The 66,108-nt window shown below is 37.1% G+C and overlaps 1 protein-coding gene and 1 long non-coding RNA gene across 3 annotated transcripts; one reads left to right on the top strand and one right to left on the bottom strand.

Annotated features, from left to right (window-relative positions):
* The first annotated feature begins 15,564 nt into the window (after positions 1-15,564).
* LOC132268226 (probable serine/threonine-protein kinase PBL3) lies at positions 15,565-33,490 on the top strand. Of its 2 annotated transcripts, none has more exons than XM_059769037.1 (6): positions 15,565-16,092; positions 19,373-19,698; positions 19,793-19,928; positions 21,907-22,040; positions 22,157-22,280; positions 32,838-33,490. In XM_059769037.1, exons 1-6 carry the CDS (start codon positions 16,032-16,034, stop codon positions 33,185-33,187), a joined length of 1,131 nt encoding a protein of 376 aa, XP_059625020.1. In that variant the 5' UTR covers positions 15,565-16,031; the 3' UTR covers positions 33,188-33,490. The 2 variants fall into 2 exon arrangements, with proteins under 2 accessions (XP_059625020.1, XP_059625019.1); XM_059769036.1 differs by having other exon boundaries at positions 15,567-16,092; positions 21,904-22,040.
* An 8,518-nt stretch (positions 33,491-42,008) lies between these two features.
* LOC132268225 (uncharacterized) lies at positions 42,009-44,314 on the bottom strand. The gene is made up of 2 exons (XR_009469257.1): positions 43,665-44,314; positions 42,009-42,199 (listed from the first exon to the last, which is right to left on the bottom strand). It is a non-coding gene; the product is annotated as an uncharacterized LOC132268225 (long non-coding RNA).
* Between the last annotated feature and the right edge of the window lie 21,794 nt (positions 44,315-66,108).

Genomic DNA, 66,108 nt, shown 5'->3' with positions numbered 1-66,108 from the left:
TTGGTCATCTTTTCCTTGCGATAACAAATGCATACATCAATTGTAGGACTGACGCCATGGACTTATCTTTTGGCAATATGAAGGTTCGTTTATATATTTCCAATGCCAGTCAATGTCAGACAATAGTGATTATTTTCTTGTCGATGCCATCAACGAATGTGTTGAAGAGATGACTCTATTTTCCTTAACAAAAGATCCATTGGTAACATTCCTATCTTACTTTGATGCCGAGACATTTGATGTTGAGAAAAACATTGAAGAGGTGAATGCCATATTTGATGTAGCCAGTATGCACAACATTCCACCATGGAAGATTCCTATTGAGCCACTTCCACCATTGTTAAGTGAACCACCTACGCCATCTTTGGAGTTTCCACCAGAGATAGAGTAGAAGTCATTATCCTCTCATTTGAAATATGCATATCTTGGGTTAGAAAACACTCTTCCATTGCATACTTCATTCCCGGAAGAGTAGCTATTTCAATTTCAGAAGGAGACTCCACCATGGTATGCTGATATTATGAATTGGAAGATGTCAAGCAAGAAGACAGTTCAGCCGGATTGGAAGGATTGGTCGTTAGCTATCACCATTTTTTACCCGAAGAAAGGCAAGACACTCCAAGTAAATGGTCAAAGGTTAAAATTGTGTATTGAAGATTCCGTGCCTACGGAAGAAGTTGATTCCGTCAATTTGATGGATCCCATCTACTTAACCTAATTATCCAGGTTCCACATCGCCTACAAACGTTAAATGTAGAAGCTATAGATAGAACTTCATTTATGTATTTTTCTTTTCTCTTTAATTTCATCTTTTGTTTTGTAGATTATGAGGATTTAATTTGTTTTGTAGGATTTTTAGTTATTGTGCAGGATACAAGTTCTGCAATGATGAATGTGTCGTGCTTGTTTAGAGGAAACTAAAAAATTCCATGGCATAAAAAGTTAGGCGACTGTACCCCATTCAACCGATGGTAAGGGTGATAGTACCCCCATTCAGCCGATGGTAGGGGCAACCATACCCCTATTTAGCCGATGATAGGTGACCAAGCAGTGTTTCTAGAGAAAAATGAGCAAAGCAGTGTTGGGCGACCATCGCCCGGCCTTACAGAGACTATCGCCCACATAACGACACAGCAGCGCAAGAGGAACAGTGTCGAGCGATCATTTCCACGGACTTAGGCGACCGTCGCCCGGTGGATTCAGTAGCGGGATAGCAATCAACATTGGGCGATCGTTCGCACAGCAAAGGGGCGACCATTGCCCGGTAAATAAAAAAGAGAATTTTTTTTTAGCAACATAAAGTAGTGCCAAGCGATCGTTTGCCTGGCCTTGGGCGATCGTCGCCCAGAGGAAAAAAAAATCGGCGGGACACAGATCAGGTCCGGGCAAACGATCACCCAAAAAAAAAAAATAAAAAAATTAGGTTTGCGGCTGCATTTGCTTTCTCTTAGGCAGAACTTCCTATGCATTCCTAAACCTTCTCCACTTTCCCACTCCATATACATCTATATATATATTTAGCTCACCACCAATTTTTCTAAACCCATTACAATATAAATTTCTCATTCACCAAAAATCCATCATCATAAATCCATTCTGTCATTTTCTATCTAAAACAACTTTCCTACACACATTAGAACTCCACCCTCACCATACCCACTTCCCTTGTTATTAGTTTATTGCTAATCTTTTATGTAGATTTGGGGAAGAATTATTCAACCATTGAAGGAAATTTCTTAAGGAATTGGGGGCGCCCACCAACTGTTCAATAAACAGCCCCAAAGATGCTCCGCTGCCTCTAATCTAGATATCCTGCCAGGTAATTTTGTTATTTGTTTTTTCTTTTCTTTTTAGTTTTTATTTATCTTGTTTTTGATTTTTGCTAGTGAGGATACTGTCTAATTCATGTTTGGGGGACATAGACTCTAGAATCTAGTTTTTTAAAAAATAAAAATTAAAAAAATTTCAATTCTTTTTCTTTGGCATATTGATTTTAATTCAATTATTTGAGAATTGTTGGGGGGATTAAGACATTTAAGTAATTTTTAAAATTCTTTTCTGAGATAATCCTAAATCCCTAATATTTGTGCTTTACCTTATGTGGGTTCCATTATCTAGTATGATGGGAGTTCTAGTATTTGTTAGTCTCTGATGGATTTCACATACACACTAGAATTTTATCTATGGGTATTTATACTTTTAGTTGAATTCTGATGACTATGGATGGATATGAATTGGTGAACTTTGAAGGTTATTACTATGGCATAAAAATAAAAATAAATAAATAAATAAATAAATAAATCTAAACCCTTTTATGGAGTAATCGGGCCTCATATCTCAAAAGCATAGAGTGTTCGCATGAAAAAGTGGGGGGTAAGGATAAGAAAAAAAGAAAAAGAAAAATTGAAATAAATTGATTTGGTTGTCTAGGTTTGTAGCCTAGTTGACTTGAGCAATTAAGTCCTTAGGGGTGTCTTTACACCTAATGCCCTAAGACTGTCTGGTCTGGGAATCGTTGGCTGAAAGCTTGTTATATAAGTTTTCTAGAAAGCTTAATAGACCAGACATTGCACAACTAATCAATACAATGTGTCTGAGAGAGAGAAAAAAAAATTGCCATAGAAAATAACTTAAGAAGGGATCTGAGGAATTGAAGTTATAGAAGTTGGGTTTAATTAAAAAGACATTACTACATAGGTGATTTGTTAGTTCACAAATTTCATAACATTGGGGTTTGATTTTGCTATTATTCTTGTTATACAAGTTTATGGGAAACATTGGGGTGAAGTATGAAAATAGGGACTAAGGAGTATTGTCAGTTGCTAATTTTTGAAGTACTTTTGTGTAGTCTTTCCCTTGATTATTGTGATGATATGAGAATAAGTTGGTTTCCAAAGGATTAAATTATTTTATATGTTTGTGGGTATCATCTCTGGAAACCCTCACGAGACTTCACTTGTCCACTAGAGGTAACCAGGGGTTTAGAAGGCTTATTGCATATGCTAAATGCAATCATGATTCTAACGAAAGCGGCCTTTATGTTTCTTTAGTTTTATTGCTATGAGACTAGCAATATGTAAGTTTGGGGGTGTGTTAGGCGCTGAGTGTTATACATTTAGCCCCTTAACTTGCATGTTTTATTCTCTTAGTAGTAGTTTATTTGTGATTTTACATTGTTTTATTGTTTTTATTTATTTCAGGGCTTTAATTGTAATATCAATTAAGACCGGTGTTTTCGAGCTTTAAAAGATGACATTTCGTGGGATCGAGCTATGATGTAGATTCGAGTCTAATTCGACTTAGAAAAGAGTCAAAGAGAAGCCATAAATTGATGAGAATGGAAAGAAAAAGAAAAGGAAGAATCTTTCTCCAAGTAGAAAACTTTCTCCAAAGTTGGTAACTTGAACCTGTTTTGGTAATCTGCATGTATCTCTCTCCTATAGTATCAAAAAGCTAAATTCTCACGAAAGTTAAAAGGAAATTCGAAGAGCTACAATTTTGTATTTAATGAGGAATTCATAAAATAACTGTTTACCTCGTCAAAACTGAACTGAAAGTTTATACGAATATTAGAGTCCTTATTTGGCAGAATTTCCATATATGTCTTTTATATGAAAAAAAGAACTTTGGGGCTGATCTTCTCTTATTTAAAGGGAGTTATCTACATGATTAGGGGCATCATACAGAGGAGCTTTATGCTGAGATCAGAGGAGAAATATTCATAAGAAAGAAGGGATTAATCTATAGCAGTGAAGATGCATTCCTTAACCATGAAGAATTCCACTTCAGTCATGCTTGGCTAAACGCTTTGCTAAGGTTGTGATGTAGCGCAAGTTTAATACCATTAGTTTGATTGTATTTATTTATTGGAGAACAATTATTATTCATACATGATTGTGTAACCTATGGAAATTTTAATTGACTGTTCAATAAAAATCAGTTTTAAGTTTTAATTCAATTACAAAGTATTTTTTTTTCCTAGTTGGAACTCACACACATTGCCTCCACTAAGGTTCGAACCCCTGGCCTCCCTTTGGGAAGTAGGAGCCTTATACCGCTAGGCTACAGGCCTGTTGGTCAATTACAAAGTGTTTTCCTATCTTGTCTTAGATATTTGAATCTTGTGATTGAATATAACTCATTCACTTCTTGTAATTGTGAATGAGATGATTACACAATGGTTTTTCTCTGAATATAATATTAGGGATTTGATGGATTATGCCTAGAAAAGATAGACCACACTACACCCTAGAGTAAAGTAGTTAGGTAGATGGTTTATGCCAATCAAAGATAGTCCATACTTAGCTCTAATTTATATTATCTTTTAGCTGAATTAATATACGCTTGTAGCCATGATTAATTCTCTATGCATGTTATATATTTATACAGGGGAAAAATCACATAACCCCCCCGTACTATCATTTTCGTCCAAAATGCCCCCACTAAAATTAAACACCTCCCTGAACTATAAAACGTCATCACATTACCCCATTCTCGTTCAAATCCGTTAACCTGCCGTTTGGGTTGTAGCGCGTGTTGGTCACGCGCTTATCAAAAAAAAATTCCTAAAATACCCATTCCCCTTCCCTTTTCCTCTATGTTATATTATATATATATATATATATATATATATATATATATATATATATATATATATATATAAGCATGTGTACTTTGTTCACCTTCATAATTCATTGTTATTGTGATGCACTCTCAGATTCTGAATGTGGATGCTCTGTAATCGGAGTGATCAATGTTATATTTATATATATTTTTACATTTGTGTGCATATATGTGTATATATATGGTGTATATATTTGTATATATATTTGTATTCACCTGTAATTCTTAATTCTCGAGGATCACGGTTTTGCTGTGATCTATACAAATACATATATGTATATATATGTGTGTGTGTATATATGTATTTGTATGTATCTTCTTCAGAAAAAAAACCCATGAATCCACAGTTCCTTCGAAATGACTCTTCGCTTTGGAATCTCTGCATTTGAATATCTTGTGAAATCCTTTCTCAGGTAAAGCACCTCTTTCTCCTCCCACTCTCTCACTCCTCTTCTCTCTCTCCTCATACCATCGTCATTTCCCCCACAATTGAAGACATGAACAATTCTGTATTAATTAACTCTCTATCATCTATATTCATATTGCGATTTTCCTTAGAAAATTTGATGTTTTCCTCAATTTGATTGCTTCTGACTGTAATCCAATCTTCATCCCACCAATCCGACACCAGATTATCTCTGTCGAAAGATCGGAAGAGGAACCCATGTGGTTTAGATTCCGGTGAGGTTTCAAGTCTTCCAACAGCTCCAAAGAATCCCAGAAGCATTGATCAAGTGCACCAAACGGAAAATTCTAATTAAATTCTTTTAATTTCTCAGAACTCATCTCCAAATCATTTAGAAATGGGTGTTGAAGAAGTTATTTAACAGTCCACCTTTCTTTCAAATCTATCTTTAAACACTTGCTCAAGAAATCCTTTGCATCCTCTGACAACCACCTCAGAAACTCAGGTACGTCGCCGGAAAACCCAATTCAATAAAGTGCCAACACCGGATCATTCACCTTCGGCCAGGGGTTAGACCCTGTAGCCATCTCAATAATTGTGCACCAGAGAGCCCCAACCCCATTAACCATTCCCTTCAAGGAAAAATAGAGCTCACCCTGCAAATCTTTGCCATTTTAGAGTATTTTTTCTCTCTCCTTCTCCCACTTCATCATCACTTTCTCTCTTTACATTCTCTCTCTTCGTTCTGGAATTCACTAACTTCAATTTAATTCAATTCAATTCAATTCGATTTAGTTCAATTCAATCTAGGGTTAGGGTCTTCAAATAGTGAGTTTAATTCTGCGGCTTCAATGGAACAAGTGGTGTCAGACTTAGGGTTAGGACTTGGGGTTGGGGGAATTAGGGTTTCAGTAATTAGAGGTTTTTGGACTGACGATTATGGCTGCAAAATAATTATTATTTTGTGTTTAAATTTAAGATTATATTATAGGGATATATTTGTCATTTCATACAAACTTAACTGATTTAAACGAAAATGGGGCAATGTGATGACTTTTTATAGTTTGGGGGGTGTTTAATTTTAGTGGAGGCAGTTTGGACGAAAATGATAGTATAGGGGGGTTATGTGATTTTTCCCCATATATATATATATATATATCCAATAAATTGATGCAATTAACTGGTGGTGTGACGTTAGTGGTGAAGTCATGCCCCTAGTTCATTCTCTCTTTTTTCTACATCTTATTTAATCACTGTTCTTTATTTTATTTTTCAACTTAGTTCATTTAGAATAAAATCATCACAATTTGGTTAACTATTTTCAAGTTAATTTGGAATTTAAGAAATCTGTTGACAAACTTCATTTACACAAGCCCCTTGGGTATGACACCTTTACAAGTAAGCCCTGTCTACAAAGATTCATGCACTTGCGAGTAGTACATATAAATCTCACAACACTGTCGCACGGTGCATTAGCCTGTATGAATTGTCTCAATGATTGGACATTTTGAGAAAGAGATATGATAGTGTCGTGCACCCCATGTGCAAATGGTAGATGTTAGACTTTGTGTTTGGACCCAAACCGGGGCGCCCATGGGTGAGCCCGACCTGGTTAGGAAAGTATATATATTATATCTAAGAGCTTTCTTGATGGACCAAAGAGGGAAACAATATAAATATATTATTTTGTGGGACTTTAAATCCCTAATTGACTGTGGATTTGAGAATTACACTCGTGTTCATAGTGTAGTTCCACTGCAAAATTGATTGAGGCTATGTTAGCACATGAAGCATCCGTTGCTTCATTTTCGATTCACGTAAAACTACTTTAAGGTAACCCGAATAGGCTTCCGCAGTAATTATTATTATTATACATGAATTCCTACAGCATAATCAAATTTTGTTTAATCAAACCAATGTAAAATTATTATTATTATTATTATTATTACTATTATTATTATTATTTTATTCAAAATCACTTTTTAAGTTGTAACTCACTATTTTCACATGTTTTTCCTACTTCAATATTCAGGCTGCTATGCGTTATCTGTTCCATTTTTTAAGACAACTATTAATATTCCAATTCTTTGAGTTCATTGGTCAATTACAAAGTGTTTTCCTATCTTGTCTTAGATATTTGAATCTTCTAATTGAACATAACTCATTTACTTCTTGTAATTGTAAATGAGATGATTACACAATGGTTTTTCTCCGAATATAATATTAGGGATTTGATGGATTATGCCTAGAAAAGATAGACCATACTACACCCTAGAGTAAAGTAGTTAGGTAGATGGTTTATGCCAATCGAAGATAGTCCATGCTTAGCTCTAATTTATATTATCTTCTAGCTGAATTAATATATGCTTGTAGCCATGATTAATTCTCTATGCATGTTATATATATATATATGTAGGGGAAAAATCACATAACCCCCCTGTACTAATATTTTCGTCCAAAATGCACCCACTAAATTAAACACCCCCCTGAACTATAAAACGTCATCATATTGCCCCATTTTCGTTCAAATCTGTTAACCTGCTGTTTAGGTTATAGCGCGTGTTGGTCACGCGCTTATCAAAAAAAAATCCTAAAATACCCCTTCCCCTTCCCTTTTCCTCTATGTTATATTATATATATAAGCGTGTGTACTCTGTTCACCTTCATAATTCATTGTTATTATGATGCACTCTCTGATTCTGAATGTGGATGCTCTGTAATCGGAGTGATCAATGCTATATATATATATTTTACATTTGTGTGCATATATGTGTATATATATGGTGTATATATTTGTATTCACCTGTAATTCTTAATTCTTGAGGATCACAGTTTTGCTTTGATCTATACAAATATATATATGTATATATGTGTGTGTGTGTATATATGTATTGGTATGTATCTTCTTCAGAAAAAAAAAACCCATGAATCTACAGTTCCTTCGAAATGATTCTTCGCTTTGGAATCTCTGCATTTAAATATCTTGTGAAATCCTTTCTCAGGTAAAGCACTTCTCTCTCATTCCACTATTTCTTTCCTCACACGACTGCCATTTCCCCCACAATTGAAGACATGAACAATTCTGTATTAATTAACTCTCTATCATTTGTATTCATATTATGATTCTCCTTAGAAAATTTGATGTTTTCCTCAATCTGATTGCTTCTAACTGTAATCCAATATTCATCCCACCAATCAGACGCCTGATTATCTCTGCCGAAAGATTCGAAGAAGAACCCACGTGGTTCGGATTCCGGTGAGGTTTCAAGTCTTCCGACAGCTCCAGAGAATCCCAGAAGCATTGATCAAGTGAATCAATAAGAGAATTCTAATTAAAATCTTTTAATTTTTCAGAACTCATCTCCAAATCATTTAGAAATGGGTGTTGAAAAATTTGTTTAACAATCCACCTTTCTTTCGAATCTATCTTCAAACACTTGCTCAAGAAATCCTTTGCATCCTCTAACATCCATCTCAAAAACTCAGGCACGTCGCCGGAAAACCCAATTTGATAAGGTGCCGACACCAGATCATTCACCTCCGGCAAGGGGTTAGACCCTGTACCCATCTCAATAATTGTGCACCCGAGAGCCCCAACCCCATTAACCATTCCCTTAAAGGAAAAATAGAGCATACCTTGCAAATATTTGCCATTTTAGAGTATTTGTTTTCTCTCTCCTTCTCCCACTTCATCATTATTTTCTCTCTCTACATTTTCTCTCTTCGTTTTGGAATTCGCTAACTTCAATTCAATTCAATTCAATTCGATTTAGTTCAATTCAATATAGGGTTTGGGTCTTCAAATAGTGAGTTTAATTCTGTGGCTTCAATGGAACAGGTGGTGTTGGACTTGGGGTTAGGGGAATTAGGGTTTCGGTAATTGAAGGTTTTTGGACTGACGATGATGGCTGTAAAATAATAATTATTTTGTATTTCAATTTAAGATTATAGTATACGTGACGACCCTGATTTTTCAAGCCAGTACGCCCTGTGATGAACCGAAGATTGACCCGATAGCGGATCCAGATGAGGAAGCAAGAAACAAGACCGCGGTCCCCCAAGGCACAACACACCTCTAAGACACTTTGATGACCTTCCATGAGGTCGTGTAATTCAATGAGAACTGACGCAGAAGCAAAAGATCGGAAAAATAACAATTTAAGCCCACAGGGGCAAAATAGTCATTTTACATGAAAATGATGTCCCTAGAATGTATATCATTCCCAAGACACATCCGTGACTTTATGGAAAGTCACGGAACTCAAAAAAAAGCAGCGGAAGTGAAAAGCAAGAAAAAACCGGGCAAAAATAACCCCAAGGGCAAAATAGTCTTTCTGAAAATATGGATTCGGGTGCCACCGAGCACACCCCTGGAAAGACAACAAAAAACTAATCAAGATGGACTCAATAATCACATGATTCGGAGTCCGGACGAAGGAGAAACGACATAACGAAGAAAAATGAGCACTTAAGGCTAAAAGGGTAAATTTGTAATTATTCAGGAAGATTTGGGTGCAATCGAGCACACCGTTTGAAAGAAAGCAAAAAATTAGTAAAGTTCAAAAAAAAGTTCACTCAATTTGGAGTTCGGATGAAGGAGAATAAGCGAAAACAAATATCGACATCATGACGTCGAGACGGGGCACTACGAGCACCCCATGAGTATCCCCCGAGCACCATGACATGTTAGGAAAGAAAAAAATTCAGCCAAAACTGAGAGCCAAAACGAGGTCCGAAACGAATTTTTCTGATAAAATATGAAGAAGAAACTCTCCCTAAAATCGAGTTTTCTACCGGACCACGTGAAAGGAAACGAAAAACATACACTGCAAAATACCTAAAATGCCCCTAGATCAGAAGAGGTCAAGAGGGCCAAAAGTTGCTACAGTAACTGTCCACATCTGAAAGCAGAAACGGGCTATCAAACGAATTTTTCTGGAAAAACACGAAAAAGAAACCCCCCCTAAAATTGAGTTTTCTACTCGGAAACGTGAAAGAAAACTAAAAAAACACATTGTGAAATACCCAGAATGCCCCTAGATCAGAAAAGGGCAAAAAAAAAAAAAAAAAAAACTGATGCCTTATGGAATTTCTGAATCTGTCAACAACTGAGAGCAAAAATGAGCTAGTACCTGAATTTTTCTGAAAAAACACAAAAAAGAAACCCCTCTGAAATCAAATTTTCTACTCGGCAGCGCGAGAGAAAATGAAAAAAACCTACTGTAAAATGGCCAAAATGCCCTTAGATAAAAAAAGAGTTAAAAACTCAGCAAATGCAACTTTACACTAAGTATGCATTTAACCCTAAATACATTTCTAGGTTGAAACAAACGTGCACCCAAGTGTAATAAATGATTCTAAGTGCGCGGGAATGGGCCGCGGCTCCCGAGAAGGCCCGACTCAAAATTCAATCCCCCGGCGGCAAACAATGAGAAAAATGATCTTGGAATCAAAAATTTGAAATCCAAAAATATGAAATGGATTCAAATTACTGTTTGGCCCTTGGCCACACTTCATACATGATTATGAGACCCCATGGAAGAATAAAAATGGAATTCCCATGCCCGATGCAACCATGGTGAGACAATGACTTGTGATTTTTCAATATTTTCATAATATTTCATGAAGTCAAGAATTACATAAGATGCAATATAAATGTCATTGGCCTCCGGCCTCATCTCATACAAGTCAAATACATCGTAAAAGGTGTACTTATGTACACATTACATATATGGAATCAAGGATACAAGTTTTGACATATAAGGCTACAAAATAACATTTCATGCTAACATTTGCATGAAATGGAAACTTAAAAGCTACAAGTTATCCAAGGAATGATGAGCATCACGAACCAAGTCTTCGTACCTAAAAAATGCCCGGGTAAATTTGGAGTGAGTAACATAAAGCTACTCGTAGGAGATGAGCATGTATAGACTTAGTATTTTACAAATTTATCACCTTAAGGTGAAACGTGTTAAAGGGGTTCATGCCACCTAATGCCTATGTCAAAATGAGACTCAGGGAGCATCCTAAGCTACCTTAGAGTATTTCTAGTATAAACCACATCATTCATGCAATTTAGACGACATAGGAGCACATAATGTAACGCAACAAGACATAAGTATCCAAAGTCATCAACTTTTAACCTAGAATGCGATAACTACTGAAAAGGTTCATGCCACCTAGAATCTAAGTCAAGATGCTTATATAGGATCATTCCTAAGTCATATCAACATGAAACAACATGAAACACGATGTCTATTAAATTGAACAAGGTTGGGATAATCCAAAGAACACGACAAGTTTATAATTTAACATGAATCGCATTATCAATGAAATTGAACAAGGTTTGGAATAATCTATATAATACGACAAAAAAGGTACTTGAATACAAGGATCACATTATTAATGCAATTAACATGATTAGAACATTTCAATTTACACGACAAGAATAATACATGAAATCAAGGATAAGTCATAATATCTATGCAATTAATAAAATTGAAGCATTTCACTTAACACGACAAGTTTTAAATCTTTAAGGAATAACGACTTGAAATTTAAAGAGTGAAATCAACCAATATGGGTACTCGGATATCGCCCGGATTAAAACTATACTCTTGGGATCACTTTAGGACTACTAACTCATGGGTACTTTCCCCTAGTGCGCACTATAGTATAAGGAGCTCTCTATCTCCCGTACTAGAACCAAGTCCTAGCCATGTCAAATCTCAATTGATATCCAAGTTCCAAAATCAACAAGTTGTGCAACCAAGAGTGTATCAAGACACGAGTAATGCATTAAACTACATTCCATGCACAACCAAGATTTTAGAACACACAAGTCATGCCCTAAGTCCTCAACTATAATGGCATGTGAAATGTCAAGAAATTGTAGTATGCATCTACATAGACTATAAACTAGTATTTATAGCAACTAGTATTTATAGCACAAGGAACTCATTGATGTAAATATACCACAAGTATAAGATTAATGATTTAATTATTTACTAAGCAATACATGAATAATTAAATTATTCCAAGACAATTGTGCTAGTTCATTAAACACATTAATGAAGTCAAGTTACAAGAAGTCTAGATATATGATAAAAAGCTAAAGGTCCCATGAAATACAAGTTACAACCATGTAAATTAAGTTCCATACAAAGAAAATAATTAAATATAAGTTTCAAAACTTATTCGATTATTCTCAATTTGCTACACGTGAAGGAACTTGTTAAGGAAATCATGAATACTAAGTTAGAAACTTAAACAAGCTCATGGAACCATTGAATATGTTTTAATTAATTCTTATAATTAAAATCTCTAGATTTTAAAACTCATCCAAATGCTCTCAAATTAAAGTATGTTATAAAACATGCCAAGACTTGATTTAATAGCCTCATACAAGTGATTTCCATGCATGTTACAACCATGATAATTAAACCTTCATACAAGAAAAAAATAATAAATGAAAGGTTTCAAAACCTAATCAAATATTCCCGATTTAATATATGTGAAAGTATATGACATGCACATCAATAATATCAAGTCGGAAATCTAATGGAGTGAATAATACATTTGGAATAAATTAATTAATCAAATAAATCAATTATATCTAGATTTTAAAACATCTCCGATTACTCTCAAATTCACATATGTTGAAGAGTATGCTAGGGCCTAATATAATATGACATCACATAATAATTTCAACCTAGATAAGGCCACATGAATTAAATTTTCATTCAAGAAAAATATTAAATAAAATCTTCAATACTTGTCCAAATGCTCTCAATTTAATATATGTCAATGAACATATTAAGGGGTAATTTAATGTTATGCCGCATGTTTAAACTAAGGTATAACTAACCAGGAAAATCAAATCTCATACAAGAAAAATAAATAATAAAATCTCTAAATTTAATACAAAGACATGTAATTGAGTTGTATAAGTATTAATAGCATGTAATACATTAAGAATATAAACTATAACATCCCTTACCTCAAATGGAGATGAAAATCTCAATTCCTCACCGAAAGAAAAGTGCTCTGAATCCGATGATACCGCGGGGTTATGTCGGGGACAACGAGAGGAACAACTTTAACCTTTGAGGTACCATGAAAATCCAAACCCGAACTTGAAACCCGAATTCAAAAGTGGTCGGAAATGGATTCTAATAAGGGTGAAAGGTAGAGCACGATGAGGCCTATGATAAACGTTAAGGCGGAAGACTTTTTACAAAGGAAATCAAGTGAAGGAGAAGAAGAAAGGGTGGCAGCCCCTTGGGCAGCCATGAAGTGGAGAAGAAGGCTGAAAAATCTGATTTCAAAAATTAAAGCTACCTATTTATAGAAATCTCAAAAACTGCCCCGAATGGGCCCCAACTGGTCCGAAAAAGTGGAATTTGAGCAGACGTGCTCAAACGGCAAAACTTTGTGAACAAAAAAGAACCGAAATGAAAAAAAAAAATGAACAACGATAGAAACGGCGTTGAAAATGGAGTCTCGAGTAGAGAGATATGCCCCGAACAAGTTCGACGGCAACCGGGGTTAGAAATCCTTAAAATTGGGGAAAACGTCCAGGAGGAAATTCTAATAGTACACGACTTGACGAAATGTGAAAATGAATTCCGTACAAGGATCAAGGCTCAAAACGAGGTATTTTGCAATAACTTTCGTTAATTGCACAATGACCCCTCCAGAAAGGGTTAACTGTAAAACTGGCCAGAAAGAAAATATCTTCTAAAAATATTTTCTTAAAAAACCTTAAAATAAAATATCTTTAAAAGATATTTATGAAAAATACCGCAAGAAAAGAAAAATATTTTGAAGAACTGTGCATCCATACCCCTATGGACACCGGGAGCAACCAGAATACTTTTCTACAAAAGTAAAGATACGTATTTCGTGGAAACCACTTAGAATGAAGATACGTGAAATCGGAAATCAACTCCGAGCATGAAAAGTGAGGTTGTGCCAAAAATTGACCAGCGGGGAAAAGACGAAAGTGAATAGTGTACGGAGAAAAAGACGAAAAGTGAATAGTGTCAAAAAAACGAAAATATGGAAATGATGCAGTCCTTAAAGGAAGTTGTCAATTCAGACGAAAGAGTTTCGGAAACCATTTACAAGCACTCGAGACGACACCCAGTGACGAGAAACAGAACTCGGAAAAGAAAATTAAACGGAAAAAATTTATCCGTAAAAATTAAGAAAAAGGAAAGGAGGAAAAATGACTGGGTCATTACATTATAGGGGTATATTTGTCATTTCATACAAATTTAACTGATTTAAAAAGAAATGGGGCAATGTGATGATGTTTCATAGTTCAGGGGGTGTTTAATTGTAGTGGGGGCATTTTGGACGAAAATGATAGTACAGGGTGGTTATGTGATTTTTTCCCATATATATATATATAGATATATATATATCTCTAATAAATTAATGCAATTGACTGGTGGTGCAACGTTAGTGGTGAAATTATGCCCCTAGTTCCTTCTCTCTATTTTCTACATTTTATTTAATAATTGTTTTTTATTTTATCTTAGTTCATTTAGAATAAATTATCACAATTTGGCTACCTATTTTCAAGTTAATTTGGAATTTAAGAAATCTGTTGACAAATTTCATTTACACAAGTCCCTTGGATACGACACCTTTACAAGTAAGCCATGTCTGCAAAGATTCGTGCAGTTGCGAGTGGTACATATAAATCTCACAACACGGTCGCATGGTCCATTAGCCTATATGAATTGTCTTAATGATTGGACATTTTGAGAAAGAGATATGATAACGTCGTGCAACCCATGTGCAAGTGGTAGATGGACTTTGGGTTTGGACCCGAACCGGGACGCCCATGGGTGAGCTCGACCCGGTTAGAAAAGTATCTTGAAGGACCAAGGAAGGGAACAATATAAATATATTATTTTGTGGGACTCTAAATCCCTAATTAACATACATACGACATATGCAAAAGGTCAAAAAAAAAAAAAATCCTACCACATCAAAATATTATCTTTTTCTGTCAATTGATTCTAGAGAGCAAGAAAAACTTTTGGACTGTCAATTGTTTTCGGAGAGCAAGAAAAGCTTTTGGACTGTGGATTTGAGAATTATGCTCGTGTTCGTAATTTAGTTTCACTGTAAAATTGATTGAGACTATGTTAGCACATGAAGCATCCGTTGCTTCATTTTCGATTCACGTAAAACTATTTTAAGATAATTCGAATAGGCTTCTGCAGTAATAATTATTGTTATACATGTAAAACTATTTTAAGATAATCCGAATAGGCTTCCGTAATTATTATTGTTATACATGAATTCCTACATCATAATCAAATTCCGTCTAAACAAACTAACGTAAAATTATTATTACTGTTATTATTATTATTATTTTATTCAAAATCACTTTTTAAGTTTGTAACTATTTTCACTATTTTCACGTGCTTTTCCTGCTGCAATATTCAGGCTGCTAGGCGTTATCCGTTCCATTTTTTAAGACAACCATTAATATTCCAACTCTTTGACCATGTTTCGTTGTTTTCTCACTGTTGGTGGAAAGGGAAAGGGCTTACATTTCCATCGGCTCCAGAGTTGAAAACCTTGAAAAAGAGAATACAGCTACAAATACTAATAAATATGTCTTTATAAAAAATAAACCACGGAAGGAAAAGGACGTTCAAGAGAAGAGAGAAGGAGGGGAGAGGGAAAAAAAAAAAAAAAAAAAAAAAAAAGTCAGCGGTCATCTTCCTCATTTGAGACAGTCAAAATTCTCATTCGTATCATCAGAAAAGTCTAGAGGGACCACCCAAACTACTACTGTGAGAACGATTTTCAAACTTCAATGAAGGAGATTTTTGCAGCAACATTGACTAATGTACTAGCTGTCTCTTCTCAGCACAAAGGCAATCAATATGTTATATGTGTGTGCCTGCACACACACATACATACATATATGTATATATTTATGCGGTGGTGTTTCTGAGAAGGGAGGCTTTCCAATATGGGAAATTGCTGGAGAGGACCCGCCAAGTGTGCTCATGCTTCTTCTAGCCAATTTTTTGGTAAAGTGTCTTCTAATTTCACTCTTTTGTGTCAGAATCAGATCAACTGCCTTCTATTTTGTTGTTGACCATTATAATTATTAGGTTTTCATTATATAATTTTACTTTTTACTGCTTATAAATTGAGCTTGATTTCATTAGTAATTCATGTATATATATATATATATACTGGTTAATTAGTTAATCTTGTTTTTTTGTTGAACCTTTAATTTTCTGGGTTTGAACAGTTGAGCTTCCACAATGACTTAGGCAACATTGATTTATCTTTTTCTGTAGACAATAAGAAAAACTTTTGATGTATCTGTTTTCTGGGGAATTTATAATATATAAGGGGGTTTAGAGTTTAGAGGCCCTATTTGCTTTCGAGGGATGTGTTTCCCTTTTGAATGCCTTGGGTTTAGAGTTTAGAGGCCCTATTTGGCCTTGTGTAGCTTCTGACGGATGTGTTACCCTTTTGAACGCCTTTTTAAAAATAAAAATAATTATATATATATATAAAAGAGGGTTTCAGGTATTGCCTCTAATCAGTTGTATAGAAATAAGCTTAGGTTGTTCATGGAATAGGGGGCTAACTGAATGAATATACCATGAGTAAGAAAATGAGGAACAAATCTGTATTATGATGCTCTTTTGTGTTTCAGGTTCGTTCAAGCCATATGACATCTGCAATAAGTTAAGCAACTCCCCTAAGAGAACCACAAAAGAGATCTAGATAACTGAATCAAGTTCCTAAGTACTTAAAATCCTTAATTTTAAAATGCTATTTGCTCTTCTTTCGAAATGTTTATTTGTTTTGATGTGCTAATAATGTATAAAAATATTATCCTACTTTGCTCATAAATTTTGTTGGAGCCAATCGTTTAACTGCATCTACAATATAAACTACAATATGACATTTTTTTTTTTATTAAATTGCATTCCGGGTGATCATATGTTCTTCGGTCATTTGTTGGTAAAAATGATTTTTTTAACTGGAATCCCTTGAACTTTGAAGCAACTTGTAAATGGATCTGAAAAATCATTGTCTTTTGTGTTTTTGTGAAATGTGAAGAGTTTCAAAATTTGTGGGGCAACCCAAAATTGCCAACAGCTCTATCTTATCTTGTAAAAAAATTCCTCCCCCAGATGAAGTACAAAGGTCCAATTTTTTGCCATAATTTAATTTCTCAAAATTATCAGAACCTCCTTTTTTGAGTGATGTTTTGGAGTCAATGAAGCTTTCACTAACTTTTTTTTTTTTTTTCTTAGTTGATATTCACACACATATGCCTCCATGGAGGCTTGAACCCCTGATTTCTCTTTGGAAAGTAAGGGTCTGATACTACTAGGCCACTGGCCCGTTGGTAGCTTTCACTAACTTGTTTAACCTCCTCTATTAGTATAATGAATTCTCTGAAATTACTGGAAACATAATATAAAAATATGAAAAGACTGGAGAAATTAGCGATTTGAAGGAACTCTGAGCTCTAGTTCACCATTAAGAGGTTTATAGCGCTAATGTTCTCATGTTTGGATTAATTGAGGTAAATATTCTTCACTTATTTAAGTCACATGACATCCACAATGAAACGGGAAGTTCCCTATAGACAAATAATCCGACAACTAAAAGTAACTGATTTCAATTCTTAATTAGTAATCATTAGTTTCTAAATCATATTTAATCTTACTTTCAAATATTTATTTGTTAGTGATATTATTAATAATATTCTACTCCCTGACCTACTATGGTTATTAAAAGCTTTAGCTTGTTTTTTCTTTCTTCTTCTTTGCCTAAGAATGAAAGTACGAATTCATTTGAACCAAGAGGGTTAAATCTGTGTATATATATATTTTCTGTTTACTTGTGTTGATAAAAAAAAAAAAAAAAAAAAAAAAAAAAAAAAAAAAAAAAAGATTGAAGAGAGAAATTAAGAATGAAACAACAAAAGGATATATGTGGTTTGGCCACTATGACCTACATACATTCATGACACACAAACCCCAAAGGGTTAAGGGCTACATCATTGTTACTATATTCTCTCTTAGTTTTGTTTACAATGACCACCACTATTTATAGGTGAAAGAATACAAGTGATAAATATGGAAAATACATTAATGGAGGATTCCTAAAATCAATCCCATAAATCACTCCTATTAATATTCTATCAAGGTGTAAATCACTACTGTCATGATATTCTCCCAACAACTTGTTTTCTTGGGAATAGCATGCTGCCTTTTTATTTTCAAATTTTTGGATTTCTTTTATCATATTGTTTTTCTGGATTTCTACAACAATCCCACTATATGCAAGCACCCTGGAACAGTTCTGGAGACTAAGAAACTTCGTTGACAGCAGAACATTAATCATGTGAACCGATATGAACACAAGAATCTGCCCATGCTATTATACCAACGACTTCACCTAATATTCAAGATTCCCAATCAACTTCAAATGGATAATCTCTTTGCTTGCTAAGAAATTGATGCAGAAAACATTGTTTTCCCATACAGATTGGAAGCCATTAGTGACTTTATATCGCCCTTCTGCACAAGTGTTAGGTTGGTCTGAAGCAGGTCTTATTTTGACCAACTACGTAATTGCTAGCTAAACTCAAACGCAATGTTTTTCATCTCGCAGCAGCATGTCTAGTACAGTGGCTTAAATGTTGGAATCAGATACATTTAAAATGTCCTGTTACCATTTTGCAATTTAATGACTACTTAATCTTCTGAGATAATCAAGCTCGTAACTCTTACATCTTATAAACCTATTGTTGCTTGTCCCAAACAGTGATGCACGTTACATTTTTATTCTTTTTTTTCTTCATCATATGATTATACTTCTTCCCTTCGCTTCAACATCTGTTTTAAGTTCCTCAAGAATGTATTTCAAAATTTCTTCCAAACATCACATTTGGTCAATTTCTGAACTTACCAGTATTAGCCTAAACCTGACTGAAGATTGTCCATTACATGGTGTATATTAATGGCATTTATTTTTTAAGTTGCCATTTTATTCTTCAATTCTGACAAGCTTGCTGGCTAAAAGTTAGGACACCTTCTTTATATAATGAGTCAAACAGATATCAGCTCTGTTATTGATACAAGTAGTTTGATCTTGGAAATGATTCCGAATTATTTGTATAGTTGCAGTATACATATGGTGCTTGAAGATTCTAGTGCAGAAAATATTTTGTTCTTTTCAATGAGACTTTAGCATCTTGTTTTATTGCATAAACTTTCTGAGGTAAATCTCTGATTGTTTTTTTTTTTCCAAAATTTTCCATTTCTTTTCTTCTAGATTCTACAACACCCCCTAGCAAGGCCAAACAGGATTCAACTCCTCCTGATCGTCAAACACTGTCAGGAAGTTTGTACAAAGCTCTCATAGCATCTAAAAGTGATGCATCTATTTCCCAGAACCTCAAGTCCTTTACCTTCACTGATCTCAAGAATGCCTCCAAGAACTTCCGCTCAGAAAGCCTACTTGGCGAGGGAGGGTTTGGGTGTGTCTTTAAAGGATGGATTGACGGGAACACATTTGCTCCCAGCAAACCAGGAACTGGGATTGTTGTTGCCATTAAAAAACTCAATGCAGAAAGCTTTCAAGGTCACAGAGAATGGATTGTAAGGCCCTAATTTAAGCTTTCTTTTATTAATTCACTTCTATAGCCTTTCTACTTATTCTAAAAACTTTGTTTTGACTTTTTCAACTTGGCAGACAGAAGTCAACTACTTAGGTCAGCTGCGCCATGAAAATCTTGTGAAGCTTATTGGGTATTGCTCAGAATCTGAGCACAGACTTCTAGTTTATGAGTTCATGTCAAAGGGAAGTTTGGAAAATCATTTATTTAGAAGTAAGTAAGTTTTGTTTGTCAGATCTTTTCTTACATATTTTTCCTCTTCTAATATGAATAATTTATCTTGATTTGGTACTCAGCAACAGGATAAATGTCCATTGTTTATCTGGTATTTCAAGTTTATGATACATTCTTAGGAATGAATGATATTGCAATTTTTAATAAGTTGTAAAAAAGAATGGCGATCTAAGAAGAATGGGCATATAGAAAAAGAGACGGAATATACTGAAAGGTTGAAAATTTTCCTTTGTGTGAAGACTGGACTGTAATTCAAAAAATTATTTAAGGGACTATCCATTTTTTTAAGACGATGGGAGAAATTGATATATTAAAACCCAAAAATACAAGAAGGTATATCCAATTTCTCTGAGAAATACCTAGGTAATGAAACGTGGAGAGGAAATAAAAAGGTATGATAAGGGCATTTTGTGATACTTGGTTAAGGGTCAAGGGCCATTATGTAGTGTGGTTTCCTTTGATTAAGGGTGCTGGAGGGGCAGACTAGACATAGTCATCACGTTTGACATTATTTGTACAAAGTGGCTACTTGGATTCAAACTTGCGTTCTTATGCTTGCCAGCACAAGGGTTCACCATTGGATCAAGCAATCGCACCTGTGTATTGCATTAATTAATTGGTAATTCTAATAGCCTAGCTCGCTAATTGGTTACGTGAATAGTCTAGCTAGCTAATTGTTTATGTGAGAAAATTAGCTTTGAAATATTTTATTTTTGCTTTTTACTGTCAAAGAATTGTTTATATATGACTCATTCACATTAGTATTAGCTACAGGGCTTGATCTGTTTGAACAACACTTGTCTGCTGGGCCAAGTGAGGAAGTTATAGAAATATTGCCTCATAGCCTGCAATCCACTAAAGCATTCATCTTTACCAACTAAAGACAATTCTGCATGCATCTTAACCAATTAACGGCATTTGTGCCCACAATTTTGAAGAGCCTGAATGAATTACCTGTTTGTTAACTTGAAAGTTGCCTATATGTTGAAATCTAACCACATGATGTTTCTGAAAGTAGTTATTTTCCGTTGAAAATTTTTATATACTCTAAAATATGACCTACTTGATTACTCCTGTAAGTAGTGTTCGTGTATTAAAAGAAAAAACTGTACAAATTCAAGGGGCACAGGAAATTCAAAAGTAAAATGGCCCAATTAGTGGCAAGGGGATACAAAACAGGGGCTGAAGAAGCCCAAAGCAAAAACAATGACTCTTGGCCCAAGTGAAACAGATAATAGGACAAGATCCAAAAGTTACCATCAGCGGATGGGACAGGAGGCCAAAGTGATAAACCCTGTAACTGAAATATCTTGATTTGGGATACAGGCGGTCAAAGTTGCCAATCCCAATAGCATAAAATATGGTTAGACATCTAAAAGTATCTTTATTTCCCTTGAGAAATCAAATGGATATTTCTCATCCAGTAGTAAAATGAATTTGATTGACCAAGGATTTTTAAATTTTAGTGACAAATTTTTAGACAATTACCCTTTTCTTCTTCAAAGATAGTGCACAAATATAGGTTGCTCCCACAGTCCCACTTAATATTTGTTTATCCTTACCTCTTTAGTATGAAAAAACAAGGATTTTGGTGACTTGTCTTTGTTGAGCTAGTAATGGAGCCTGTGAGAGGAAATTACTGCTAGGATATTTCATGAAAAGTCCACTGCTAACCACAACCGTTCACTCTTTAGGAGAGGCAAATTAAATTTGGTTAATAGCAACCAATTCAAGGATGCTGAGGTGGGGAAGTTGTGGCACAATTAGAGTGGTTTTCTTCTCTCTTTTAGCTTTCTTTTCACTGTCAGGCCATTTACTTCATAGGAAAAAAATTTCTTTTACGTATATGCCATTCATTTAATCACATGCATTGGTCACACAGGATAGATTACTTTGCTAAGCAATAAATTTTTGTATTAGATAGTATTTTGAACTGCTATTTATTTCTCTGCAGAAGGTGTTGAGCCTTTATCTTGGGCTACACGGATGCGTATTGCAATTGATGTTGCACGAGGATTGTCCTTCTTACACGGTTTAGATGCCAATGTAATCTATCGTGATTTAAAGGCTTCTAACATTTTACTTGATTCGGTATGGCTGCACATCAAAAGTTTGAATATATGGATCAATATATAGTACTGCTACCCCTAAATTCATTAAATCAGTATGCATGACGTATGGAGCTTTTTATCATTCATTTTTTTTAGGATTTCAGTGCAAAGCTTTCCGATTTTGGCTTAGCAAGGGATGGTCCTACTGGTGATAACACTCATGTTTCGACCAGAGTTGTGGGGACCCGGGGATATGCTGCACCAGAATATGTAGCAACAGGTTTCCACCTTTCTTAGTTACTACTTTTATCTAAATCAATCGGAAAAAGGCTTTTTTTCTTTCTTCTTTTTCTATTTGCCACTGGCAATGAGAAATTTTATTAATCTCTAGAAGAAAAAGAACAATCCTCCGAAAGCTCCAAGATAACATCAGAAGAGAGGTGTACAATATCCTCATTAACAAAGGAATTAGAGAGACAATGAGCTGCCTTATTTCCATACTTGGGTGTGAACAAATGACTGAATTCGCTCTTGGCGTAGCAGAATGACAATATATTGTACCACATTATACACCGCCAAAGGAAAAGTGTGCCATTCATTAACCGCTGCAACAGCACAGTTAGCATCGGACTAAAAAGTAATAGGCTCTTGACTTAATCGCTGGAGCACATAAATGGCCTGCCCGTCTCGCCCTCCAACACCGAAGCATCCCCCATGTTATCGAAACGAAAGGTGGCCACCCTTACAATCACACCCTCACTGTATCTCAGAAACAAAGCACGCCCTGCGGCTCCTTCACAAGCCTTAAAGGGACTATCCATATTGCGCTTAAGCCTGCCGGAGGAGGTATTCACCGAGGATATTCAGTAAGTTCTGGCCGTCTGGCATATACACACTTGCTCGTGCCTACACACTCCACTCGTGTCTCCTACTTGTGTTGTAGTGCCTCACGCGCTCCACTCAGTGCACGCTCACACACACTTAGGCAATTGTTGGCAAGAGGAATAATACGTCTATTATTACTCAAGTGTTGTTTCAAGGCTCTCTCACTCCAGAGCTTGTTGGTTACAAATGAATTTATAGGCATCCTAACTACAATCTAGAATTCTCCAGACATTCTAGATATTTCCAAGCCTACAAAAATCTCTGCAGTTCTAGAATCTTCTACTCTCTACAAGAATATACCATCTCTCCAATATTCTATAATCTTCCAACACACTTTACAATACTCCACAACTCTCTACACAATTCCGAAAGACTTTAGAACTCTACTCTTCTCATGCCATGCAGACACCTCCCCAATGTACACACGTTGCCTGCTTGGCGTAACCTCCCTGCAATTAGGTGGGCGTGACACTAGGCAACCTTAACCGAACAATGGAAGAAAAGAAGAAGATCTAAGAACTGCAGAAGGAAGATGCAGATAATGGGAGAAGCAAGTGGAGCAAGGGAAGCCTAGGTGAGCCAAAGAGAAGATTGGAATAGGAAACAGAGAAGAGGATTCGTGAAGGCAACCTTAACTGAACAATGGAAGAAAAGAAGAAGATCTAAGAACTGCAGAAGGAAGATGCAGATAATGGGAGAAGCAAGTGGAGCAAGGGAAGCCTAGGTGAGCCAAAGAGAAGATTGGAATAGGAAACAGAGAAGAGGATTCGTCCAAAATGAGGTAGGCATTTCTTGATGTATTTCCTAATTTAATTACAGAGTGCATGATTTTAAATCATAGTGAAGTTGTAGTAACTGGTAAGTATAGCCATCCTAAATATAATTCAATAGTTACAGATATTGGTAGAGTAGTACTTAATATATATATATATATATATATATATATATATATATATATTGGTAGAGTAATGATATACTGTTTAGTGATATGGATTTTGGTACAGTCAAGTAGACTAGTTATTAAGCTATGATCTGAACTATGAATTGATGTGGTTGTTAAGCTATGATCTGATTTAGTTGTCAAGCTATCGTCTAATGTAGGTGTTAGCTACGATATGATGTTGTTCGATCTCTTGATTTTTTTCTGATTGAGAGTCGTAGAAACTATAATATTGGTGACCTTTATTCAATGTTGCTTGACGTCTTGATTTATTGTTGATCCGGAGTCTTTGAAATTGTTTATATTGGTGACTTGATTTAATATGTAAAGGATTTGATATGAAGTGGAAGAGATTGAATTGTTGTGGTTGTCACCTAGTCAGGAAGGGGAATGGTGACAATGACCAAGCATGATGGTGGATGAGTTAGGCACACAAACAGCAATGACTCTCATAGTGCAGGAAAGGTCCAGAAGCTTAGTGACCCAACGAGCTGAGCCAGGGAGGGGCCTCTTTGGGATATCAACCTTTTCAAGAAAACTCTCATTATTGAAACCACAGAAAGTAAAAGCAAGGTAGAAGTCTCTTTGGACAGTTCCCTTTCAAGGTAATTACTATTTTAGTGGTGTCCATGGTTCACTGGGGTTGACCTTTATTTTGAGAAGATGGTCAAGGTGTGATATCCTGGTGTTGGAAGTTTCTGGCGGGTGACCGTCTTGTTGGGAGAATTGCATCAGCAACGACCTATAGGTGACTGTTGTGCATCAATGGTGACCTACTCGAACGGAAGAGCTTGAGTATTTAACTGCCTGGACGAAGAGTAAGCATGTTGAGAGAGGTAACCTCATTAGATGGAAAGTTCCAGTGAGTAACTACTCTGAGGGTGAGTTCATGGAGAGAGGTGACTTCATTAGGCAGAAAAGTCCCAGAATAGTACCCTATTTGGGTTGTCAACCCTATTTCAAGATCCTTCAAAGGCACCATGAAGACCACATCAAATGGGTAATAAGCTCACTTCTATTCAAGGAGTTGCCTTGAACGACTACTTTGAAGGCTACTACAACTCATCTAGGTCAGACATCTACTGAAACTAATATGATTCTGAAATTGGAATCCCCTAATTCTAGTCCTACCTATTGAAGACAATCATAAAGACAAGAAGCAGTTATTGGAAGAAACTGGTCATGCCAGTTAATGGATTCGCATTGAGTTACACAATCCCAAAGGTCCCCCCAATCAATTAAACAATCATCCAAATTGTAAATGTATAAATAAAAAACAAAAGCGAGTACCAGAGACCAGACTTTTTACGTAGAAAGCCCTAACGAGGAAAAACTATGGAATCTAGTCTAGGCAAAGTAGTCCACTATCTCTGAAGCGAAGTTACACTTAATTCAGTCATATGCTGCGAATATCCTTTGTCAAGATCTGGTAAATAATGTCAGACTATGTTACATGGACTCTTCAAAAGTAGTGAAGTACCCGTTTAGACACATATTGCTCGGACATGGGTATGGGATATGTGTTCGACACTTTTGGTTGGACATGTACCTGAAAAGCATATCCAATCATTTATTATATTGTATTATTACTTTAAAATGAGTTAAAAGCCTATATTGAACACTATATTAGTGTTGGCACCAAAACTTGGCAGCCACCTCAACGGTGACGTAGACCAGTGAGGAGCCAACAAGTGTTCAGCATGGTTCCAAGGAAAGTCGGCCAATAGAGAGACAGGAGGAGAAAATCTAGGGAAATATATTTCAGCTACCTTATTGATAAGGTTGTTGCTGAATATATTTACAGAGATTTGAATCAATTCAAATATGGTCATTGATTAAAAAGGAAAGACTTAGAGATTTAGTTACAATAAATAACTAAATCTCTACGAAGTAGGAATTTAGTTGAAGAAGGAAAAGGAAGGTCGTAGAAAGATGGCAGCCGTGATGTGGGCAAAACTAAACAAGGCAAGTGACATTTATGAGTATTCAATAATGGGTTTAAAGGGAAATACTACGGCTATCAGAATATGGAAATTGCTAAAAATTAACAAACTTTATAGCAACAAGAGCTGACCAAGTCGAAGGAATTAGAGAAGGGTATTCGGCTGAAGAAATTGAAAGCATTGATATTGAAGGCAAAGTACACTGGGTTTGACTCAGTTTGAATTACGAAGGAAGAAAATCAAGGAGAACGAGATTTTTAGAGCAATTAATTAGGGAATAAATTGATTTAGGACTTCTATAAATAGAAGTGTTGTAATTTCAATCCAATTGTCCAGCACCACCCACAAAACATGAATCAAAATTCATTCAAATGACTCTACGTCAATTTATCTTTAATTATTTTGTCCAAATGGCAAATTTCATTCGAAGAATATGAGTTCCAATAACTTATCATTCTTTTTGCAATGCTTAATTATGCTATTTACAATTTATTCTTTGTTTTATGCAAACGAATTCAAATGACAAATCTTTGATGAGATTCATGTCAATTTAATTCTGCCTGTTCTATTCCATTGCACCATTACTTTTCAGTCCATTTCATTTCAGCTATCTTTATTTTAAATTCAATTTAAATTCAGCCAGTTCATTTAAATTACTTTACTTTTCATTGCATTTACTTCTTTTAACACTTTATTTCTTTTGTCCAAATGGCAAATTTCCTTCGAAGAATTTGAGTTCCAGTAACTTACTCTTCTTTTGCAATGCTTTAATTATGCTATTTACATTATCAGTCATTTGTTTCATGTAAACGGATTCAATGGCCAATCTTTGATTAGATTTGCGTCATGTTAATTTGGCCAACTTATTTCACTTCATTATTTTCCATGTAATTTCCATTCAGCCATTTCCTTTATTGTCATTTCAATTCAGCCGTTTATTTTTAATGCTATTTCAATTCAGCCGTTTTTCTTTACTGTCAATTTAAATTCAGCCCTTTTCATTCAAATATTCTTCAGTCATTGCATTTTTAATTCTTTTAAACACTTTAGATAAAAAGTCCTTGTATCAATGCTTAAAAAGAACCTTGCTGGGAGTTCTTACTAGTCTCTCTCCCACACATTCGTCTGAGAGTCAGCCATCAGAAAAAGGGATAAGCTGGTGTTTGAATCAATATTTTGAGTGCTTTTATATAAATACTCTGGCACGCCTGCAAAGAGTCTATTGACCGGCGTAAGACCAAAAAATCGCACGAACAATTAGATAAAAACATTTGTGGAGAAATGAATTCAATTGTATTGAATCTGTTAATTAATTTTACAAGAGCCTCTGTTGGGCTATATATAAGAAATTACAAAGAGAAAAATCAGCAACTAACTTAATTTTGAAATCCCTATAATCAGGAATCCCTGATTCTCTATCAATCAAATCCCTAAACTCTAGGAAACAAATATTTACACAATTCTAGTGCTAACCTACCACTAATCTAGGAGGTATTTTTCCACACTCCCCCTCAAGCTGGTGAATAAGTGTCAACCATTCCCAGCTTGGAAATAATTTCTTGGAAGATAACACGGTTGAGCCCCTTTGTAAGAACATCTGCCAATTGACCTCTCGTGGGAACGTATGGTGTGCAAATTAATCCGCTTTCTAGTTTTTCCTTGATAAAATGCCTGTCTATCTCAATGTGCTTAGTTCGGTCGTGTTGCACTGGATTATGTGCAATGTTGATTACTGATTTATTGTCACAGTAGAGTCTCTTTGGCCCACTCCATTTAATCTTCAAGTCTTCCAGCATAATCTTCAGCCATAACAACTTACAGACACCTTGTGCCATTGCTCTAAACTCAGCTTCTGCACTTGACCGGGCTACAACATTTTGCTTCTTGCTTCGCCATGTTACCAAATTGCCTCCAAGGAATGTACAATAACCTGAAGTAGACCTCCGATCCATAGGGGACCCTGCGTAATCTGCATCTGTGTAGGCTTCAAGGACAAGTTCAGAATTTCTCTTGAACATTATCCCCTTCCCAGGATTAGCTTTCAAGTAATGAAGCACACGGTAGGCAGCTTGAAGATGAATCTCCTTGGGGTCATGCATGAATTGGCTGATGACGCTAACAGAATATGCCATGTCCGGCCTGGTGTGGGCAAGATAAATGAGTTTTCCAACTAATCTTTGGTACATCTCTCTATCTACTACTTGATCTACAATAGCCTCTCCAAGTCTATGGTTCGGTTTTATAGGTGTTGCAGTTGGTTTGCTTGTGAGCATTCCTGTTTCCTTAAGAAGATCGGTGACATACTTTTGCTGCGAGATGAAGATACCTTGTCTAGAATGAGCCACTTCTATCCCTAGAAAATACTTCAATCTCCCCAAATCTTTTATCTCGAATTCTTTGATCAAACATTGTTTCAAGGCTTGCTTCTCCTTCTCATCATTTCCAGTCATAATTATGTCGTCCACATAGACTATCAAGGCCGTGACTTTCCTTGAAACTGAGTGTTTGATGAAAAGAGTGTGATCTCCCTGACTCTGCTTGTATCCTGTAGCTAACATCACCTTAGTAAATCTCCCAAACCAGGCACAAGGCGATTGTTTTAAACCGTATAAGGCCTTCCTTAACTTGCATACCTTGTTCCCTTCAACTCCTCCAAATCCTGGCGGGATGCTCATATAGATTTCTTCTTCCAAGTCACCATGTAGAAAGGCGTTCTGCACATCGTACTGCTGTAATTCCCAACTAAAATTGGCTGCTAATGACAACAAGATCCTCATAGTGTTCATTTTTGCAACTGGAGCGAAGGTCTTTTGGTAATCAACTCCATATGTTTGAGTGTACCCCTTAGCAACTAGCCTTGCTTTGTAGCGCTCAAACGATCCATCAGCCTTATATTTCAAGGTAAAAACCCACTTACACCCTACTGCCTTCTTTTCTTTTGGTAGATCAACCACCTCCCACGTCCCATTTTTTTTCCAATGTGTCCATCTCAACTCTCATTGCTTTCCTCCATTCTTCTTGGATAATGCCTCAGATAAAGTGTTTGGAATAGAGATTTCATTTAGACTCGTGAGAAAACTCCTATGGGCTGGTGAGAATTTCTTTAAGGATACATAATAAGATAGAGGGTATAATGGTCGTTTGGTACACTCTCGAGTTCCTTTCCTCACGGCTATGGGCAAATCCTGGTCAGTTATTTGAGGTCCAGGGAGCTGGTGTTCTATAAGTGGAGTAGGTTCAGATACTGTTACCTCATTCTCAGGAGTCAGGTTAGAGGTTTGGGCCTGCATCGGATCAGGAGCTGGACCTTGCTTCCTCGAGTACACCTTCCCCTTCCCATACCGTACGTGATCAAGAGTCATATTATCCTTCACAGGAGACACAACAAGAGATATAGGTGACAAAACAGGAAATTCAGGCTCAGGTACTAAGTTGGATGGAGTGTTTGATACAGGTAAGAGAGATGGTGACGGTAAAGCGAGCTGGAAAAAATCCTTATCTTCTATGTAGATGACTCCCCTTGAAGAGAAGGTTCAATAAAATATGGTTTTCCTTCCGCAAAAGTGACATCAGCTGAGATATAAAGTTTCTTGGTAGGAGGATGAAAACATTTGTAACCTTTTTGTGTGGATGTGTATCCTACAAACACACACTTAATGGCTTTAGGATCTAATTTGCCCCGGTTGTTACCATGGACATGAACAAATGAAGTGCACCCAAATATCCTAGGGGTAAGGTTGTTTGTGGCACTAAGGTCGGGGTAGAATTTAGAAAGGACTTCCATTGGACTTCTTGACCCTAAAACCCGTGAAGGAAGTCTGTTTATGATGTAGGCAGATGTAAGTACTGCTTCCCCCCAATAGTGTTTAGGTACATTTTAATGAAACAAGAGTGCTCTAGTAGTGTTTAGGAGATGACCGTTTTTTCTTTCAGATGCAAGATGACTCATGAATAATTCCTTCCTTTTGAAAGAAGGGTGACAAGACTTGATTAAAGTAATCCCTCGCATTATCAGACCTAAACCTCTTTATTTTAGTACCAAACTGATTGTGGATCATTGTATGGAAATTGAGAAAGATATTACTCACATCTGATTTGTTTTTGAGTAAAAATATCTAAGAGACTCTAGTGCAATCATCGATAAAGGACACAAACCACCGTGAACCAGGAACATTTGGGACTGTGGAGGTCCCCATATATCACTGTGAATTAAATAAAAAGGGGAGGAACTTCTTTTATTGCTAATGGGAAAAGCTACACGAGTGTGTTTTGCATACTCACAAATATGACAATGAAATGTCCTAATATTTAATCCCTTAAACAAAGAAGGAAACATGATTTTTAGAATTGCAAAAGAAGGATGTCCGAGATGAAAATGATGCAACCATATGACATCTTTATTGAAAGAAGAGAGAAACGAAGAGGATAAATTTGTCCTGATCATACTCGGAAGGCTCGATGTCTCAAGGTAGTAGAGTCCTTCCTTTTCCTTAGCACGTCCAATCCTCCTCGCTGAATCCTGGTCCTGAAATTCACAGTAAGAGGGATAAAACGTAGCATGACAATGTAAGTCTCTAGTAAGCTTTTGAATGGACACAAGGTTAGCGGACAATTTAGGAACATGTAAAACATTTTTAAGAGCAAGACTAGGGGTGATATGGATATCTCCTACACCAGTAACCGTGGTTGTGGTTCCATCAGCAACAGTGATTTTCCTATTGCTAGGACATGGGGCATAAGTGCTAAACTAGTTTGAGGCATGTGTCATGTAGTCTGTGGCTCCCGAGTCTATGATCCATGAATCCACAAACAATTTATCAGAAACATGTAATCCAAGGGAGAATAAAGACTCACCGGAGAGGGCTAAAGAACAAGCACCAGAAGATGGTTTCTCAAGGGTTCCCAACAGATTTCTTAACTTCTCTATTTCTTCACCGTCGAATCCTCCATATTCTTTTGCCTGGTCTTGACCCACCTGTGAGGTCATATAGGCTTGTCCTTGTTGTCGTTGTTGCTGTCCTCCTTTTTTTTCCCCATTCTCGGCTGGATGTGGGTGGTTTCCCATATAATTTCCAGCAACGATCCCTGGTATGTCGCGACTTTTTACAGTATGTATACCAAAGATTATCTCGGTTTGCGCCCTTTGATAATTCCGCCTTTCCATGTTCAGCTTTTTGCGGTTGTTCTAGAGTGAAACCCCGCTTGTTGTCACCAGAGACTACGAGTGCTGAGCTGTCAATCGACTGAGATTCAAGCATGATTCCTCTTCGACTCTCTTCAGCCCGAATCAATGAAATCACCTCATTAAGAGATGGTACCTCCTCCTTGCCCAAAATTTGAATTTTGACTTGATCAAATTCAGAGTTTAGGCTAGCGAGAAAATCATAAACTTGATCTTTTTCAATGAAATTTTTGATAATTAAAGCGCATTCGCTGCACTTCAAATCAATCACCCGGTAGTAATCCAGTTCTTGCCACTGGTTTTGTAGAAAATTGGCACACTCAGTCACGGACTTGTTCCCCTATTTTGTAGACGTTGTTTTTGTCTTGATCTCGTATACTTGCGCTGCATCACGAACCTTGGAGTAAGTCTAGTTGAGAGCGTCCCAGATGGCCTTCGCAGTTGGTAGGAACATGCATGTATCGCTGATTTCAGGTGTCATGGAATTCCACAACCAGGACATGACCATTGAGTCCTCCTCGTCCCACGCTTCGAAACCTGCATCACCTTTCTTTGGTCCCGTTCCTAGCAAGTGACTTAGTTTCCCTTTTCCTTTTAGAAAAGTTCGAACCAATTGAGACCATTGCAAGTAGTTCCTTCCATTAAGTTGGTACGCCGGTTGAATATTCTGCAGTTCACTTGTGGGGCGCTGAACCTGCTTTTCCTCGGGTGATTGGGATGGTTGAATAGTAGTTTCTGACATTCTTCAACAATCGGTTATGAAGGCCGGACAGAAGGGTTTTGCAAAAATTGGCAAAAGAAATTGCTAGAGAATGACTGCGATGAAGGCAAGTCACAAAGAAAATTGGCTATGAAAGCCTGAACAGAAAAAATAAAAAAAATAAAAACGCTGAATTTTTTTTTTTTTTCTTCAGGAAATCCAATCCTTAAAGCTTTGATACCATGTGGAGAAATGAATTCAATTATATTGAATCTGTTAATTAATTTTACAAGAGCCTCTGTTGGGCTATATATAAGAACTTACAAAGAGAAAAATCAGCAACTAACTTAATTTTGACATCCCTATAATCAGGAATCCTTGATTCTCTATCAATCAAATCCCTAAACTCTAGGAAACAAATATTTACACAATTCTAGTGCTAACTTACCACTAATCAAGGAGGTATTTTTCCACTACATTACTTTACTGCAGAAAATAAAATAAACTAACCAAAATAAAATAAATATTTAGCAGTGTCTGCGTGTCCTTCTGTTTAGAGATTTGACAAGTCCGATGCATGGATACATACCCGTAGTTGATTTGATTAAGCTTTCTTGTTTATAATAATAATTTATATTTATTGGCACAAACTGAAATTGCTTCTTCCCATCAAGAAATTTGCTCAGACTTGAAGAAAGGATCTTTGTTCTACTTCTATCTTATTTACACTTCCTCCAATGCTTACCTTCAGTTCTTTGGCCTCACAAATTGAATTATTTTGGATAGGAGATGGCAGTTCCATGTCAACCCTGAATTTCTTGGATATTTTCTGCTGTGGCTTCTTTTTATGGAAATTTTAACATCTAAAGATATAGAAAGAGCTCAACATAACGATACAATTGCACTAAGTTTCTTGTTAATATTTTCTTATTGATATGGAGAGAGCCTTTAGATAATGTAGTTTGTTCAGGAGAATCTGCAGGATGGTATTTCTACATTTCCTTAGGAAAGGAAAGTGGAATAACCAGTGTTTTAGCATAATAGTTTTTGGTTGATTAGCCTACCACCACTTTCGACCACATATCATTTTCATTTTATATTCTTTCCCTTGGTGTGGAAAATTATATGTGTTTGACCAATACTAAAGAAACTGTTGTTTTTTCTAAATGGATTGACAAACCAAGCAGGTCACTTGTCTCCAAAGAGTGATGTGTACAGTTTTGGAGTTGTCTTGTTAGAGTTGTTATCCGGAAAACGAGCAATGGGTGACGACAGAGCCGGAGCTACTGATGAAACCTTGGTGGATTGGGCAAAGCCATTTCTAGGTGACAGTAGGCGAGTTTTGAGAATCATGGACACGCGGTTGGGGGGTCAATACTCGAAGAAGGCAGCCCAAGTTGCCGCGGCCCTTGCAGTGCAGTGCCTCCATACAGATCCCAAAAATAGACCATCCATGATAGATGTCCTAGCCACATTGGAAGAACGAAACACATCAAGGGATGTTTTAAGGACCACATCGCGGGACAAAGCAGTTTAGCTATCCTCGCAACAAAACCACAGCAAGCACAGACTCGAGGTAAACCATATTTTCCTTGCATACGAACGCAGTTTCTCCCTCTCATGGAACCTGAATTGAAGCGCGTGTCTACAATTAGTTCCTGTGTATCAAAAAAAACTTGTAGGAGACACATTATGCTATATTTTTGATGTGGCTGTTGAAAAGTGTATCCTTTTTTTTTTTTTTTTTTTTCCTTTTTTCTTTTCTTTTCTTTTCGTTTTTTTTATTTTATTTTTTGGTAAAATTATTTTATCATGTATGTATGACGAGACGTTTCCTCCACCTCCCTCTTTATTCATGAATGTATAAAATGGTATCATTCTACCACTTACCAATGAAGGCGCATCCCTAGTAACTAGTTCATATTTGCATGTTGCTTGCTGCCAACAGTTCTTATAAACATACAAAATAACTAAATAAATAAATAATATCAAAATAACATAAAATTGACATGGATCTATTAAGGTAAAAGTCTAGGGGTGGGTTTGGGCGGGCTTTGGGCTGATCGTGAATGGGCGGGACAGCAATGGGTCATTGGCCCATTAGCAACTTATTATGGTGTGGGTTAAAAATGGATTGGGTGTTAAATGGTTTAAGCCAAACCCACACCTAACCCAATTACCCAAATGTTTTTAGAAACAAATTGTCAAATATTTTTAATTCTTGAATATCAAAAAATAAAAAAAATTGTTCTTGTAATAGTTTTATATTAATTTTCTAGTATCTGGTGTTACAATTTTTTTTTTTTTAAAAGTCAAAAACAACTTATTACTCTGCTAGTATTATTAATTATATATATATATATATATATATATATATATATAAATGAATTTTAACCGGTACATAAATGGTTTTAATTTTAATTTTTTTTACCCAATAAAATAGAAATTGAGGTTTATAGTGCAAAAAAGTAAATAAAAAGAAATATAGAAGTTGAGGTAACATTGCGATAGAGCAGCACAACACAGCCCCGGGAAAGGAAAAAAAAAAAAAAACACAAAACAGAGAGGAGTGAGAGAAAGGAAAGAGAAAAAAATTTAGAGAGGCCAATTTTTATTGTTCTATATAAAATCATAATTAATAACGATAAATAAGTATCACAACATCTTCCTATATAAATACTCCTAACCCAATTAAAATGACAGGATCTCTGAGCAATGGTAGGATATGTGAGCAATAATTTTATATTTTAGGAAGGGACAAAATTTAATAATAATAATAAAAAATTGTCCCAATTTTTTTTTTTTGTCCGAAAGTTAAAGCAGTGCCAAATTTGTGAGAGAGAGATCAATTTAACAGTAACTATGTCGGCCAATGAAATTACTTTCTAAAAATAAAAAAAAATAGAAAAATAGAGATGAAATTAATTTCTCTTTTTAAAATTTTTGGGAGAGAAAACAAAAGAGTTAAAAAAAACTTTCTGAAAAAAGAAAAGAGGAAGAAGAGAGAAAACATAGGAGAGAGAGAAGAGAGAGAAAAAACAGAGGAGAAAAAAAGGGGGAAGAGAAGATAAAACAGAGGAGAGAAAAAGGGGGAAGAGAAAAGAAAACAGAGAGAAATAGAGGAGAGAAATAAGAGTTTTGTTTAAGCGGGTTGACCACCCTCTTTTGGAGTTTGTCCAAATTACTTTGACCACTTATAACGACAGTCATGGATTAAGTCTGCAAGAAAAATAATTTTTAAATGCCCACAGTAGCCTAAATAAGGTAAAATGAATTAAATGACCTTATTAATATATCATATAACCATTCCAACCAATTTTAGTTGAATAAGACTAAATTATATATGTAACCTACGCCACTGTTCCCCACCTGTTGTAACATTTTCACTCTTTTTTTGGACCAAGCATACCTGGTCAGTTTCTCTCTCTCCATTTGTTTTTTTTTCTTCTCTCTCTCTCTCATTTTTTACTCTCTCAGCTTTAACAATTGATGATCAATCATCACTCAATTGAAGATATTGTATTTGTCATTGGTTGTTTACACTTTGTACAAAAATAAAATTAAAAATTTATAAATACTTTAATAAAAATGTATGGTAAAAAGTAGGGTTGAACCACTCTCAAGTGAAATTTTATTATGAACTCAAATTTAAAATCAGAATTTATGGGATGGAAAAAGAATATTTTAAAACAAATTTTTTATTAATAAATTGCTAAAACCTAATACTAAAATTTTTAAGGAATGTGTATCCACCACCATGGATCAATATAAATAAAATTTATATTTTTCTTACATGAATATTTTTCCAATAAGCAAATCACTTCACCAGTCTAATTACAACTTGAAAATATAAAAGAAAATATATCATTAAATAACACTTTCTTATATATGAGAGAATATATATATATATATATATATATATTACTTATAATCAGATATATCTTTGGTAATTTTAGTTGGGCATTATTTGAATTACCATTATTTTGCAAACACAAACGATCCTCGCTCTATTCTTTTATATATAAAACACGTGCAGAATAAAAGAATAAAACAAATATTATTATCAGAGGAAAATTAATACAAGGAATAAATAAATATATATATATATATATTATTTACATTTTAGCCATGGTGGTTTCATCACTCCCTTGACCTTGAGAGTGATGTTTACACTAAATAACAAATGTCTCTATTTATAATTTATTTATCTCTAACTCTTTACATCTCTGCCCCTCTCCCTTCATGAGAGTCTCTATATATAGAGTTTAGTAGGTAAGAATCGGGAGGAAAAAAATAATAATTTGAAAATCAAAATACAGGGGAAATGAAAATAAAAAACACATTAAATCTAACTAAAATCCTATTGTTTTCCAATTTGAATTGATATTTGCTAATTTATTGGAGCGTCAATTTTGAATTTGAATTTGATTTTGATTGGCCGTGTTTAAAAAGAATTAAATAATTGTGTTGCAATTAAGTCTTGAAATTGGAGATGACTCGATAGCTCAGTGGGTTAGTGTCTTCAATGAACTTTGGAGTGTCAGGTTTTGACTTTCTGCATCTACTAATTTAACTTTTAATACTTCTTGCCTTGTAAAAAAAAAAAAAAAAATCACATTTTGAAATTAAGAATTCTTAGAAAGTTGGTTATGCAATGGACCATCTTTCCTACAATGCTTCTGGTGCTCTTTTTTAATTATAAATAATCTCCATCCTTTATGCGGCCTATTCTCACTTTTTTTTTTTGCCATTTTTGCTTATTTTCTTCGCATTATGAAAATAACCACTATAAAACATGAAAAAAAGGTTTGCAACATGCAACTAATATAAAATATTAATAAAATATTTATTTTTTTAGTACAAAATAACAAGTTTTGTGCAATTATTGTTGATAGAGAAAAATAACCTACCTTGACCAGCCGCCAGACCTCTTCGACGACAAATCTGGCAACAATCGATCTCCTCTAATCTCGCAATCAATCTCTTTTGATCTCGCACAAGCCGATCTCCCGCGAGATCAATCTGATTCCAATCGACAGCCATAAATAGGGCACCAAGCCGTTAAAGAAGGTATAAGAAAAAACCCTAGAGAGAATATACATAATTATTATGTAATACGATTACAAGTACTAACTTGATCGTCGGAGAGTCCTCGGCCGGCACCCCACTGGTTCTATTCGAGGTGACGTCCCTTTGTTTTGCAGGTAAATGCTGTCGTTCCGAGTCGTGAGGATTTCTGCATCAACAATTGGCGCCGTCTGTGGGAACGATTAGTTCTTTGAAGAAATGATAATCCTGACGCGACTTGGCTCAGACGGCAAGATAAAAGTTTCCGATCATGGAAACCATCCCAAAGTCATCAGTTGACAACGGGTTTTCATGTTCTTATATAAGGACAGGTCTCTACATCATGTGTAATAACCCGGATTTTCACGGATATTTTTTTTTTCCATTGTCTTTCCTTTCTGAGTTCAGTTCCTCTTCGTTTAGTGTCATCTCGAGTGCTTTGGAGTGATTTCCGAGACTCTTTTCTATGGATTGACAACTTCCTTTGAGGACCGAGTCGTTTTCACATTTTTCGTTTTTCGACACTATTCCCTTTTCGTCATTTTTCTTATTTCGTTCTTTTCCTTATTTTGTCTTTTCCCCGTTTGACACTTTGTTGGCATAACCACACTTTTTGTGTTTGAAGTTGGTTTTTGACTTCATGTATCTTTATCTTGAGTGGTTTCTACGAAATACATATCTTTACTTTTGCAAGAAAGTACTCTGGTTGCTCCCGGTGTCCATAAAGGTATGGATGCAAAGTTCTTTGAAATTATTTTCTTTTCTTGGGGTATTTTTCGTAAATATCTTTTGAAGATATTTTATTTCAGGAGTTTTTAAGAAAATATTTTTGGAAGATATTTTCATTCTGGGCCATTAGTGCAATTTTCACTTTTTGGAGGGGCCATTGTGCAATTGATGAAAGTTATTGTTAAATGCCTTGTTTTGAGCCTGGATCCTCGTACGGGATTCATTTTCACTTTTCGTCGAGTCGTGTACTCTTAGAAATTCCTTCTGGTCATTGTTTTCCAGTTTCAGGGTTTCTGGCCCTAGTTAGCGCCAAACTTGTTTGGGGCATAACTTTCTGGTCGGGACTTGGTTTTTGATGCCGTTTCTTCCGTTATTCATATTTTATCATTTTGAATCTTTTTCATTCACAGAGTTTTGTCATTTGAACGCGTCTGCTCAAATTTCACTTTTTCGGACCCGACGAGGCCCGTTCGGGGCACTTTTTGAGATTTCTATAAAAGGGGGGTGAGATATTTTATTTTTTCATCTTCTCCACTCTCTTGCACGACCTGAAGCTTCCATGGCAGCCCAAGGGAGGCTTCCACCTTCTCTCTCCTCTTTTGAGCTTCATTCCTTCGTCAGAACATAGAAGGGCCTTTGCGTTTAGTGTTCGTGTTGACTACGCGCTTCTTTCACCCTTATTAGAACCCATTTCTGACCATTCTTTGAGTTTGGGTTTGAAGTCAAGTTGTGATTTTGATGGGGCTTCCTTGGGGGTTATGTGCACGGTGTAGTCCCTGACAAAACCTAGAAGTTTCGTCGGATTCGGAGCGGTTTCCATTTGGTGGCTTTTGAGATTTTCATCTCAAATTGAGGTAGGGGATGTTCTAGGCTTTTGTGTGTGTTGTATTGAGTGTTTAGCATGATTATACAACTTAATTGCATGCCTTGTATCAATTCTAGAAAATTAGTATTAATTATTTCTTTGTATGAAATTTAATTCACAAGGATGTGTATAACTTAGAATGGAATTGTGATATGCTAGAAAATCATGTTTTAATATATTTGTTAACATATATTAAATTGGGATTAATTGAATAAGAATTGCATATTTTATTTAAGATTTATCTTTTGTGAAAGATTAAATCCCATGGCCGTACCTAGCATAAAATTGACTTGTGATATGCTTTTAAATTTTGTCTTGGCATATTGTTTAACATACTTTAATTTGAGAGCATTTGGACAAGTATGAAAATCTAGAGATTTTAATTAAAATGATTAATTAAAATCTAATTAAGGGTTCCATTGGCCTAATTAAGTGTTTAACTTGATATTTGTGATAACTATGACTTATGTTCTAGCATATGTTAATTTGGAACCATTTGATATTGTTTTAGAAGTTAGGGATTTGATTATCAAGATTTAATTAAATTCCACTTTATTGTTCTTATGGCCTAATCGAGTTTTGATGTGGTGTATGTAATGACCATGTTATATTGTTTATCATGTATTAATTGGAGGCCATTTGATTGAGATTTGAATCCTAGGGAATTTAATTAGTTTATTGATTAAATTTCGTTTCTATTGTATTATTGATTAACTCATGTATTTGACATTGATAGTATGTTTAAAGCATGACTTTTGACTTATAATGGATTTATGAGTTATGTTTCAATATTGGATTATATTGTTATAGCGCATAACGAATCGCGCTCTGAAGATTCGACAAGTGATGTTATTATAGCGCGTAACGAATTGCACTCTGACGATTCGACATTGTCATCCTATAGTAGTTGTGGATTTAGAGCATGTGTTGTGTGGTTTCAGCCTACTTGTGCATGAAGGTAGTTTCGTGTACTGTTCAATACGTATATAAGTTGTAAACTTATCTATTTATTTTGGAACCACTTGGGACATTGCATGATGGTTAGGGTTTGGCTCTAGTATGGGGACAAGAGTCCTTTAAGTCAAAAGTTCGCGCGTTGGGTAGGCTGCCTGGGGGTTAGTAACTCCAAATTAGCCCAGAAAAGTTCGCGCGTTGGGTAGGCTACCTAGGGGTTAGTAGCTCCAAATTAGCCCTGTATCGGTCTCATCCGACTGATGTCCAAGTCTTCCACTATTTGTTTTCGTATTCAATTCCAAGTTATCAATCATGTTTATATTGTGACTGTGGTTTTGGCTATTGGCGATTTGATGTTGTTAAGTACATCCATACTAAATTGCTATATTTAGTTGATTTAGCATTTAGATTTCAAGTTGATAACTTTGAGAATCTATATCTAGTTGCTTTGTGTAAGCATGTTTCTATCTGGTTGCTTTGCGCAAGCATGTTTCTAACTAGTTGTTTTGTGTAAGCATGTTATATCTTGTTGCTATGTGTAGCATGCTCTTGTGTTGTTGAAATTGCATAAAAGATGTGTTTTATGCTAGAAATGATCTTAGGTAGCTAGGATGCTCCTTGAGTCTCACCTTTGACATAGACGTTAGGTGAAATGAATCACAATGATTAAATCATGTACACTTGTAAAATGTAGGTCGATGCATGCTCATTTCCTACGAGTAGCTTTATGTTACTCACCCCTACGATACTGGGGCATATTTCAGGTACAGGATACAAGATTGGAGATTGCAATTGCTTGGGTGATTTGCTGAGTTGAGCTTCTTTAGAAGCATTCTTGTTCACATGCAAGTGTTAGCATGTTCATGATTTGTTTATGAAATGTAATTTTTCTAACTTGGAGGTTTGACATGTCAAATGTTGTAAATGTATTATAATGAGGCCATAGGCCATTGTAGCACATCTATTTTATCTTATTACATACACTTGCATGCTCACTTTGGCAAACAATACATTCCTTGATGAAACAAAAACTCTAAGTAGCATTTTTAGGGAGTTTTACCCTATTCTATTCTAGAGGCATTTCGGGTATTTTATAATGCGTTTTTTTCATTTTTCCTCACGAGTCACGTAGAAAACTCAATTTTGAAGGGGGTTTCTTCTTTGTGGTTTTCCAGAAAACATTATCTTGACCCTCAAAAATCAATATTTTTCTGAATAATCCTTGTTGCCAGGTTTTGCAAATTTTTAGTACAAATGCAGTTGGTACTATTCATCGATTTTTTTTTGAAAATTATCACGACCGATCCGAAACTTTCGGAGGTCTTGTGGGTGTATTTTAAGATTGAATTTTCAATTTAGGCAATTTAAAAACCTCCCGAAGCCCTATTTCCAAAACTTGGGCAATAGCTCGGATTAGTTTTTTTCCTCTTGACCTGATTTTCTTGGGGGCATTCTGGGCATTTTACAATGCATTTTTTTTGTTTCCGTCCGCGATCGGGGTAGGAAACTTGATTTTAGGGGGGGGGGGGGGGGGTTTCTTCTTTGAGTTTTTCCAAAAAAGTCCGTTTAGATGCCCGTTTTTACTCTCAGTTGCAGTAGTGGTGGGTTGTCCTCGTCGGGCTGCCACGACATCATTTTTGTTTTTGACCTTTCTCCCCCGTTCGGACTCCAAATTGAGTAAATTTTTTTTTGAACTTGACTAATTTGTCATTGTCTTTCCAGCGGTGTGCTTGATAGCACCTGAATCCACTTTTTGCAAAATGACCATTTTGCCCATAGGTTCTTTTTGTCCATTTTTGAAACGACACTTCTGCATTTGTTTCCTTTGGGTTCCGTGACCTCATTGAGGGTCACATTAGTGTCTTAGAGGCGCATTGTATCTCTAGAGACCGTTGTTTCACCTTTCGCTTCCACATTTCGGATCAATTATCGGGTCATCTTTTGGTCATCACTAACGCACCGGGTTTACAAAACTTGAGCCGTCACATCATGATTACCAATCCATCATATTGGGGGCAAAACGGTGGGTTGCATGATGCCACCCAGTGTACGCTGATAATAATCAAAATTTGGCACGTCGGCCTAGGCCGTCCAATGTGGTGTTTTCCATCTAGTGATGCTTAGTCCTCTTACTACTAAGGGTTGTCTAAGACCAAACTCTATCTCATATTTGGCAACAGCCAACTACCAAGGCCTGATCGTTGAAGACTAAGGCCTGGTCCTTCTGCGCCTACATAAGTGAGTTGGTCTCCGCCCATCAAGAAGATCATTACTAACAAGGGGTTTTTACCTACTAGTAAAACCTCCACCTACCAGACGACAGTCGTCACCTCTTTTCCTTTGCAGGAATTGTCTATCAACTTCAGATTATGCAGAATTTTGGATTGATAATCCATGACAGGTTAATTTTCAGTAATCATTTCTAACACAATCTAATATTTTTAGACAACTGTAAATTGTTGCAGCACCAGGCACCCCGTCCGCTGTATAAACGTCTATAGAATGGGTTATCACCCAAGATCCCACCATCGGGGGCAGAATAGTGGATTACACGATATCAATTGTCGATCTACATATGATGACAAGGTTTAGAAGATCGACGTTGTCACGCCCTTAGACCGTAGTCCGGATTGTGAACACAACACACAAATAATCACAGTCTCAAAATCACTGAATATCCCTGTAACCTGTCTGAACCACACATCCACCTATCTATTTCTTTTTAGAAAATCAAGACTGAAAATAAATAGATAAGGTGCAAATATTAAAACTTTAAAGTTTTAAAGTCTGAAAGAAAATTTATTACATGCCAGGAAAATTCTAGGAAGTATAATACAAAACATAGTCTATTATGCGGAATATAACACAACAACACCAGCCCCGACTCTATCTACAGCTGAGGAGGAACACCCTTCACACCATCCATGCTATGACCTGAAAAGATGTGAATAAAATAGGAATGAGCAACCACAGCTCAGCAGGAATTGCCTAAAGCGCACTCCTTAATACCTCCGTGGATCCAAACAAAGAATAGACAAAGGATAATGGGATCATAAAAACTCGGGAAAGAAATAATGTCATGTTGGATAATAAAATGAAGTGCCATGCAATGCGGATGCTAATGCTAATGCCACAGACACTTCTCACTTCCCAAAAATCCAATTTCCATCACAAAAAGTTAATGTAATCCGGCCAGAGCTGCTCCCTGTACCACGAGAAGAGAATTGATCATCTATCCCTGATCCAAGGCAACTCCTTGTAATCATTTGGGGCCTAGTGACACAATTATGTGTAGGCAACTCCTACGTCTTCTCTAGATTTCCATTAACTGCAAAGACAAGGCAACTCCTTGTCCGGTTTTGAAATCATTGAATCAATCCCACTTTCCTAACTCACGGATACAAGGCACCTCCCTGTTATCCGGTTTTCAAAATCATTTTATTGAACTTTCACTTCCTTTTTCCATTCTAACCTTAACCCCATGACCATGCAAGAGGAATGCACATTTGTGTCATGTTCCGAAGTTTCTAAACAGTAAACAGTTCACATGCAGCATTTTACTTCCATCTTTGAAAATTCATAACAAATTCAATTATAAGTTAAATTGAGTGATTCCAAAGCCTAATGAAAGCTTAAACAATGTACTTTGAGAGTGTTAATTTAGTTTAACAAAATCCCTTCCCAATTGGAACAGTTTTGACCCAAAAGTTCGAACTAAAATCTGCCAGAAACTGACTTTCAGCCTGTAGCTTACATCTTTGAAAATTCATAACAAATTCAATTCTAAGTCAAATTGAGTGAGTCCAAAGCCTAATGAAAGCTTAAACAATTTACTTTGAAATTGTCAATTTAGTTTAACAAAATACCTTCCCAATTGGAACAGTTTTAATCCACAATTTCGAAATAAAAATCTGTCAGACACTGATTTCCAGCCTGTAGCTTCCATCTTCAAAAATTCATAGTAAATTCAATTTTCGTCCAAATGGAGTGAATCCAAAGGCCACTGAAAGTTAAAAGACTATATTTTTAAGATAAAATTTTATTTCATCAAAATGCCATACCATATAAAGCAGGTTTGATGAACAAAACTCGGACAGAATCTGCCCCAACCCAGAATGCCCAGCAAGAACCCTCTAACTTCAAAAATTCATGGTAAATTCATTTCTCAACCAATTTATGTGAAACCAATTCTCAATGAAAGCTAATTCACTATAGTATCATAATATCAAATCATCTCTGCATGATAAATTACGAATTTATATGAATTAGGGCAAAATAGCAGCATGCAATTTCAGCCAAGCAGTTTCAGCATCAGTTTAGGTTGTTTATACGCTTTGCAACTCAAATTGAAAGAGATAACTCACTAAAGGCAAAGGAATTGAGGGTTAGACAATCCTACCTCAAGGGAAGCTTGAACACTTGCTCAACAATTCAAAACCACACCACAAATGGATCAAAATCAGCAACTAGAAGGTGATGAACACTTTCCTTCTTTGTTTGCAACCAAAACCCTCTTCTTTTAACACCACTTTCCAAACCCAACAACAAAAGAAATGGACTCAAGTTTGATATCAAAAGAACCCTCACTATCTAAGGAACATTTTTCCTTCACAAAGCCCCATCAAAATCCCAACACAAAGCTTCCAAAATTTAGCTTAAAAGGTATCACTATGGAAAGGAAATAGGATGCAGGAAAATTGGGTTTTGCCAAAATGGTTTCTAAGAACAAAATACTAGGCATACTATATGTTATAAAATGAATGGATATGGTGCAACCACATACACCTACACATGTCATCCCCTCCATGGATTAAAACCAAAATCATAAGAAATGACTCAAAAGTCCTTTTATTTCCTACTAAATACCATTCATGCCATTTGCATGATAAAAGTCAAGAATACCCTTTCACAACCAACCAAATGCCAATTATGCTATTTTGCATAGTATAGTCTATAATATTTCTTAACACATAATGATGTTTAATTCACATTTGCAAAATAATCATATTTTTGACAATAAAAAAAAAATGCATGAATGCTAAAATGTTCGAAAAAAATGATAAAAATGCAGGTCCTCACAGACGTACCAACCTTGGTACATCGAGCTAGTCGGGTTTCTAGCTTCTTTCCTTCAGCGACCCCTCGGGGAAACTAGTCATCCAAGACCAGTGCCCGATCCTCTGAAAAAGTCTCTACACACCGGGAATGACTCCAGTAAAGTTTCTACAATCAATGAGTCTACCATGTCCAAGGTGGTCCCATGAGGTTTTTAACCATCAAGCACTAATGATGGTCTTTTCAACTTGGAACCAAGCTTAGTCACATGAACTTCAAATTTGACGGGTCACTACCACCATAGTCACAAAGCAAGGCAAGCATAAAGGATAAGTCCACGAAAGTGAAAAACTTTGACTCCCTTATTAAAGGGCAAGCATATAAAGCTTGGGCAAAATATCCCCTTACTAAAGGGGCGAGCTGGGTAAGGTTCGTAAAAAATAACCTTTTATTAAAGTTGCAATATCCCCGTATTACAAGGGATGATAACGAGTGTCTTGTATTATAAAGACCCGAGTCGAAAGAATCCCGTAATCAATATCCTCGTATTGCAAGGGATGATAACAAGTGTCCTGTATTATCATTTCCCTTATCAATAGGGCATGCTGAGTGAAGCTTGAACATATTACAAACTCCTTACCAAAGGAGTAACAAAAAAACCTAATTCCCTTACTAAAGAGACGAGCTGAGTGAAGCTCATAAAACCTAATTCCCTTACTAAAGGGATGAGCTGAGTGACGTTCATAAAATATGATTCCCTTACTAAAGGGACGAGCTAAGTGAAGCTCGAAAAACACGATTCCTTTACTAAAAGGATGAGCTGAGTAAAGCTCGTAAAACCTAATTCCCTTATTAAAGGGACGAGATGAGTGAAACTCGTAAAACATGATTCCCTTACTAAAGGGACAGGCTAAGTGAAGCTCGTAAAACCTACTTCCCTTACTAAAGGGACGAGTTGAGTGAAGCTCGTAAAACCTACTTCCCTTACTAAAGGGACGGGCTAAATAAAGCTCGTAAAATTTAATTCCTTTATTAAAGGAGTGACGAGCTGAGTGAAATTTGTACAATTTATTCCCTTACCAAGGGAAGATTACCCAGGGGTACTAAAAATAGTATCCAAGGGCAGAGCACCCAAGGGGAAGATTACCCAAGGGTACTAAAAATAGTACCCAGGGGCAGAGTACCCAAGGGTACTAAAAATAGTACCCAGGGGCAGAGTATCCAAGGGTACTAAAAATAGTACCCAGGAGAAAATTACCCAAGGGTACTAAAAATCGTACCTAGGGGCAGAGTACCTAAGGGTACTAAAAATAGTACCCAGGGGCAGAGTACCCAAGGGTACCAAAAATATTACCCAGGGGCAGAGTACCCAAGGGTACTAAAACTAATACCCAAGGGAATATTGTCCAAGGGTACCAAAAATAGTACCCAGGGGCAGAGTACCCAAAAGTACTAAAAATAGTACCTAGGGGTTAAATACCCAAGGGTACCAAAAATAGTACTTCCGGGGACCATTACCTAAAGGAAGAGTACCCCCCAGGGGAAAAAAAAAAAAAAAAAATTCTTGTTACTGTTCATATGAACAGTACCCCCCACGGGAGTAGTACCTGCGGGTACTGTTCCCAGGGCAACAAGAAGAAGAAGAAGAAAAAATGGAGTTACTATACACGTAAATAGTACCGTGGGTACTGTTCCCCGGGCCAAAAAAAAAAAAAAAAAATAAATAAATAAATTGACATTCCCAAAGCTAGACGAGCAAGCTTAGGAATAGGGGGCAACTGATAGGGAAAAATAACCTACCTTGACCAGCCGCCGTACCTCTTTGACATATTTCATTATCAGAGATAAAGATTTTCCTCGGATAAGAATGATGACATTTCTTATCCAGGATAATGAATGACGACGTGGTTTAACAGGGTGAGGATAACCTTGGCACAATTTGAGGAAGTCAAAGGAGTAAATCTTATCCCCAAAAATCTGGCAACAATCGATCTCCTCTGATCTCGCACAAGCCGATCTCCCATGGGATCAATCTGATTCCAATCGACAGCCATAATAGGGCACCAAGCCGTTAAAGGAGGTATGAGAAAAAACCTTAGAGAGAATATACATAATTATTATGTGATACAATTACAAGTACTAACTTGATCGTCAGAGAGTCCTCGGCCGGCACCCCACCGGTGCCATTCGAGGTGACATCCCTTTGTTTTGCAGGTAAACGCCGTCGTTCCGAGTTGTGAGGATTTCCGCATCAACAATTGTAGTGGAGGGTCTGATGTTAACCGAAGACCATGATGTAGTAAACATATCAAAATATATTATAGCTTCTTTTCAATTTTCCGCTAAAGTATAATTATTTGGGGTAGTATGAACTATAATTAACATTTGGTGAATACAAGTTGTCTTATAATTTGTTGATTTTACTTTAATACTCTAGTCCATCAAGAAGGATTGACAACGAAGTAATCATTCCAATTTGCAAGAGTATCATCACCAGAAGAAAAAAAAAATATATTCAACATCTAAAATACAATTTTGGAAACTACTTGACTTGGAAATCCAACTCCCAGAAGAATTTTAGATTAAAAAAAAAAATTGTGTTTACAATACAATTGACTTTAGGTGTTGGGTTTGGTTTTCTCATGTGGCTAGGTTCTCTCCCTTCTTAGTTTCTCTCAACTCAATCATCATCTGTTCGATAGATTTGAATTCTTACCAGTAATATTTATGTCAAGACCTCTCAGATCTATGTCTTTATTAAGTTGTACTGTGAAGACACCAAAAATGATCCGGGCTTGGTATGATTTGTATTGCTAAGAATGGGTCGGGTATGGATAGCCATGATAGAGCAAGTCCACGCAGAATGGGCCCAGATCTAAAAGGTCATTGTGGAAGCCCATATTATGATGAAAAAAGTTGAGCCCAAACAAAAGAGAAGGAGTTAGGTCCAGCCCAGGAGTGGTTATAACCGTCTAAAAATAGAGGGGATTGAGAGGGAAAAGAGGTTGAAAATTATTGGGAGTGTAAAGTTTCTCTCTCTACAGTTGGGGAAAAATTCTTTGTACTTTCAATTGGCGCCGTCTGTGGGAAGAACAAAGAGGATTGATTGGTGCTGATCCAGATCGATTCGATTCAAAGCACTTTGCAAAGAAGACGATTAATCTCTGCAGGTTGAATCAAAATTGATGGAAGTGCGATATGTCTTGATGAATCTTGGTTACAGTTGATTTCGAGAGGTTGGCGTCCGATCTACGCAGATCTGATCTATGCTTGATCCGGTGAGCTGCACAGTTGTGATTTGTTGAGATTGTTGAATCTGGCCAGCAGCGAACAAAATTTCGTAAGTTTGAGTTCAGATCTGGTATGTATGCGTTAGCAAAGCTCTGATCTGATCAAGAAATCTGCGGTTGATGACTTTGCTCCGATTAGGAATGATGATTGAAGAGGAGAGCTCAAATCCTTTGGAAAATGGCTAGCAGACGAAGCTCGATGAGTTGATGAGCATGATCGACACCTTGAGGAAAGAAAATGCAGAGTTGCGCGCTGGAATGGAGCGTTGTGCAGCTCTTACGATTCCGAGGCCACCTCCGGAAGGAGAGAGAGTCTTATCGACCCATGCTATTCGTCAAGGTGATCCAGAAGGTGTTAATCGCATCGATCCACGTCGTGATGAAGTTACAATAGATGATCTACCTCTGAATGTCCGTCAAGTAGAGGATCGAGAATGATTTATTCATTTAGAGCCACATCGCGAACGGATCATGAGAGAGGAAGCGTCGGCGTATGATCATAGGGTTGCATCATCGTGGCAAAGTGAGTTTGCAGAGGATAGATCGTTTAATCCACCCTATCGACCTTCAATGGCAACATTTGACTACTGCAGTTCAAAAAGGAGATCTGCCGATCGGGGAGTTCCGTCACGATTTTTAAGGGAGAACGAAGCATTGTGCTCATCAGCAAGGACGGTTGCATCTCCGTTCACTGATGAAATTCTGAATGCGCCGAATCCAAAGAAGTTTTCTATTCCGATCTTCATTCTGTTTGATGGAACAACCGACCCGGTCGACCACATATACCACATTTAGTTGAAAATGGCTCTGAATACTAACAATGATCCTCTGATGTGCAAATGCTCCCCTATAAGTTTGGCTAGGCCAGCCCTCAATTGGTTCAAGAATCTGGCTCAGGGCTCAATCGCTAGTTTCCAGGACTTGTGTGACAGGTTCATAAGCCAGTACTATAGGAATAAACGTCTGGCTAAGGATGTATCAAGCCTTTTCACAATGAGGCAGCACGAAAATGAGTGACTCCAAGTTTTCCTCACCTGGTTCAACCTTGTTAAAAGCATGGTAATGGAATGTCATCCATCCACTGCGGTCCAGGCATTTAAACTTGCAATGAACCGGGGGACACCGTTTCACACAAACTTGGTGGTCAATACGCCGAAGACTATGGACGAGCTGAACGAGAGAGTTGGCGGTTTTGTTCGTCTTGAAGAAGAAGAGGCAGCTAATTCAAGGAAGATGTCAATTATTTCGATAGAAGAGAAGTCCCAAGCCAAGATCCGGCAAAAACAAGCTCAGCCGCAACGTCAGACCTCCTGGAAGGCAGAGAAAAGGTCCAGGGAGGAGGAGTTGGTTACTCCACACAGAGTCACCCTGGCAAGGCTGTATCAAGAGAACAAAGATAAATTTCACCCTCCCTTACCAATCAGACAACCTCTTGAACAGAGGGATCAAACTAAACATTGTACTTTCCATAGTGATTTTAGACATCAGACTAACAAATGCAGGATCCTAAGGAGGCAAGTGGAGATGCTAATCGCAAAGGGGGAATTTGCAGGATATGTTCAAGGTCCAGCGCAAGAGCAGAACCGACCAGCTGAGTAGATCAAGAGGAATCAGAGGCTAAACCACCACAGCACTCAGCTCGTTCGGATTATAAATGCAATTCATGGCCGACTTGAATAGACAATGGAGTCAAAGGAGTTGCTCAGAACGTAATTACGCCAGGCCCAGTTAAAGAGAAGGATTGGCAGCGTACATGCTTTGCACCAGCAAAACGTATCCACACAGATAAAGTTTAACAGAACAGACCTGTTACGCGTTCAGATTCCTCATGAAGATCCATTGGTCGTCAGTTTAACAGTTGCAGAATGCCTGGTACAAAGAGTTCTGATTGATCCAGGAAGTAGTGCAAACGTTATGCCCAGAGTGACATTCGACCGACTTGAGATCAAACCCGAGAAACTTAAACCCACATGAAATCCATTGCTAGGATTTGATTGGAAGTGGGTGGAGCCCATTGGAATGGTGGAATTGACAGTACAAGCTGCAGAGAGAATATTGACTGAGAGTTTTGTGGTCGTAGAAATTCATCCATCCTAGAACCTCTTTATGGGAAGAGGGTGGATTTATAGAGTTCAGGGTGTCCCATCGACCTTACATCAAGTGATGCGATGCTTGGGTCCAGATGAGACCAAGGTGATTGACATTTATGGGGACCAGGTTGCAGCTAAAAAATGTTATTCAGTGACTTTGAAATCTGTTGGAAAGGGGAAAAATCCCATCCGTTCTGCCAGTCTGAGATAGCAATTACAGGAACCTCCACCCTGCAAAAGTAGGGAGGAGGAGCCGCCAGTTCTGACCGCAGAACCTCTTCTTGATGTGCAGATCGACCATAAGAGGCCGGACCGAACAACGAGGGTGGGGTCCAGACTTACTGAGGAAGAAAAACTAGGATTAATTGGCTTCTTGACTCGGAATGCAGATGTATTCGCATGGAGCCATTCAGATATGCCAGGGATTAGTCCTTTTATGTCATGTCATTCCCTTAATGTGGATCTACGCGTAAAACCCGTGAAGCAGAAGCAGAAGCAGAGAAGATTTGCTCCAGAACGCAATCGAATCATAGCTGAGGAAATTGATCGGTTGCTCGAGGAAGGATTCATTAGAGAGGTTCAGTACCTGGCCTGGCTCTCCAACGTCGTTGTTGTGCAAAAAAAGAATGGGAAATGGAGAGTGTGTATTGACTTCACTAAGCTTGCCCAAAGGATAGTTTCCCATTGCCACGGATTGATCAAATGGTGGATGCCACCACTAGGTACGGCGACTAACCTTCCTGGATGCGTATTCCGGTTATAATCAAATCCCTATGGATCCAATTGATGAAGAAAAAACCTCTTTTGTTATTGAACGAGGAACCTATTGCTACAGAGTCATGCCGTTCGGATTAAAGAATACTGGAGCTACTTATCAGAGGTTGATCAGCAAGATTTTCAAAAGCCAAATGGGGAGAACTGTAGAGGCTTACATTAATGATATGGTGGTCAAGAGTAAAAAGAAGGATGATCACTTAGCGCACCTACATGATGTGTTCGATGTGCTGAGGAAGTACGAGATGAAGCTTAATCTGGCCAAATGTTCATTCGGCGTGAGCTTTAGTCAATTCTTGGGACATGTGGTCAATCATAGAGGAATTAAGGCTAGCCCAGCCCAGGCAGAAGCTCTGATAAAAAATGCAGAACCAAAGACAATTAAGGAAGTGCAGGCACTCACAGGTCGAATAGCTGCACTGAGCCGATTCATTTCTAAGCTCTCGGACCGTTGTAAACCATTCTTTGATACAATTCGAGGCCATGGAAGGCAAGCTTGGGGGGATGAGCAACGATAGGCACTATCCAGCCTGAAAGATTACATGCGCAACCCTCCGGTTCTATCTGCTCCCGAGCCAAATGAGAAGCTCTTTCTGTATCTTGGGGTATCCAGCACTGCGACTAGTGCCGTTCTGATCCGTTGCAAAGATGGAAAGCAATTCCTAGTGTTTTATGTCAGCAAAATAATGGCCGAGCCGGAAATAAGGTACTCAAAGGTCGAACGGATGATCTTGTCATTGGTCAACGCAAAAAGGAAGCTCAGACATTGTTTCGAGTCCCATCCGATTATTGTCTTAACAATCTTTCCTTTAAGGATGATTTTGCATAAGCCAGACTTATCAGGAAGAATAACAAAATGGGCCATTGAGTTGAGCTCATTTGATATTACATATGAGCCCAGAACGGCAATCAAAAGTCAAGCGATGGTTGATTTCCTACTTGAATGTGATGTTGAAGACTTGGTGGAAGATTATAGTTGTTCCTTATAGAAGCTCTTTGTAGATGGCTCTTCAAATCAAATGGGGGCAAGGATTGGAATCCAATTGCAAACGCCAGAGGGCACCATGCTGAGCCAAGCGATCAGACTTAAGTTTAACGCAACCAACAACGAGGCTGAATACGAGGCATTATTAGCTGGGCTGAAGTTGGCTAAAGAGCTGAAGATCAAAAATCTAATTGCTTATAGTGATTCACAACTAATCGTTCGGCAAGTCACTGAGAAATACGGAACCAAGGATAAGACCATGGAAGCATACCGAACCGCGGTTCTGCGTGAGGCGAAAGGATTTGATTAGATTAGGTTCATTCAACTGCTGAGGGAGTATAATGAAGATGCCGATGGTTTGGCCTGTAGTGCACCCAGTTCTGGAGAAACTCTGGCTAAGGTTATCCCGGTTGACGTGTTGATCCAGCCATCCATTTTTGACGAGCTGCCTGATCCGAGCGCTTAGCAAGTTAATGTCATACCATATGAGCCGAGCTGGATTGATCCAATCATGGCTTCCATACGTGATGGTGTGCTACCCGAACAGAAAGATAAAGAAAGAAAAATCAGGTCCAACGTCGCGAAATATGCTATTGTGCGTGATCAGTTGTACAGGCGGTCCTTTTCGGGTCCATACTTGAAGTGTGTTACCCCAACAGATCGTACGAACCATTCATGAAGGTGTATGCGGAAATTATTCAGGAGGAAGATCTTTGGCACACAAAGCAATGACACAAGGGTACTTTTGGCCAAACATGGCCCGAGATGCAGAAGAATTCTCTAGAAGATGCGATAAATGCCAAAGGTTCGGGCCATTGATACATCAACCACCTGAAGACTTGCATGTAATGGCCACGCCATGGCCTTTTACGCAGTGGGGGATGGATGTGGTTGGCCCTCTGCCGACCGCAAGATCGCAGAACAAGTACGTTCTGCTAGCAACTGATTACTTCACCAAATGGGTGGAGGCAGAGCCGTACCCTAGTGTCACCCAAACTCAAGTAAGATGCTTTATCTGGAATAATATTATCTGTCGTTTTGGTGTACCAAGGTCGATCGTTATGGACAATGGAACCAATATCGATAGCAAGCAAGTGAAAGAGCTGCTAGAAGAATATGGAATTAATCAGAAATTAGCAGCAATCAGTTATCCCCAGGCTAATGGTTAAGTTGATATCACGAACAGGATAATATTTGCCTGCATCAAGAAGAAGCTGGAAAATGAAAAAGGAAAATGGTTAGATGAGCTTCCGAACGTCTTGTGGGCTTACAGAACAACCCCAAGACGGCCGACTAGGGAGAGCCCATTCGCTATGGCGTACGGCACCGAGGCAGTGATACCAGTCGAACACTTGGTTCCAACCGTTAGAAGCTTGGCATGGAATCAAGAGCAGAATGATATAATGCTAAGGTTTAATCTTAATCTGCTAGAGGAAAAAAGGGATGCAGCTGTAATAAGGCTTGCTTCTTATCAACAGATGCTCGTAAATAGTCATAACAAGAGGGTGAAGCACAGAGACTTCGCCCTTGGCGATCTGGTTCTGAAAAGGAATGTGGGGATAATAAAAAAAATGTTTTCCCCATAGGAAGGTCCATACAGAATCGCAAAAGTCATAGGAAAGGGGGCATATGTCCTGGAGACCATGGCAGGAAGGTTGGTCAGTAAGCCATGGAATGCTATGTCTCTGAAAAGGTACTACCAGTAGGAGTAGAGTTTAATTTCAAACAATATGCTCGTTTTGAATTGCATACTTGCAAGTGTAAGAAATTTTCAAGTTTTATGAAAGATGTTTACTTTGCTTAAAATTAATTGACATCCTTCCCACTTAGCAAAGTCAGTGGCAGCTGGCACTATGAGCCGAACGCCAAACACTTGCTCAAAATAAACTAAATGCTGAGTGGCAAGTGGCGTTCTAGCTGAGCGCCAGGCATTCAGCAAAGTCAGTGGCAGCTGGCACTATAAGCCGATCGCCAAGCACTTACTCAAAATAAACTAAATGCCGAATGGCAAGTGGCATTCTAGCCGAGCGTTAGGCATTCAGCAAAGTCAGTGGCAACTGACACTATGAGCCGAACGCCAAACACTTGCTCAAAGTAAAATAAAGCCAAGTGGCAAGTGGCGTTCTAGCCGAGCGCCAGGCATTCAGCAAAGTCAGTGGCAGCAGGCACTATGAGCTGAACGCCAAGCACTTGCTCAAAATAAACTAAATGCCGAGTGGCAAGTGGCATTCTATCCGAGCGCCAGGCATCCAGCAAAATCAGTGGCAGCTGGCACTATAAGTCGAACGCCAAATACTTGCTCAAAATAAAATAAAGCCAAGTGGCAAGTGGCAAGTGGCAATCAAGCCGAACGCCAGGCACTAAACAAAGTTAGTGGCAGCTGGCATTACAAGCAGAATGCCAAATACTTGCTCAAAAATGAATCAATGCTGAGCAGCAGGCGCTACAAGCCGAACGCCAGACACTTAACAAATGTCAGTAGCAGCAAGCGCTACAAGCCAAATGCTAAACACTTATGAAAAATGAAGTTTAAAAGGTTGAAAATTAAAAACTTGAAGAATGGAAGTTTTGCTGAAAGTAAGTATTGTCATTCCCTATTCTTTCAGTACAAAATAATCCTGAGGTACATCCTAAATAGACTCAACAATATCTAGAGTAGTCCATATATGTATATATTAAACACTATAGGACGCTCACTAGTCCAATAGGACTGTCTCAGCCTAAGTAGAGATACCATGCAAATCGCACATTACGTGGTCATGAGTACCTAGACGTACCAGGGAACAACAACTACTGTCCAGCTATCCATCCTAGGCGATATATGCACCCTGACCATGATTATGAGACTCAAGCTCATACCATGGCACTATAACATAAATATATAAAGTCCGTTCAAGGTGTGTCATTTAAAAAGGTTTATTGACCTGACACATAGATATAAGTAGGACTTAACTTTTGTAGTTAATCCATCTTATTTCACTATAGGTAGGACTTAGTGCTTGAACTAATCTGTCCCTAGAATAGGTAGGTCTTAGTGTTTTGAACTAAACCATCCTTAATATGCCACCGTCCCATATCGGTGCATATACACATATATAAGAAGGACTTAACTTTTATTGTTAATCCAACTTATTTCCATATAGGTAGGACTTAGTATTTGAAATAATCCATCCCTAGCATAGGTAGGTCTTAGTGTTTTACACTAAGCCATCCCTAGTATGCCACCGTCCCATACCGGTGCATACAATCCTCAAAATAACATAATTAATAAAACAGCACTATGTATTCAACAACCATTCCCCAAAATATGCATTAATATAAGTTAACACATATAAATCAACATTAGGCATTCCTTATAAGGCCTAAAAAATCATATTCCAATAATGTAAACTGCTAAAACAAACATAAGCATTTACATTCTCCAAATTATCCAGAAATTGATACAGTTAAATAGCAAACAAATATCAATTTATTCCAAACCAAGCATAGTTAAATTCAGGTGATCCTCTATACTTAAAACTTTGTCTAAATATGATTAATAGTATTAAATCATACATAAAGTAGCCTCCAAGTTCCAGTGAATAAATTCATTAATAAAATAGTGCACAATCCATTGCTTTTCCCATAGGTTCACCTAGCCCTATTCCTTAGTCCAATTATGAATTAATGTTTCCTCATAGATATATAGGTCTATGCTACTCCTATATAACATTTAAAACAGTTTGAATGAAGTAGAAATACCCTATTCAACCCAAACAATGATTTAAAATAGTTAAAACGTAACTACTGAGCAATTAGATTTACCCTTCCATCCGATCTAAACAACATAAAAGTTATTTAATTTCCAAACCATCCACCCCCTTAGCATATATAAATATAAGATCCATTCTGGGATCTTCCTAAGTCCATTAAACCCATTTAGATGAATTAAAATAGGTTTAGAAATAATTCAGGGCAATTAAAACCAAAATCCAGGTCGCGGTCCAACTTAGCTGGCTGAGTTGCCAACTTAGTCAGCTGAGTTGCCAACTTAGTCGGCTGAGTTCCAACTAAGTCGGCTGAGTTGGTGCTGAAGTCATCTTCTTCGTCTGTTTAGCCTCTGTAAACCCTAAAACTCCATAGTTAAAGCCTCTAAGCTTTAACCTAAGTCCCATACGTCCATACTAAACTACTTTAGATGTTTTAACATGCAAAGATTAAACTTAAACATTAATTGTGCATCAAGAATTTTCAGAATCATTTAAAACAGAAATATGAAAACAAAGTCATGCACCCTCTGTTTCAGTCCAACTAAGCATGCATAATTACTTAATTTTAGCTTTCATTAAACCCCTGGAGTCTAGCTAGGCATGTACAGAACACAGATTTAAGGGAAAGAGTAAAACAGAGACTTGACTTTGAGTTTCAGATTTGACACTCTAACTCCACAGTTTCTGTATGATACGTTTGTGTCCTAAACTGCAAGTCTACTCCTCCAATGCTTAGGTTTAACCCATAAACAACCCCGTGCCTTCCTTTTTAAACTGCTTTATTAATCACCCATGGCTACTCTGTGTTTCTCTCCAATCCTTCTCTCTGTTTCTCTCTGCCTCTCACTCCGGGAATAAGGTTTGTTTCAACCCTAGGCAGAACGTTTACATGTATATATATAGACTTATAAACCCTCAACCCTAATTTTAATTGTAATACAAGAATGAAACTGATACAATAATTAATTTAATACTAAGTTGGCTACACCTTGAAACCTAAAACCCTAAGTCACGATACACAAAAATAAATAAACAGTTACCAATTAACTAATTAACTAATTAATTAAAACAAGTAATATAATTAACAATTTAGCAAATAATATCAGTAACAAAACAAATAAAATCCAACTAATTAAGTAATTAATCCAATTAAACAATTACAGAAAATAAACAATTAAAACAATTAAACAAGCATTAAATAATTAATCAATTATGCAGATAATCACACAAAATAAAACAAAACAAGTAAATAAAATGCACTTAAATAATAAATTAAATACCAGAATTATCCTTTTGAAATTAGGGCTATTACATTCTTCCCCCCTAACAAAATAAATTCCGTCCTCGGAATTCGCTCTTTCCTTCTTCCAAAATTTCAGGAAACTATAAGCGAATGACATCCTCCCGTTCCCAAGTGGACTCAGCCTCATTGTGATGACTCCACTGAACATGCACCGAAAATAATAACCTTATTACTAAGGATTTGATCCCTCCGGTCGACAATACGACACAGTGGCTCCAAATATGTTGCATCTGGCTACAACTCAATCTCCCCAACATCGATATGCTGATACCGATCCTCATCGCACAGAAATTTTCGTAACATGGAAATATGAAACACATTATGCACACGATCCAAATTATCCAGAAGTGCCAACCGATAAGCTACAGAGCCCATTCGATCCGTAATTATGAATGAACCGACAAATCGCGGAGACATCTTCCCTTTCATCCCAAAGCGCATTACCCCTTTCATAGGAGACACTTTGAGTAAAGCCTGATCCCCAACCTGAAACTCCAAAGCATGAGTACGACGATCGGCATAACTCTTTTGCCTACTTTGAACAGTACGCATACGATCATGAATGAGAGCGATGGTCTCAGAAGTATCCTTAATGAACTCAGGACCCAAGAATCTACTCTCGCTAACCTCCATCCAACAAACAGGTGATCGACACGGTCGGCCATACAATGCCTCAAATGGTGCCATCCCAATAGTCTTCTGGAAACTATTGTTATATGTAAACTCCACAAGTGGCAAATAATCATCCCAGTTGCCTTTGAAGTTAAGAACACACGATCGAAGCATATCCTCCATAATCTGATTAACCCTCTCAGTCTATCCATCAGTCTGAGGATGATAAGCAGTACTAAGGTGTAATTCTGTACCCAAAGCCTACTGAAAACTCTTCCAAAATCCAGACACAAAGCTCGAATCCCTGTCCGATATAATTAACAATGGAATGCCATGCAGCTTTACAATATTTAAAATGTAAAGTCTCGCCAACTGCTCCGAGGTGAAGTCAGTGCGAATAGGCAAGAAATGAGCTGATTTCGTCAATCTATCCATAATGACCCAAATGGAATTGTGATCCTTGAAGGAATTAGGCAATCCTTCTACAAAATCCATTGAAATGCTCTCCCATTTCCGCTCCGGTATCGGCAGTGGCTGTAGAGCTCATGGCGGCCACTCTGACAAGTACTACATCGAGAGACAAAAATAGCAATGTCTTTCTTCATACCTGCCCACCAAAACTGCCGCTTCATATCCTGATACATCTTGTCTCCTCCTGGATGAACAAAAAACTCAGAGTGGTAAGTCTCAGTCATCACAACATAGTAAAATAGGACCTCTTCGGAAGCTATCTCTGCAGCTTTGTCAATGCACTGCTGATCTATGAGTTGTGCTTTCAAAACCTTGTGAATGATAGAAGGTGTAACTACCATACAAGCCATAAACGCATCCGACAATTCATCCACCTTTTTCAACGCATTCCACTCAGTAGTGAATAGAGCGGAAAGACTACCAACAGGTCGGCGACTGAGTGCATCCGCCACCACATTCGCTTTCCCTGGATGGTACTGTATAGAAAAGTGATAGTCTTTCACAAACTCCAACCACCTGCGCTGTCTCATATTCAGCTCCCGCTGAGTGAACAAATACTGCAGACTCTTGTGATCACTAAATAATTTGAAGGATTCACCCAACAAATAATATCTCCAAATACGCAAGGCAAAGACCACAGCTGCCAACTCCAAATCATGTGTTAGATAATTAAGCTCATGTGGCTTAAGCTTCCGAGATCCATATGAAATCGGTCGCTCCTCCTGTATCAAAACACATCCAAGACCCTGCAAAAAAGCATCTGTGTAAACAAGATACTCGATCCCGCTTTGTGGGGTAGACAAAACTGGTGTAGAAGTCAACTTAGTCTTTAGCTCATCAAAAGCTTTCTGACAGTGTTCATCCTATACAAAACGTACACCCTTCTTAGTCAAATGAGTGAGTGGCCCTGCTATCTTGGAGAACCCCTGAATAAACCTCTTGTAATATCCTGTCAAATCGAGGAAACTTCGAATCTCAAAAGGTGAAGTAGGCTGTCCCCACTCAACCACTGCTGAAACCTTGGCCGGATCCACCGCTATTCCCTTTTCTGACACCACGTGACCCAGAAATTTCACCTCTCGCTGCCAAAATTCACATTTCTCGAACTTAGCATACAACTGGTGCTCACGAAGCATCTGCAAGACTATCTGAAGATGTCTAGCATGATCATCCTCTGACCTCGAGTAAATCAAAATGTCATCTATGAAGACAATAACAAACTAATCCAAGTAAGCCCTCAAGACCCTGTTCATCAAATCCATGAAGACCGCTGGTGTATTAGTCAACCCAAATGGTATCACATGAAACTCATAAGATCCATATCTAGTGAGAAACACTGTCCTTGTAACATCTTGCTCCCTAACCCGAAGTTGATGATATCTAGACAGTAGATCAATTTTAGAGAAGTACGTAGCTCCCTTCAACTAATTAAAAAGATCATCAATCCTGGGTAACGGATACTTGTTAAGAATAGTAACCTTATTCAACTCCCTGTAATCTATACACAACTGAAGTGAACCATCCTTCTTCTTCACAAACAGAACTGGTGCTCCCCAGGGTGAAGTACTCCTGCGAATAAAACCTTGGCTGAGTAGCTACTGAATCTGATCCCTCAGCTCTCGCATCTCTACTGGTGCCATCTTATACGGTGCCCTAGCAATAGGCGTAGTGCCTGGAGCTAAGTCAATCACAAAGTCAATCTCTCGACTAGGTGGCAACCCTGGAATCTCCTGAAATATATCTGGGAAATCCTGTACTATTGGTATGTTATCCAATGATACAGTAGTCCCCTCCTTCGTTTCCTCCTCCATATGAAACAAATAGGTGCTAGTGACCCCGCTAGAACGCGGCATAGCGATGACGTACATGTCTTGACCAGGTATGGTGAAAACAACTGACCTATCATAACAATCAACTTGGGCATGGTAATGTGATAACCAATCCATCCCAAGTAACACAGCATCAAGGTGCATGTCTAGGATCAAAAGATTGGCTAGAAATCTAAGTCTACCAATATCTAGTGTCACCAACTAACTATCTAAACCAGAATGCTGAATACTCCGTAGAGCAAAACATGTAGGGTAACTAAAATACTCTGAAACTACTCCCTTTTAGATTATCATGCTATCCTGGGAATTCATCCTTCAGAAATAAACCTACCATATCGACTTACATAAGTTCGGTTATAAACTCCTTGGTAATCGTCCCATCTCAACACAACTAAACTATAAGCAAAGCTTTGTTTGCTTGCTCAAATACAAATCACTCCACTGTGACATTCCTTCATTATCGCAACCTACACATTCCAATATAGTTTAATAAAACCATTCATGTATATATCACAACAATACTATCATAAATATAAAAGAGATAGCCAAAACCACTAGTTTATTTTATTACGAACTCCTTTAAATCGTAAACCTCCAAAAGAATAATTGTCATTTATTTATTACATACTACTAGTGTATTTAATTTAAAATAGTACTATTCTTTAAATAATACTTCCACTCCAACTAGTAATGAAAATCATAATACTATTAAAAGAGCATTCATCTTTGAACGTCGGTACTCTCCATCTTGAATGCTCCGGTATCTCCTCCATTCGGATCTTTTTCGGGGTCTTCCTCTCCACTTGGCTCAGCTTCGAGCACCACCGAAGTTATGTTAGGTCCATAGTATGGTGGCCAATCTCGCAAACCTGAAACCTTCCTTACTTTATACTCCGAAGCAACTCCTATTGGAACCAATTTCTTGGTCTCCAACTCTGCCTTCTTGGTCGGCCTTCACAGCGGAATCTTCGGAGTAACCTTCTTCTTCCTTGGGTCCTTCTTTGCTTTCAACGCGGACCACATCCTTTTCCTAGTGCCAAACATTCTGAAATTACAGAATAAACTTGACATCAGTACCTTCTAATCGAACCGTAAAGGAATACAATGAATCCTAAACTTAAGCTTTAAATAATAGAGAACACTACGCGGAAGTCTTATACAATAGAATCCTAGAGACACTTTAACCTGGAGTGCTCTGATACCAACTGTGATACCCCTCGGATCCGAGACACGGGTTGATCAGGCCTAGGCCCAAACCCGAGGGAATATCAAACAATTAATATTTAAATCGAATATAGAATACAAATTGAAATAATAAGAAGTAAATAATAAATGGCTGGAAGAATTCTAATGAAAATCCTCAAAATAATAATATAAAATCCAACTCCAAAACCTCCAATTAATTAACAACTCGGGAATCCATCTAGTGGACCCCTAATAAAAATCCCAACTGTAAAGTGAAATAACTGAAATAAGATTCAAAGCCAATAAGTAAATAGTCCTACGTAATCGATGGAATAGAAGTCTGTATCTACTCTGCAAAACCAAGCTCTAATGCTGGAACTGACGAGCACCTGAAAAATAAAAGAGTGGGTCAGGCCTACTTACAAGTCCTGATCTATTACGATCCAAACAGAAATTCGATACGCAGATATATCCTAAATAGACTCAACAATATCTAGAGTAGTCCATATATGTATATATTAAACACTATAGGACGCTCACTAGTCCAATAGGACTGTCTCAGCCTGAGTAGAGATACCATGCAAATCGTACATTACGTGGTCATGAGTACCTAGACCTACCAGGGAACAGCAACTACTGTCCATCTATCCATCCTAGGTGATATACGCACCCTAACCATGATCCTGAGACTCAAGCTCATACCATGGCATCATAACATCAATATATAAAGTCCGTTCAAGGTGTGTCATTCAAAAAGGTTTATTGACCTGACACATAGATATAAGTATGACTTAACTTTTGTAGTTAATCCATCTTATTTCACTATAGGTAGGACTTAGTACTTGAACTAATCTGTCCCTAGAATAGGTAGGTCTTAGTGTTTTGAACTAAGCCATCTTTAATACGCCACCGTCCCATACCGGTGCATATACACATATATAAGAAGGACTTAACTTTTATTGTTAATCCAACTTATTTCCATATAGGTAGGACTTAGTATTTGAACTAATCCGTCCCTAGCATAGGTAAGTCTTAATGTTTTACACTAAGTCATCCCTAGTATGTCACCGTCCCATACGGGTGCAGACAATCCTTAAAATAACATAATTAATAAAACAACACTATGTATTCAACAACCATTCCCCAAAATATGCATCAATATAAGTTAACACATATATATCAACATTAGGCATTCCTTATAAGGCCTAAAAAATCATATTCCAATAATGTAAACTGCTAAAACAAACATAAGCATTTACATTCTCCAAATTATCCAGAAATTGATACAGTTAAATAGCAAACAAATATCAATTTATTCCAAACCAAGCATAGTTAAATTCAGGTGATCCTCTATACTTAAAACTTTGTCTAAATATGATTTATAGTATTAAATCATACATAAAGTAACCTCCAAGTTCCAGTGAATAAATTCATTAGTAAAACAGTGCACAATCCATTGCTTTTCCCATAGGTTCACCTTGCCCTATTCCTTAGTCCAATTATGAATTAATGTTTCCTCATAGTTATACAGGTCTATGCTACTCCTATACAACATTTAAAACAGTTTGAACGAAGTAGAAATACCCTATTCAACCCAAACAATGATTTAAAATGGTTAAAATGTAACTACTGAGCAATTAGATTTACCCTTCCATCCGATCTAAACAACATATAAGTTATTTAATTTCCAAACCATCCACCCTCTTAGCATATATAAATATAAGAATTTACCAATTAACTAATTAACTAATTAATTAAAAAAAGTAATATAATTAACAATTTAGCAAATAATATCAGTAACAAAACAAATAAAATCCAACTAATTAATTAATTAATCCAATTAAACAATTACAGAAAATAAACAATTAAACAAGCATTAAATAATTAATCAATTACGCAGATAATCACACAAAATAAAACAAAGCAAGTAAATAAAGTGCATTTAAACAATAAATTAAATACCAGAATTATCCTTTTGAAATTAGAGGTATTACAGGTCTCAGCCTGAATAGAAGGCAACATGCGAAAATGCACCCAAAGGTGGGCATGAGTACCTAGACCTAACAGGGTATACCTCAACCTTTCATATCCAACTACACATCCTATTGCATATACACTCCCTAACCGACGACTTTGAGACTCAAGCTTAGATCGCAGTACCATAACATATATTTAAAGTCCGTCCTATCCATAACAAGTCTAGTTAGTCATTCAGCTTGTACAGCATCTTTGACTTAACATAACTCACGAGTAATCCGAGTATTCATTCAGCTTATGCAGCTTGTCTGACTCAATTATAAGTAGGATTTATTTTAACATCCATTCCCTTATTCCGTGTAAGTAGGATTTAGTATTTTGAAACTGGCATGCCACCGTCCCATACCGGTGCATGTAAACTAACGTCCCCAGTTGACAACACAAGTAATTATCAACTATAAAATATATCCAACAATAATTCAACATCCACAATTGACAATACAATTTATAAATGTAATTATCAACAAATTTATATATCCAAACAGTGAACAGTAAACCATTTATGTGTAAGCACCAACTGTTTCATATTAAGCATGCTAAACCTTGTAATTTAACAGGCCTAATTAATATAACTCCACACAGTTCCATGATTAATAACACAAACCATAAATGTACTCTAAATTAAATCCAAATAAGCGTAACTTAGTATATAAATTTACAGGCTTACCTTAAAATACCCCTCAGTTGTTTAGGAGTTATCAAGACAGTTAATGTATTTATACATTCTTGATTTATTATAGGCATATACCCATACTGTGATCTAACATGCTTATAAATCATTCCAGAACCATAACCAACCTATAACTCCATTCACAGATAAACTGCTACACACTAAATTGTGCAGTTTAAATCCTTAGTCCAAAACAGTCCACTAATTTACCTAAAAATTATATGTTGTTCCAAACAATAACATTAATTGGTTTATTATGCATTAACAAGCCCTCTAAAGATCTAAATTAGTCTCAGACATCAACCAAAATTCCCATTCACAGCTCCTAAACACATCTGCTATGTCAAAAACAAGTCCAAACCTCGCAGAAAATAAAAAATAAAAAAATTGGAAAAACATAAGGAGAGCAGGCTCCCACAAGGTGGAGCCATCTCCATCTATGCTAGAGCTGACTCCAACCATGGACGAGCCGGCTTCTTACCATGTAGAGCCAGCTCCATGGTTCCATGGAGCCATCTCCTCTTCCCCCTCTCCTCTGTATGCTTGTTTCATCTCTGTTTAACTGCACTACATCCGTCCCTCTCTGTTACAGCTTCTAACACTTTTATTTGTGTTTAAACCTACCCAGAGAAAACCTATCTACCTCCTTCATGCATTGATTAACAGTAATTTAAAAGAACAATTACACAGTTGGACACAAAACAAACAGTTTACAACAAGTTTCAGCACATACTGATATAATGAGTTCTGAACATGCATAGTCAATTAATTCCGTTTAATGATTTCTTAGAACTACTTAGGCATGCAAAGAACACGAGTAAAAGGGAAAGAGATGAGGTTAGAACTTGCCTTTAGCCTTTCCTCGTTGTCCTCCTAACTTCTCCTTTTGACAAACCTTTCAATACTCTGCTCTCAACCCTCTATTTATTTGTTTACAAAACTTAGGTTACGTCTGTGAACTTACTGCTTTGATCGTAACCCTAGACTTATTATCATGGTGTATTTATAAGCTTTAATCCCTAAAACCCTAATCCTTGTAAGATTAGAGACAGAGCCCAACTCGGCCCATAAACCATCCTGTGTTATAGACAACGTCGGCTACCTATGTAAAGTTTAAACCTAATGTAAAACTATATGTGAGCAACAGCAATTTCAGTCACGTTTAAGTTTAAGACAGAAAAAGAATTAAATTTCATTAAATACACTCAATTAAATAATTAACTAAATTCAATTAAGTAAAATCAATTAAATACTTAACTACACTGAACACACAATGAACCACTTAAACAAACAATTCCAATTAAATAAAAAACAAAATAAAACACTTAACAAATAATTAAATAAAACAATTTAAGCAAAAACAATTTAAGCAAATAATTACATAAAATGCAACTAAATAATAAATTAAATTCCAGAAATATCCTTTCAAAATTAGGAGTATTACATTCTTTCCCCCCTAACAAAAGGAATTCCGTCCTCGGAATTCGCTCTTACCTTCTTCCAATATTTCAGGAAATTACAAGCGAATAACATTCTCCCGTTCCCAAGTGGACTTAGCCTTATTGTGATGATTCTACTGAACACGAACTAATGAAATAACCTTGTTACGAAGGATTTGATCCCGCCGGTCGACAATACGACACGGTGGCTCCAAATAAGTTGCATCCGGCCGTAACTCAATCTCCTCAACATCAATATGCTGATATTGATCTTCATCTCGCAGGAATTTCCACAACATGGAAACATAAAACACGTTGTGTATGCGATCCAAATTATCCAAAAGTGCTAACCGATAAGCAACAGCTCCAACTCGATTCGTAATCATGAATGGGCCGACAAACCGCGGAGACAACTTCCCTTTTTTCCCAAAGTGCATAACACCCTTCATAGGAGATACCTTAAGAAGAACCTGATCCCCAACCTAAAACTCCAAAGCACGAGTGCGACAATCAGCATAACTCTTCTGTTTACTTTGGGCAGTATGCATGCGATCTCGAATAAGAGCTATCTTCTCAGAAGTATCCTTGATGAACTCAGGACCCAAGAATCTGCTCTCGCCAACCTCTATCCAACAAATAGGCGATCGCCACGGTCGGCCATATAACGCCTCAAATGGTGCCATCCCAATAGTCTTCTGAAAACTATTGTTATAAGCAAACTCCACAAGCGGCAAATAATCCTCCCAGTGGCCCTTAAAATCAAGAACCCATGATCAAAGCATATCCTCCATGATCTGATTAACCCTCTCAGTCTGGCCATCAGTCTGAGGATGATAAGTAGTACTAAGGTGCAACTCTGTACCCAAAGCCTGCTGAAAACTTTTCCAAAATCCTGACACAAAGCTCGAATCCCTATCCGATATAATAGATAATGGAATGTCATACAACTTCACAATCTCGGTAATGTAAAGTCTCGCCAACTGCTCTGAAGTGAAGTCAGTGCGAATAGGCAAGAAGTGAGCTGATTTCGCCAGTTTGTCTACGATAACCCAAATGGAATTGTGATCTTTGAAGAAATTTGGCAACCTTTCCACAAAATCCATAGAAATGCTCTCCCATTTCCACTTTGGTATCGGCAGTGGCTATAGAGCTCCTTGCGGCCTCTGATGATCAATCTTGACCATTTGACAAGTATTACATCGTGAGATAAAAAGAGCAATGTCCCTCTTCATACCTGCCCACCAAAACTGCCGCTTCATATCCTGATACATCTTGTCGCCTCCTGGATGAACAGAAAACTCAGAGTGGTGAGTCTCAGTCATCACCTCATTCGTCAAATCATCAGCAGAAGGTA

Source organism: Cornus florida, unplaced genomic scaffold (genome assembly GCF_030987335.1).
Source record: "Cornus florida cultivar Cherokee Brave unplaced genomic scaffold, ASM3098733v1 CherokeeBrave_3.0.0_Hap2_Chr08, whole genome shotgun sequence".
Taxonomy (NCBI): Eukaryota; Viridiplantae; Streptophyta; class Magnoliopsida; order Cornales; family Cornaceae; genus Cornus; species Cornus florida.
The sequence above is the reverse complement of the archived record's forward strand: the minus strand, read 5'-3'. Positions and strand labels throughout refer to the sequence as shown.

Coding starts and splice junctions, on each gene's coding strand:
- LOC132268226 (XM_059769036.1), top strand. CDS start 16,032: ATGGGAAATTGCTGGAGAGGACCCGCCAAGTGTGCTCATGCTTCTTCT. Junction 19,929..21,903: donor GGAAAATCATTTATTTAGAA/GTAAGTAAGTTT, acceptor ATTTCTCTGCAG/AAGGTGTTGAGCCTTTATCT. Junction 22,041..22,156: donor CTAACATTTTACTTGATTCG/GTATGGCTGCAC, acceptor CATTTTTTTTAG/GATTTCAGTGCAAAGCTTTC.